This window comes from Hydra vulgaris, chromosome 03 (assembly GCF_038396675.1).
Source record: "Hydra vulgaris chromosome 03, alternate assembly HydraT2T_AEP".
NCBI lineage: Eukaryota > Metazoa > Cnidaria > Hydrozoa > Anthoathecata > Hydridae > Hydra > Hydra vulgaris.
In genome coordinates this window covers 34,050,998-34,123,086 of record NC_088922.1, presented here as the reverse complement: position 1 = coordinate 34,123,086, position 72,089 = coordinate 34,050,998, and the positions used below count along the sequence as shown (strand labels likewise).

The 72,089-nt window shown below is 28.0% G+C and overlaps 4 protein-coding genes across 4 annotated transcripts in view; all 4 read right to left on the bottom strand.

Moving 5' to 3' along the window:
* The window catches only part of LOC136078637 (uncharacterized), a 2,592-nt gene extending 1,730 nt beyond the window's left edge, over positions 1-862 (bottom strand). The window contains exons 1-2 of the mRNA XM_065794420.1: positions 320-862; positions 1-95 (exon numbers count right to left, since the gene is read on the bottom strand). The exon at positions 1-95 is cut by the window's left edge and continues 1,730 nt beyond it. Of these exons, the coding sequence (XP_065650492.1) occupies positions 1-95; positions 320-621 (397 nt within the window). The 5' untranslated portion in view covers positions 622-862. The remainder of the gene's footprint in view (positions 96-319) is intronic.
* A 15,321-nt stretch (positions 863-16,183) lies between these two features.
* Positions 16,184-43,454, bottom strand: LOC101238741 (proteasomal ATPase-associated factor 1). The gene is made up of 14 exons (XM_065792992.1): positions 43,319-43,454; positions 43,032-43,072; positions 41,516-41,613; positions 34,134-34,223; positions 30,693-30,788; positions 30,389-30,539; positions 27,163-27,207; positions 26,720-26,857; positions 26,540-26,631; positions 26,351-26,466; positions 26,187-26,272; positions 25,357-25,805; positions 20,664-20,878; positions 16,184-16,582 (listed from the first exon to the last, which is right to left on the bottom strand). The coding sequence occupies exons 1-12, from the start codon at positions 43,372-43,374 to the stop codon at positions 25,639-25,641; spliced, it is 1,176 nt and encodes a 391-aa protein (XP_065649064.1). The 5' UTR covers positions 43,375-43,454; the 3' UTR covers positions 16,184-16,582; positions 20,664-20,878; positions 25,357-25,638.
* A 671-nt stretch (positions 43,455-44,125) lies between these two features.
* On the bottom strand, positions 44,126-61,382 carry LOC105844376 (proteasome assembly chaperone 1). The gene is made up of 5 exons (XM_065792991.1): positions 61,202-61,382; positions 60,797-61,016; positions 52,598-52,784; positions 44,356-44,492; positions 44,126-44,273 (listed from the first exon to the last, which is right to left on the bottom strand). The coding sequence occupies exons 1-5, from the start codon at positions 61,330-61,332 to the stop codon at positions 44,196-44,198; spliced, it is 753 nt and encodes a 250-aa protein (XP_065649063.1). The 5' UTR covers positions 61,333-61,382; the 3' UTR covers positions 44,126-44,195.
* Positions 61,383-62,013: 631 nt separating this feature from the next.
* On the bottom strand, positions 62,014-71,125 carry LOC100209549 (uncharacterized). The gene is made up of 9 exons (XM_065792990.1): positions 70,989-71,125; positions 70,808-70,903; positions 67,948-68,069; positions 67,727-67,790; positions 66,987-67,049; positions 66,754-66,910; positions 66,625-66,681; positions 65,910-66,045; positions 62,014-62,313 (listed from the first exon to the last, which is right to left on the bottom strand). Exons 1-9 carry the CDS (start codon positions 71,067-71,069, stop codon positions 62,193-62,195), a joined length of 897 nt encoding a protein of 298 aa, XP_065649062.1. The 5' UTR covers positions 71,070-71,125; the 3' UTR covers positions 62,014-62,192.
* Between the last annotated feature and the right edge of the window lie 964 nt (positions 71,126-72,089).

Sequence of the window (72,089 nt, the reverse complement as noted above, 5' to 3'; positions counted from 1 at the left end):
TGAATTCTTCCCTAGATTTCTCTGCTGCTTTAGAGTCTTTATTCTTACTTTTCTTTAATGTCTCCCAACTATCGATTAAACGAGTAATATTATTCCTGAAAAAATTAAGATAATACATTAAATAAAATAGAAATATTAACTTTAAGATGCACCTTATATTTTGCATTATTAAGCTATAATCCACACGTAATAACAACTAAAAAAATTAGTTGCAGTGGTACTACAAAAAAACCATAATCATCTACTAGCTTATTAAGTTCGAATGATTATACAAATTTATAATAACTATTTTATTATAAATTGAAATTATAAAACTTACCTTATAGATTTATCCGTTAATAATCCATCTTTATAACCTCCGTCTAACCATGGTTTTTTTACTGCAAAAAGAATACAGTTGTCAGGGCAATTGACAAGTCCGGAGCACTTTGCGAATTTATCGGGCCCATCAGTACAACCAATAAACCTTTTGGATGGAGTTAACTTGTTACTAGATCTTTTAAACTGAAAGTTAAGAATTAATTCTTTATTTGTTGCAAAAGTTATCTGAGTTAAGTTTTCTATCAGGCTTTCTTCTTCAAATAAATAAGCTCTAGCTTTTAGTCTCGTAATTTTAGCCATTTTGAATATTATTTAAAAAAATATTAAAGCACTTATTATTAGTAACGCAAATTTAGTTTAAATACTTTGTCTTCGCATTGGAAAGTAGTTGTTAAATTTTAAATTATTATTTAAGTACCTTGGTATATACATTTTCTAAAAGTATTTTCCGATCAAATTTCCGGATTTTCAATTTATTGCTCTCTAATGTTTATTAAGTAGGGGCCATTAAGGTTAGTGTCCGGGGCATGTTACTCCATGGATCCAATTATAATTTTTTTTAGACTTCATTTAACACTAACAAAAAACTATTCAAATTATAGTTTTTTCCGTGTTTGGAAACAGTTTATTAGGGTATAAAAAAAGTTTTTTATACGCCACCGAGTAATAAAATAGGTTTTTGTGAAAGAAAATTTGGATTTTTCACCAATTTCAAAATATTATGTAGACTAATTTCTTTATTTTTTCGACATGCTCTTTTTATGTGATAAACATTCAATCCAACATATAACATTTAAAAAAAAAAAGATAAATTTAGATAAATTTTAAGGTCCCCGCCAGGCGTTTAAAACACCCGACAATTTTGGCCCAAAATCGAACTGGCGAGGACCCTAAAAATTAAATTTTTTTAATTTTTTTTTGCTCAAACTTATTTTTATACAATTAGTCAATTTATAAATCGATTCGCAAGTTCGATTTCAAAAATTGATAAAATATGAAACACCCTAATATATATTAATATATATATATATATATATATATATGTATATATATATATATATATATATATATATATATATATATATATATATATATATATATATATATATAGGGTTGAGAGGAGCATATTGGGACAGTGGAGAATAACGGGACAGTTATGCATGAAGCCTTTTATCTCAACTAAAAATAATTTTTTTTCAAAATTTTTTTTCAATAAAACATTTTAAATAATTGTGCTTCATTGTTGTAAAAAAATTTAATTTATAATTTAGTTTTTAAAAATATCTGGAATTGCACTTATTGAAAAGTATTTATTTCAGTAAAATGACTTTTGCCGGGCATACCAGGACAACAAGTTTTTTTTATAATTGACTATACTACAAATTTATGATGCTGATTTACAGTTTGATGAGGTTGTTTTTAATCTAAAATATTATTTTCCTTATTTAGAAAAGCAAAATTAGAAATAAATTCAAAGAAATTGTTATTTTTATAACTTAACTTCGATTATTATTAGTGTTAAATGTGAAAGATCAATTATACCAAATGGGATGAAATGCAATTAGAATTAGAAAAACTGCTGATACATATGACATATCTAAATTTGGTCTACATTGGCGTATTGCTAATAAGTCAGCTTATCAAAAATGTCAAATAGTTTCAGGATTTTTGTGTGGTTTATGTAATCCATAATTCTTTTTGTTTAAGTTTAGTATAAATTTAGTAGTAGTTACCAATTTAATAACACACATCATTTTTGCACTACATAATTTTTAGAATAATTTCTTAAGTTTGTTTTTTCAGCGTATTTCATAAAAAAATACAAAAAGTCTTTTTATTTTATTGTTATTTTGATTTATGAGCGTATATATATATATATATATATATATATATATATATATATATATATATATATATATATATATATCATATATATATATATATATATACATATATATATATATATATATATATATATATATATATATATATATCATATATATATATATATATATATATATATATATATATATACATATATATATATATATATATATATATATATATATATATATATATATATATATATATATATATATATATATATATATATATATATATATATATATATATATATATATATATATATATATATATATGAGACTTAAAATTAAAACATGTTTAATTATTTGTTTTATTGTCTCTTACAGCAATTTTTATAAATGTTCTGATTCATAAACTTTACAAATTTTCTAATAACTAGTGCTTCCTCTTTTTGCATCAATAGCGCATCAGTGTTATCAGGTGTACACAGGTTATCAGGTGTTCACAGGTTATCAGGTGTTCATAGGTTATCAGGTGTTCACAGGTTATCAGGTGTTCACAGGTTATCATGTGTTCACAGGTTATCATGTGTTCACAGGTTATCAGGTGTTCACAGGTCACTTTTGCTACTACTTGTGTCCAGACTTAAAGTTTTAATATTTTCATTGAATCAAGAGATGAAGGTTGCTTCTGTGTATAATCATAACTCTTAAAAAAAATTCCACTGGTTCTCAATTGGGTAATAGACCAGCGAGCTGCCGGCTCAATCGAGACCTGTATTCTGTTGCTTCAGAACCACTCATTGCAAACCTTGGCAGTATGACACAATGTCCCATCTTGCATTAAGATTGCGCAACCGTGAATAAACATAAAAGTTATTAGTTTATTCTTTAACAAGTTTATTTATCCATTCCCATTCATACGCTGCACATTGGACCATAGGTGACCAAAATTCTTCAAAATCAACTTATAAATTTAGGTTTTTCTTTATATATACATAATCTAGAGACCTCCAGCATTCCGAAACTGATATGATTTTTTCCCTGCCTTAATTTTTAAGCTCAGTTTATCAATTTATATTAAAATATATTAAAACAAGAAAAAAAAATATGAAAATTTATTTTTTAACTATTAATAAGAGTTAAAATACAGCTAAAATGTAAATGTGCATATTTAGTAGTATGTTCACGTGTGTATATATATGTATATATACATATATATATATATATATATATATATATATATATATATATATATATATATATATACACATATATATGTATATATATACATTTATATATATATATATTTATATATATATATATATATATATACATATATATATATATATATATATATATATATATATATATATATATATATATATATATATATATATATATATATATATATATATATACATATATATGTATATATATACATATATATGTATATATATACATTTATATATATATATATTTATATATATATATATATATATATATATATATATATATATATATATATATATATATATATATATATATATATATATATATATATATATGTATATATATATATATATATTAGTAGAAAATCACTTAACAAAAATTTTTTTGTTAAGTGATTTTCTACTAATATATAATTGCTCTGTTCTTTTAAGAACATTGAGCACTCTATTGTGTAGAATACTTTTTAAAAATGTTTAAATATATATATATATATATATTTGTATATATATATATGTATATATATATATATATATATATATATATATATATATATATATATATATATATATATATATATATATATATATATATATATATATATATATATATATATATATATACGTACACACACATATGTTATAATATAATAATTTATATGTATGCGTTTTGTGTTTGAGAGTGACTGAATCTATTAGTATAGGTATAGCTTGATATTATTTTTAGGTATAGCGTGATATTATTTTTAGCACTTCCTTAAACAACTACTTCTATGCTCTTATTGTTATTTACAATAATCTATCAATACAATGATTTTCGATTCATATATAATGTTTTTCTTTGTATTTACTTATTCGTTACATTCTTTTATTTCATATTTATCATATGCTGGATTTATGCTTTCGCATAAATCCAGCATATGATAAATCTGAAATAAAAAAATGTAACAAATAGAAGAACAAAGTATTTTCTAATTGTGTTTCTTATTCACATGGTTTTACAAGCAAGTTTTTCTGCAAGCAAATTTGAGCTGAAAACTTTTTCTTAGCCTTTAAGGAGAATTGATGTTGTTCTTTGTTTAATTTAATTTGTTTAAATAAAGTTGTTTTAATAAATAAATGTTTGTTTGTTCTTGGTTTTTTACTTATTTGTTTTCAGACTCTAGCTAAGCAACTTTTGTTTTATTTTTTAGTACAATTGGAAAGAGCAAAAAGCTATTTTATTGTGCATTGGAAAGAACTGAAGTGTTTTTTAGTCACTTCACAAAGTATAACTGGTACTAATTTGCGTTAGTTTACTATTTTAAATTTATTTTATATTGGATATATTTTATATTAGATATATATTTTTATGTATTTAACATGGAAAACTGACTGTAAACACTTACTTAAATAATTTTGTGCATTGTAGTCTAGACTCTTTGTTAAATTAAAAACAATTGATGTTAATAAATTTTGTTTAATATTTTTGATAAACGACTTATGTATACAAACATAAAAAGATATGGATATCAATAAATCTTAAGTTTAATTATAGTCTTTGATTAGAAAAGATTACAATTTGTAAGATTCTTTTACATTCAGTTGTAACAATAGTAATATTACTGGTAATATGTTTAAGGATAATAGTGAAATTGAAGTGGATAATATTAGGCTCAAAGAAGTTATTACTGTAAATGCTAATAGGCAACTTGAAAATACTTGTTGTCAAGTGAACAAGATGAAATTAATCGTTGTTGAAATGTAAGAAATGCTGCTCAGCTAGCAGAAAACTTACTAGCCAGAATTCAGTGTCAAGCAGTTTTAATGTCTGTTAATTTGACTTTACTTTAGACAATTTAGAACAAATTTAGAATCTTTGGATGGAATAATTTACCGGAATCGGTAGTGGAGTCTACATCAGTCAAAGATTTTAACCCAGACTTAAGCTGATTTACTTGGAGATATTGAACAAGAAAAACAGGATGCAGCTAAATTATTAGACAACTTTTGTGTTGGCTGTGATAGATATTGCCTGGCGCTCTCAACAGCATTTCAATTATTATCATTATTATTATTACATCAATTTACATCAATATATTTCATTATATTTACAATATATAGGTTCTATCTCTATTTTTTAATGTTGAAAAAAATATATGTTTTTTTATGTTATTTATGTTTTATAATTAATCTAACATTATTAATTCCATAATTTTTAAAATTGCTTGACCACAAATTAACTGTTAATTCCAACTTTTTTAAATAAGATTGAAATTGACAATCAAAAAACAAAAACTAACAATTTTTGAAGTTATATAAATAATAATAAAAAGATTAATATATTAAAATTATATAGTTTTGCACACAAAAATAATATTATAATTAGAAACAGAAAATTAAATTTTTTTACTGTGAAAAGTGGGAGATAAAACCTTATTAATCTCAACTACCGATAAGCTATTTTGTCTTATACCAATTTATATTACTTAATAAATAATAAATAATGTGTATTCTAAGCAATATATTTAACAAATTTAATACTTTGATCTTTTAAATTAACAAATTTAACAAATTTTGACTTTGCACAGTGGGACGAAATCCCGATTTCGTGGCCAAAAGTCAAATTTTTGAGTTTTATATTTTCGTCTTTTTACGTTCAGATCTTGTTTACAGATAGTCCTAGAACAAAATTCCGAACAGGGCAGGTATATACCTGCTCTAGGGTGGCCTGGGCGTCAGTTGACATTTAGCCTCCGTTCGGTACGCACTAAACAAATGGACACGTCGAAAAATTCTTGCCTGTTTTAAAGTGCTGTTAAATTGGAGAAACTATTTCAATTGGAATTCGGCAATATGGAATCACTTTCTGGAGGCATTTAGAATATATGGTTATGCACTGTTATTGCTGATTTCAATTTTTTTCATATTTAAATCGCGCGACAAGTAAACGTAAAAAATTGTAAATTTTTTATCTGAAATCGATTTTCTAATGTCGTTTTAAAAATTAAACCACGGTTATCCACCTTCTTTTGACAAGGAACTGATCGTGTATAGTGTTAAATATAACATATTAAAAACTGGCTGCCATTGAGTGCCATTTTAATAATGAGACTAGTTTTTATGGAGGAATGCGTGGTGCGACATTAAACTATGTTAATAGATTAATGTCGCACCACGCATTAATGGTCATGGAAATTAGTGAATTAACATTATTTAATAGCACTAATTACATTTTAATGCAATAATTTTTTATTTTAAATATATGCTTTAAAAGTTACTTCTCATTCCGTTTTATGATAATCTCAAAGTTTTATAAAATAGTCCTCAAAGAACTTTCAGCAGTTATTACTGTATTTTTTTTACAGAGTCTTCCAAATCTTCAAATATGGAATTTTCAAGAAAAGATATATTCTTTATGGTGAAAGACAGTTTAAAAAATGAATATAAATTCATCATTGATGTTTTGACAGATGCAATTTTCAAAAAATTGGAGCATGTGATACAAGTAGGCGAGGATGAAATGTCATCCTATCACGGTTATTTTCAAATTTTCGATCGAGATGGAGAGCAGCAAGAAGATGGGAAGATTTTTTTCTGAAAAAAAAGAAGAGTGGTTGAAGGACACCGTACAATTTTCAAAATTATCCAATACTGAATGCACAACACCTGAGAAGATTGTGAAGAGTGATAATAAAAAAGGAACATATGGGTGACCTTCGCAATCCTTTGCTTCATCTAGTGAAAGATCAAAGAGGCGAAAGACTCAAGAAGTACGTTCTACTTTTTCTACAGAAGAATTGACATATGCTGCTCAAATGAGTTTAAGGACTTCTGGTCAAGTATATGCTGCTCAAGTTGTTAAAGATGTCACATTAACAACCTCAACAAGAGCCTCAAAATATATATCCGCTGTTAGTTCACAAAATGAAGTACCTTTAACCCCAGATGAAGCACTTTATTTAATGATCGAGAAAGGAGAATCAAAGCACTCTTATCAACTATCAAGAAATGTAGCTAGAGCACATAAATGCAAACTATACCCATCATACCCTGAAGTAGAAAAAGCAAAAAAACGTTGTTATCCATCAGTTGTGTACACAGCTGTTAGTGAGTCGTGCGCACAAATTGAACTACAGGCTTTACTTGATCACACTACATCTAGAATTATAAAACTTCAGGCTGATTTAGAGTATCAATGACTACTCTAAATCCGGAAATTCTGCAAAAATTAGTACTTTACTGTAAATGGGGATGTGATGGAAGCAGCGGTCAAAGTGTTTATAAACTTACTGAGACTGGAAAATCTGATGAAAGCATTTTTTATACTTCTCTTGTACCTTTACAATTAATACACAACAACCACGAGACGGGTGAAGCAACTATTGTGTGGAAAAATCCTAGACCATCATCTCTGCAATTTTGCAGACCAATATGATTGCAGTTTGTACATGAAGATGTACCGTCAACATTGAAAGAAGTTACCGACATTGAACTGCAGATTGAGGGTCTTGCACCATATGCTAATGAACAAAATGGAAAATCCATTTCAGTAACTTATTTTATGTCATTTACGATGATAGACGGTAAAGTCTGTAATACAGTAACTGGTACCACTTCTACACAACGCTGCCTCCTGTGCAAAGCTTCCTCTAAAGAATTTAATGACATCAACAACATTATAAAAATGGACATTAAAACAGATAATTTAAGATTTAGCATATCTATATTGCATGCATAGATTCGTTTTTTCGAGTGCTGTTTGCATCTGTCGTAAAAGCTAACAACTGAAAAGTGGCAAGCTCGTCGAGAGGAAAATAAAAAGAATGTGAAAATACGTAAGGAAGAAATACAGACTCAATTTAGGATAAAACTGGGGCTTATCGTTGATCGACCAAAGCCAGGATATGGAAGCTCTAACGATGGAAATACAGCGCCCTGCTTTTTTCAAAACGCTGCTATATCTGCTGAAATAACAGGAGTCGATGAAAAATTAATTCACCGATTTCATGTTATTTTGCAGGTAATTTCGAGCGGGTTTGATATAGATGATGAAAAATTCAAAGACTATTGTGTAAATACCGCCCATTTATTTGTTGCTTTTTATCCGTGGTATTACATGCCTACATCTGTACATAAACTGCTGATCCATGGAGCAGAAATTGTAAAGTATGCCTTTTACCAATTGGACAACTTTCTGAGGATACCCAAGAGTTACGCAATAAGGACATTAAAAACTTCAGATTACATCATTCAAGAAAATGCTCAAGAGAATCGAATATGAGAGACATTTTTAATAGGCTCTTATTAACATCAGATCCATTTCTCTCGAGCATCAGGAAATTGCCCCAGAGACCGTTAAAATTCTACATCAAAAAGCCATACAGTTGTTAAAACAACCTGAAGTCACCAGGCAAGAGACAAGGAACGATTTCGATTTCGATACAAGTGGTTCAACATCAGATTCCGCATCGAATGATTCGAACATTGATGAATATGACATACGTGATTTTTGTTACTACGATTAAAGAAACAATTTCTTTACATATATGTGAGTTAATCTTTTACCAATTTAAAAAAAAAAAAAAAATTAAAATTACAAATTTCTGTTTTTTTATTAATAGTATAAATTTGAAAATAATTTTGCAATGTTTTTGCTCTAATTTAACTCCTGAATCATTAGCAATGACCTTGAAAACCAAACTACATGAGATTTCATATTTTCAACGTATGAACAGTTTTGGCTGCCATATTGGAGCCACCATTTTGAATTTTTTGAATCTGACCTCAGATTCCTTATCAGCGACCTCGAAAACCCTTATGTCGGTAATTTGGAAATTTTGGCCACAAAATCAGGATTTCGTCTCACTGTGCGACGGTCGCGTTTAAACTGGCCGTTGATTACATCTAAAATTTCTTTTTCTGTTAATTCTTTAGCCGCATGGTCGCTGCAAAACTTCGTAAGTTAATTATAATAATTAAGTTGTTTGTTTTAACATTTAATTTAATAACAGAATTAAGTAGTTTTTTTTAACAATAAGTTTAATATAAGAATTCAGATTAAGATTAGGATTAGGGCATAATCAATTTATTTTTATTTTAAGAGATTTCTTTTTAATACTTTACCGAATGCATTTATTTTTAATACTAACCCTAACGCATTAAAAAATTTAGATCAAGACATGTGTTTAATTTGGTTAAATAATGGTTCTTATCATAAATAAACATTATAAAATAAGTTTAATAATAAACTTTGTAAACATATTATTGAATGAGATATTAACAAAAGCATTTGTTGTTTTGCCGTTATACTTACAAGCCTTCCCTTCCCAATTTTTTTAAACATTCAGATGCAATATTCCTATTTTATAATGTTTTTTTATAATGTAATGTATTTTTTAGAATAAATAATAATTAAATATTTATTTTAATTTATATTTAGATAAACTTAATCGACACTGACAGACACAAAGGTCCACGCCATTTTAAAAGTGGTGCTGCAATAAGGAAAGCATCAAAGGATCGTTCTGAACGAGAGGCTCGAGAATTGAACAAAACACCTCGAATTACTAAATTCTTAATTGGTCAATCAGCTACAGAAAATGAGACACCAGCTTCATCATGCAGTATGTCTATTGCTCACAAAAATCCCGAGAACAGCCAGAATGTTGAGAAAACAGATATTGCTTTAGAGCCTGAAGAATTGCCTGAATGTCAAGGCAGTCAAATGAATATACAAGCTGATGGCATCAGCAGGTGGCCAGAAAAAATCACAGCAGAATTCATCAATTACTGGGCTGGCAGAGGCCCTATTGATCTCTACCACAGTATTGTCAAGTCTTTGAATGATAAACTAGCAATCCAGAAAGCTGCAAACAGCGTCAGTCGGAAATGTACACCAACAATGTTTCAGCGATCGAATAGCAATGGAGAAGTTGTAAAACGTTCTTGGCTTTGCTTTTCTCCGGCAAGCGGTCGAGTTTACTGTTTTTTCTGTAAGTTAATGGGTACTGTGAGATCCCAAATTACACACTATGGTTTCTGTGTTGGAAACATGCTACGGATTGACTCAGTTCACATGAACAATCCAAAGATCATATTAAAGCTGTTTGGAAAACAGCAAGTCGTGCTAAAAAAGCTGGACGTATAGACTCTGAACTTGCTCATGAAATGAATCGACACGAACATTATTGGCGTAGTCTGCTTAAACGACTAATCATGATCAATATGAGTTGATCAATATGACCTGATGAAAATCATAATGATCAACTAACTCTAATAATTTTTCTTGTCTAATCTTTGCTATGTTAGGAAAGATATAGAAAAGAATGGATTATAGTTTTTAAAAAGGTGGCTGTATGACATCTTGCCCTTCCCCCCTCACATGGAGCGCTGCATATCAATTATACTAAATCAAAATTAGAACCTTAATGATCTTTTTTGAAACATTTATGTTGTTTGTTAAAACTGCATAGTTTTATAGCTAACAATTCTTTTTTTTAGTAGGTGTTCATTCATTTATGTTTCATTCATTCATTTATGTTTCTTGATTGGATTTATCTATTTTCTATAAAACTTCATTCTTTTCGTAACCCACTTCATACCATTTCACTTTTTTTTATTAAATAACAGTTTCAAAACGACCTCGATCTATTCAAGAACCACTTTCTAGCATATTACGTTATCAGATTGGGAAAAAATAATCACCCAAGCTTAAAAAGCTAATCGAAAAAATAAACATTGATCTTGTCATTTTATCTATATCAATAGAGAAAGTCAAGGATCAAGATAGGGCTTATCTATTATGCAAAAGTCAAATTCAAGAAAATTCGTTTCCAAGTTGGACTGCTTTCAATATTGGTCAAAACAAAGCTGCCTCTCATGTCTCGTACATTGGATATTTACCAGTTGTTGATGCTCCTGTTACTGATATTGCAACGATATACACAATATTACGTAGAGGTGTTGATATTATAAACAAACTAAATTTGAAGTATGGAGTAATTGTCTGTGATGAGGCTGTGTATTCAAAAATTCAAATGGTTCGGTGGAAGGAACCTGAGCTTTCGAATAGATTTGTAGTAAGACTTGGCGAATTTCATACTATAATGTCATTTATGACTGCTATTGTTAAAAGATTTGATGAATTCGGTTTTAAGGTATTTAATTAGTTTTAAACATAAGGATGAAAATTTTAGAAGACAGCTATTTTTATTTAGAGATAAAAAATATTTTGACAAATTTTGATTTTTTGTGTTAAAGTTTTTGATAAAATCATAAACTTTAATTTTTTTTAAATATTTGCAAGCTATCATTTATTGGTTTATTAAAACTGTAAACTTTGGGCATTAATATATCAGTCTCAATTTAAGGATATTTTCATTGAATCTGGTCTAGTGGCAGAGGGAGCAATTAAAGGTATTCTCACAGGTAAACACTATTACAGAAGCATAATGGTGCATAAAATCATGTTTGAGGCTTTAAGTCGCCTTAGATTTGAATCATTCTTGAACTTCTTGGATGTTGACAACCGACGTGAAGTAGAAGATTTCTGCTTGTTATTAATGGAATTACATGGAATTTCTGAATTCCAATGGTATATTGAACGTGGTTTGTTTGTTGAAATTAGAGTAATTATTATTGATATTCCCGCCTCAGTTGGTATTCCCGCCTCAGATTGTATTCCCGCCTCAGTTGGTATTCCCGCCTCAGATTGTATTCCCGCCTCAGTTGGTATCATAAAATCAAGTCGAAGCATATAAATATACTCGAAGATAAATGTATCGATAAGTTATCAGTGGATATTCCTAAAAACAACGCATTAATTTTGGACGGTATGGCTGTATTGCAAATATTTAAACCTATACCCAAAAATTTTGAGAAACTCAGTTGACTGATATTCACTATGGTAATGAATTTTGGCATAAGTCAAATAGAGTTGACTTTGTTACGGACAGGTATCGAAATATTAGTATCAAACACGCCGAGTGACAAAGACGAGCTGAATCTGGTGTCCAGAATGTTACTATATTTGGGCCTGATCAAAAAGTACCGAAACAATGGAAGAAGTTTATGAGTGTTGACAGCAATAAAGAGGAACTGCTTAAGTTTCTTTTGGAAGAATGGAAAGATTATGCAATAAATGAAATAGAGATATTTATTACACATGGTGATAGCACATACTGCTTCAGAAATTCGATTTGTACGGAATTGTCCGAACTTCGTAGCGACCAAGAAGAAGCTGATACTCGGTTTTTGTTACATTGTAATCACGCTTCGTTTTCATATGCTCATGTTATACTTGCAAGCCCCAATACAGATGTGTTCGTAAGTGCATTTTACTATAGTTCGTAAGTGCATTTTACCATGTCTGCAACTCTTCATTTTAAAACAGGATGTGGAAACAAACAACGTATCCTTAATGTAAATAAAATCGCAAAAGAGATTGGTTACGATTGGTGTTATGCAATGATTGGGTTCCATTCCTTTACAGGTAAATTCAAATTAAATTTCATAAGTGAAATCATTATCTTTCTTGCAAAGAATTTATTTCATGCACTATTTTGCTACTTTATCAAAAATAATGTATTAAATTGTGCTGTTTATCTAAACTAATTTTGTATCTGAAAACGTAAATGTTTGAAGTGTTTCTACTTATTACTTAGGTTGTGATGCAGTGTGTGCTTTTCAAGGAAAAGGTAAATTATCTGCCCTAAAGACGGCAGGAACGAAAAAAGAATATTGTACAGCATTCCGAGGTATCGGAATGTCACTAGATGTATCAGATGACGTTGTTAATGGCATACACAAAATTTGTTTGTCACCTTTATGGTGCAAGCAAAGAAGATGTGGTCAATAAAGCACAATATTACTTGTTCAAAATGGGCAAATCTACAGAAGAAATGCTCCTCCAAATTATGATTCGCTTTTTTTACATATTAAACGTAATAATTATGATGCTTACATCCAAAAAAATGCATTGAAAGGTATATTAAATGTTCCTTCGCCCGATGGCTATGGTTGGTCTTTAAATGGAGACCAGGTAAACTTGGTTTGGACAACAATTCCACCTGCACCCGATGCACTTCTTGAATTTGTTCACTGCTCTTGTGGTTGCGTCACAAATCGATGTTCTTGTAAACAAAACGGAATCACATGCACTGATCTATGCGCATGCGGTGAAGCGTGAGAAAACACCTCGTTTGACGAAAGACTATGATGATGATGATGATATGGTGATGATGATGATGATGATGATGATGATGATGATGATGATGATGATGATGATGATATGGTAATGATGATGATGATGATGATGATGATGATGATGATGATGATGATGATGATGATGATGATGATGATGATGATGATGATGATGATGATGATGATGATGATGATGATGATGATGATGATGATGATGATGATGATGATGATGATGATGATGATGATGATGATGATGATGATGAAATAGAGTCAGAAAGCGATCTTGATGAATAAAAAAATAGTTGACATTTCTAGTATTTTTTCTTTTTTTAAACTTTAGGTGCTCTACTTTTTGTTACACAATATATGAGTACGAGGTAGTTCAATTGCATCGACGAAAACAAAACTTATTATTGTGAGACATGGCCGGCGAGAATAGATATCAAGTAAATGGGGTGGGGAGCCGTAAGTCTAAAAAGGTTACTATTCCAAATTTGCAAGCTGATCCGACAAAAAAGTTTAAACTTGCAAACTAAATGAGCTAAAAGGTCCACATTTGCCAACTGAATGAACAAAAATTTATTAGTTGTTACCCCTTCCCCCCCCTCCCCCAACCACAACTAACGTCGGGTCTATCCTTGAGAACAATGCATTTTAAGGTCAATGTTATTAGAAAAAATGTATTCAGTGTTTAATTTACTACAAGTAAAATATCACTTTCACAAAATTTGACCATAATTTTTTTTTCCATTGCCCTTTTGGGGTAAAAGACCCAAGCCCTAATTTCTCAAAAACTGCAGGGCAAAAATGGGGCAAGTTCCTGTTTTACGTATCTTGGTACCATGCTCTAACAATATCGAAACAAAAAACTTAGTTATTACAAGTGTCCAACGAAAACTCATTTTTAGTCACATTTTTGCTATATGGCCACCGGCCTAGAATAAACTTATGAAAATGTTACAATTGGGTGATTGCTTCTCAAACAATTTGCTTTTTAGACATTACTTTATTAGAAAACTTTTTAAACTATTACTATTTTTAATTTGTTTTAAATGAGTTCTTGAAAATATTAAATTCAACTGAATAAATTTATAAAATAAAATTTATTTTTTATAAATTTAAATTTTATAAATTTATATAATAATTTTAGAAAATTTAAATTTTATAAATTTTCTATCAGTTAGGGGAGACCGGGGTTATTTGGCTCGGTTTTTTCTCTATGAGCTTAGTACATTTATTTAAAGATAATAAAGTGTAGTCTTAAAGAGTATGGATTAGGGTTTCTTATAAAATTTGCATTCATTTACAAAAAAAAATTCTTATGGCCTTTCCGGACCCTCAAAAAAAAAAAATTTACACTAACTTACCCCACCACGGGGTAAGTTGGCGCAAACTATAAAAATGATTATTAATGCACTATTAAGTGCAAAATTGATAGAAATTTTTTTTAAATTAATTTTTGCAACAATTTTTTCCCAAAATTTAATATTGCTTTTAGCTGGTACCAAATATTAGTCCGTTATAAAAGCCAAACAGTAGCCCACCTTTTATCTGTGGAAAAAAAAACTAAAAAAAATTTTTTTTTAATTTTTTGTAAGAATAAATATTTTCAATATTGTTAAAAATTAAAAAAAAAATAATAATTTTATAAAAATAAATATTTTTTTCAATAGTAAATGCTATGAGCCAACTTACCCCGTGAAAAATTTGTCAACTAACCCCGAAAGCTTTTTTTTTAATAAACAGTCTATAGATCCTGAAAAACGGCAGCTTTGAAAAAAAAGTCTGACTGGATATAGTAAACCAAATGTAACTGGAACCTTCACAATAGTTTTTTTTTCATACAACTAAATATTTTCTTTGTAAAGTAAAAAGGAAGCGATGTTCTAAAAGTTACGTTTTTGTCCAAAAAACGCATAAATCTCAGTATCTCCCATGCGCGTGCGCAAATCCTGACAATACTACAGTGAATGATGAAATGGTCAGTAAGGAAGTTTCTGAGTAATTTTTGTCACTTTCTGGTGAAAGGCTCTAAAGATAAACGCAGTTCGTCAACTTTCCCCTGCGGCCAACTAGCCCCGGTCTCCCCTGCGACTTTTTTGGCGCTTGTCACAATTACGTCTGAAACAACGCAATAAAAAAATTTAAAAAAATCAGGTTTAGTGTAATGAAGATCACGATTAGGATCAGATTACCAAGTTTATAATTGTAAAATATACAAACTTAGTAAATGTTAAATTTTTATTTATTAACACATTTTATATATTTTTTGTTTATAAAGATTTTGATCTGTTAAGTATTGTCTTATAAAATTGTTTGCATTATTTTTTCAAAAAATTAATGTAAATATGATAAAATCATTAAACTCATTTTCAAGTTTCAAGCAACAAAACACATTTTGGAATCCTGCGTAATAACTCCGAAAAATTTATTCAAAAAAATTTTACATATAATTTTGAGTCAGTGTGGTTTTAAGGTGTGTGAGGGAGGGGAGGATGGGGAAGAGAGGGTTTGACATCCCTCCCCAAAAGAAGGCGACTTTCAACTTATAGAAGGAAGGAAATAAACTCAAAGCTTTACGCATACCATGCGAGCGCTCTGCATATTAGGATTAATAGATAAGAGCAGTTTGTAAATAATAAATCTTTCTGACTTGCCACTTAATTGCGTCACATTGAGGTTGTATACATTTTATATACTCTAAAAAATACATTGTTTTAAACAAGTTCAATTAAATTTAAAAGAAAAAAAATTAATTTTGCCATACAAAAAATAAAGCCGCAATCAATAATTATATAAAAAAATATTTAAAAGTAGAAATAAGGTCAAAAGGTAAGAACCACACTGCCGGCTACCTTCAGCAAACACTATCGATGGCTTTGGTGTCGGAATATTTATTTGGGATATATTGTCTTTTTCTTTTTGTGATGTTATGATACCTTTAGATTTCGAGTTGTGATATTGAGATACTTTTGGTGATAACGTCGGTATGATTTCGTTACATAAACTTTTGTCGCAACATGTCCTCTAAATATCCATAATTTTTAAAATTTATAGGCCTGTTAAATAACATTAATTAAATAAAATTTAAGAAACTTTTTTAGTATATCATGGTTTCTACGGATGAATTTTTTTAAAGAGGTTTACAATTATATAAACTGATTTTTGAAGGATCAAAATGATACAATTATAATTATTATACAAAAAAATTTAAATTAATGATTTAAAATCAAGTTAAAACATCTGTTTATAGAATATAAACTTATCCTTATAAAATTCATTTTTAATATATTACAATATTTCAAGGGGTTATATATACCCTCGTTATTCAATTAAAATAAAAAAATTAAAACATTTTTTACTTTTTTTTACTTTCTTTTTCCAGACAAATTAAACCATAAACACCATATAAAATCAGAGGCGGGTTTAATCCGTCAAGTAAATTAACCCCGTCAATATGTCCTCAAGTAACCCCGTCAAGTGCTGCAAGTGACGTGTTAAAAAAATTATATATAAATTATGGTATTACGACGTCTAATACCCGCTTAATACAAATTGGCCATCTTTATATTTTTGTCATATTTTGTTAGAAAATGCAATTAGGAAAAAGTTTACAGTAAAAACTATGCTTTCCAGAGGTTGCAAGAATGGTTTTATAAAAATTGCTAATGTAAACTATACTTTGCAGGATATGAGAAAATTGTTTTATAAAACTTTCTTGTGTAAATTATACTTTGCAGGATATGAGAAAATTGGATAAGGTAATTGGTTTACGCTATTAGAAGTAGCAATCTGATTCGTTTAAAAATTAAACTTTTTTTAAAAAATTGTAGTGTAGTCATAGTTTGCAGCACTTGCAAACTACGACTACACTACGACTACACAAAGTATTTCCGTTGTTTTGCCTGAGAGGATTTTTAAATTTTAGTGTAAGCATGGCCTATAACTTAGTTGAAGATGTTCTAAAAAGTTTAAAAACCGTCGATCTTATTATTATTACTTTTTCTTTTTTATACTCGATAAGAGCTGGATACAGTAAAGTTAAGTTAAGAGTTTTATTTACAATCGTTTAAATAACAGATCCTTCTTCCACTCCTCGAGTTGTTGTTATTGTATTATTTATTTGTTTTTTTTTGTTTTGTTTTTTTATATTATTATTTTTTTGTAATTTTTTATTTTGTATTTCTCTCTCAGTTTGCTCAACTGTTATTCAATATCTTATGGCCAATTACAACAAATTGTTTCTTGGCGATTTTAATACGAGAGTGGATTTCTTTATGAGTTTCCCCCTCGGTACGATCTTCAAATAGGTCGTAAAATGCTGGAGAACAATCTCTAGTTATAATAGAACGAACAAGTTCAGCTACATGCTTTTCTCTTTTATCTTTTAGAGAGTCCAGTTTTAATTTGGTAAGAAGAGGGCATGAATGGGCATCTCGATTTGCTCCGCAAATAACTCGTGAGCAATTTTTTGAGCTATTTCTAGTTTCTTTAACTATGATGGTGATGCAGATACAAGAATTGCACTAGAATACTCAAGCTAAGATCTTACTAATGATATATAAGCCAATCTCAGAAGGTCCCTAGTTAGGTAACGACTAGCTCTCGAAAGAACTCCCAAGATACCATGACATTTTTTTAAATATTTTTTATATGAGGACCAAAATTTAGATGCCAGTCAAGGGTTATTCCTAACAGTTTAACTGTTTTGACTAGATTAATTATACAACCGTCTACTACCACCTGTAAATTATCCGGCAGTTTTTTCCTAGGGTTCTTAAATATTAAACCGTCTTTGACGAATTTATTGTGAGGCCATAAGACGTACAGAAGTCTTTGGTTTTTAGTGCTTACGAGTCCACATCTTCCTCAGAGAGGGGAATATCGTCAGCAAACTGAGTTGTATGAGAATTAGAGCAAGTTGGAAGATCTCTAATGTAAACATTAAAAAGTTTGGGACTAAGCCTTATCAATTTAAATATGCCTTATGAAACTTTATTGGATAAATTTATTAATAAAAATAACAAAATAGTTACTAATGAAGATATTTTAAAGACGTTTTGTTGATGGCTATTTATTGTGCCACTATTTCTTCTTATTGTGAAAATAAGAAGAAATATATGTGCAGAAGTTTGTATTGCACTGAGGTAAGTCACTTTTACTTTTTTTTCAATAATAATTATCTTATTATAATTTAATACAATAAGTTAATCTGTATTGTTTGATATTGATTGTATCTCCATTAAACCCCATGTTAAGCATGGGGTATAATGGAGCCCGTTCTGTCTCTGGGTATATAAATGGTCTTTCTGTTCAGGTTCTAATTATAAATTTATAGGCTCTGTATACACACTGTCATAGCCATCAACTGAACTAATCGTTTGTGAATAGTGTAATGCCCAATTAGCCTCAGAGGTTTTTGATAAGTGAATATAATATATATTCACAAACTTTCATAAAAAAAAAATTAAAGGATGTTTGCAAAACTAAATGGATTGAGCGTAAAGATGGTTTAAACATTTTTCTTGAACATTATTTATTTTCCATGCTTTATGTATCATGGCTTCCCCTGAGAGTATCACGGCTTCCCCTAGGAGTCAAACCCTGAAATTCTATTAATACTTTTCAATTTATCTTTCCTTTTTTTATCTTTTCATTTTTTTTTCCATCAGAAATGATATAAAAGTTTTAAAAATAGATGCTACAAAGCATCATGTTTGCTTTCAAATAAAACTGACATTTTAGTTTTGAAACCAAGAACCTGTTCTGTTCAAAAAAATTGTTCTAATGTTCCATGACAGTCTGTTTCACAATACTTCATAAGAGCTGTTACCTAATAGATCATGTATCTACATTTATATCGACAAGATTTAAACCAGAAACTGTAGCTACATATAAATGGTTAGCAATTATTCCATTTATTATGATTTCTTTTCTTAAAAGCCAATTGTGTTGGAGGCAGCAGTTTAAGATGATTTCCGCGAGGCAGCAGTTTAAGATGATTTCATTACGTTGAATCGTGAACTAGTTCTTTAAGAAAAATATTGGGAAAGATTCTCTGGGACTAATTCTGACGTATATCCTTAACTGTTAAATCTATATCATTCCCTGGATTTGAAAGTATTAAGATAGATTTAAGGATACTAGGGACACTTCCTGTTACTTTATGTCAGTGTGAATGTCAGAAGATTGACTTAACGGTTTGGCATTAATTGTATTGTCTATCATGAAATTGTTCCATGTATTGATAATGTTATTAACGAATTTTCTATAAAAAATTAACGACTTGATTTCAATTATTAGTGTTTATGGTGCTTATTCTAACACACACCAAATACTTTATATTAAGAAATTCTTGTTCCTTATCACCGCTCTTCATATAATAGCTAACAAATAGGCATGGAAACCCGTGGACAGGCCAAGACATTGGTGGTGTCCTTAACAGGACAGGTTATATGTAACCCCATACTTTTGTTTGGGATTAGCTATATGATTAGTAGTCATAGTTAAGGCAAATACTGACATTCTCTTTCTGACATTGATAATCTCACACGGCGTAACAACAATCTGACATGGCGTAAGGCGCTTTTTTTTGACGGGGTAAATTAAAAACCTGCGTCCGCCCCTGATAAAATGTCAAGTTTTTGCACAAGTTTGCAATTTACTGCGTGTCTAAAAGTATCGTGTATAAAGTTCTAAAATAGCAAAGGGGAGTCACCAGCGTAAGCAATTGCTTTTTTTTATTGTAGCTCATGTTTAGGTTTTGACTCAGAGGCGATTATAGGAACAAAGTGAGGAGGGCGAGCCTACAAAAAGTACCGACTGCTTTCTAAAATCCCCCCAAAAAATAGCCCACAAAACTAAAAATCACTTAACTCAAATGATTCAAATACCCGACAAGTCGACTATAATCCTCAAAAAATTGACAATAAGTTGTTATCTTAGGGGAGGGGGAGAGGGGCATGACATCCCCTTTCCACGTAGAATCCTCCCTGATTTGACTATATACTTCATTTAAAAAATAAATTGAAATACATGTATATATACTTTATTTAAAAATCATCACGTAACTATTTAAACTAACTACAAATAAGTAAAAAAAACTTACATTGCAATTTTCAAATCTTTCCATTAAGCACAGAACTTCACAAGAGATGTCTGAGCAATCGTATATTTTCTTTCTTATCGTTTGACCGTTTTCTTCAATAACATACGATGCCATCATGCAACGTGTTTGTTCGGATTTACATTTTTTAATGGTTATATTGAATAGACATTCTTTTTGACTGTTTGAAGAACACGAATAACACTCCAAGTTGCTGACTAAATATAAAAAAACTTTTAATAATTGAATTTATCACAATAACTTTTATACGCAACTGTCTAAAAACATTAGAAATACTTAATACATTTTTTCTCTCTTTTAAGTATCACGTCATTATAAAAGTGTAAAATACTTAGTATTTTCTATTTAACTCTCGCCATGTTGTTAGTGGGTGTATATAGGGAAGGAGTGGTAGCGGGGTTAGTTGTCTTTTATAACGGGGTAACAGTTAAATTTAAGCCCTACATCTTTATGCTTAACTTATACTGTTTAAATATATATATATATATATATATATATATATATATATATATATATATATATATATATATATATATATATGTACACATATATATATATATGTACACATATATATATATATATGTACACATATATATATATATGTACACATATATATATATATATATATGTACACATATATATATATATGTACACATATATATATATATATGTACACATATATATATATGTGTGTGTGTGTGTGTTTCGTTTTGAACAAAATACTTGTTATATGTTATCATAAAATAAAAAAATAATAAAAAAAGATACATAAACCAAACAATCCTATGTCAAATAGGTAAAAGAAAAAATAAAAACTGTTTTGTTTTCAATTTTTAAGCAAAAAATTTTGTTGAACTTGTTTTCTACAAAAGTGCTTTTAGCATTTACTAGAAACTTTGTAAAACTTTGTAGAAAACAGTAGAAAACAGTTTTTTAGTAGAAAACAAGCACATACTGCTGTTTCGATATATGTTACTGTTTAGATACATTAATTACTCAACTACTTCAAAAACGTATTTAATGTGGTTTTTTTTAAAACCACATTAAATACGTCTTTATTAAACGTATTTAATAAAGTCTTTATCCAATAAAACTTTTTTTTAACTAAAACTGCTTATCTAATGCATTTTTTTCTCCTCCTGTTGTAATATCTACCAGAGCCTAAAATCGGCAAGTTGAGAAACAAATTGCCGTTGTAAAATCAAATTTGATAAATAAAATTGATTAAAAAAATTTAAAATCCCAGCCAAAATTAAATTTGGTGGGGTTTAGCAACGAACGTTCTTTACAAACAGAGGTTTTCAAATTTACGATTTGCTTTGCAAACTAAATAAAGAAAAACTTTAAACCATTGTGTAGTTTTTTAATTTTGTATTTTCTTTTTAAGTTAGTATTTCTCTCGTATTTATTACTACAAACTGATAGAATTGTGTTTTCGCGTGTGCTCACCTCTTCAATATGTATTCAAAGAATTACAAATACAATTAGCAAACACCAACAACATCTTCTAAAAGTTAGGGTTGTTTCTTTAATGGGCAAAGTTGTGTTTTCTAACCATTACATCGACTTTAAACAAATATTTAATAAGATTGTCACTAATTTTTACCAGGTCTTACATATGAGGCGCCTCACAGGAAAAGGTACCAAGTCTTAGTTTCTAGTTACAGAGATATTTGACATAGTTAGTCAGGTCAAAAAATTCAAAAACGAGATTATTGTTTTTTTTTATAGTTTTATCATATTACATTACATATAAGGTATTTTTATGAGAAAAAATTTTTTTGGTAGTTGCAAAAAAGGATTTTTTTTAAATGTGGAAAAGATACCAACTCTTCGTCAGAACTGTTTTGATAATGTTCTCTCCTCTAGAAGTAAAGAACTCCTTGTTAATTATATTTTTATGCTGTATTATTAACGTTTTAGCGTGCCAGTATATAATACTTTTTATTTTTGATCAATAATCGTTAAAAATCCTAAGAATCGTTGAAATTATAACTTATATGTATGTTATTTATTACCCCTTTAAACCGAGCATGGTGACCAAATATTTTATTAAATTTTTTGTTATGATTTAATCGTAGTACAACAATTATTGATTGATAATATAATTATTAGATTAAATAAAGAAATAATTTTAAATACGCTTTTCTCTGTTGAATTCCTCTTAACAGGTGCTACTTTAGAAACAAATTGATTTCAAATGCTGACGTAATTAGCCCGCTTAATTTATAAATTTAACTATGTATTGCGGTTTTTTTGTATTTAAATAGAAGTGCATGACAGTGATATTCATACACACCAAACTAATTATAACAAATAAACAACTATTCGTTGCGAAATTTCTGCTAGTATTTCAAACCAACGATAAGAGCCGACTCACGTTAGGTGTAGAAAAAAGTTCAGATAAAATTAAACTTTAAGTTTAATTTTAATGACTTGTTAATATTGATGGTTTTTAGCTATTATGAATCGTGAATCCAGTACTTCTAAAACAGCTGATATAGCAAAGCTTTTGAATAGTTGTGGAACTTATAGTTTAGATCCATCAGAAGGCAACGATGCCCTGCACGATTTCTTTGAATATAGAGATCGTAAAAATGATTTCGATGAGGATTTTTTAATGTCTTATTCACCTGATAACCAAGCATCAAGCGACGATGACCTTGACTTTGCTCGATGAACCGATGAGTGAGAATGCACTTTTTGCTTCAACTTCACAGGATGAACTGACGATCCAAAATGACACTGTTGTTCTTGATAACACCATTGAGACAATAGTTCCTCTCCGTTCACTTTACTCACAGTTATTTGAAAATGAAGATGAGGAAAAAATACAAAAATTTATAAAATCTGGTTGTGGATGTAATCAAGGAGTAAAAAATAAATACTGTATGGCGCGCTTCTCACATTCAGAAATACGCGAATACAGACTATAATGTTTTGAGATTGATAGGATGCTTAAACGTGAAAACAAACTGAATGACAATATTGTTGCCCAGTTAAGTGCTCTTCTTCACACGAGTGAAAGACTAATGTGTTGTAATCGTTATGAAGATCAAAATGAACTTCAATCAAAAACACTGATGGATTATCGGTTTCACGGATACAGATATGTTTGAAAACATTCCTGTTTTTGAATGGGATTGGTCGTAAACGTCTTCGTCTACTACGCAGGCGAGTCATTAAGTTTTAAACTGCTCCTCGTAAACATGGCAATACTGGAAGACAACCCAAAAATACTTGAACAAAAGTAGATGCCACAGCAGTTGTTCAATTTATAATAAATTATGCTGAAAATAATGCACTAGTTCTACCCGGAAAAACTCGAGGAATAAGAGATAATCGGATGATGCTTCTTGCGTCATGGGAGACAAAGAAAAGCATACATAAAAAATATAAATGAAGTGGCTTCGGTCAAAGAGTTTGCTGAATGCATAGAAGCTAGTACTCCAATTTCAAAATTGAAAAAATCAGTCATCGTCGGTAACGAGAATGGTAAGAGCAGCAAATATTTGTCAAACAGTTCAAGAAACGGTTGGCAATCTAGATTTTTCGATGGGTTTGCCTGCGGTTAAAAGAAAGCCGTCCACATGTTCTTACTGCAAACAAGTTGGACATATAAATAAAATGTTAAAAACAGTTCCAGTTTGCCCCAAACGAAAGCAGATACACAATTTTGTATTTTATTAAGAGTTGGTACCTTTTTGATATTTCAGTTATGTTTCCGTTTTTTTATTTTTAAAGAGTTACTGAAATTTATTTGATGTGAAAATTTGTACCCGTAATCTAAACTGTATTATGCATTTAAAAACAGAAAATACCCACTAACTTCTTCATTAAACTGAATTTATAACATTTTTAAATTATGCGAACTTTCAACTTTAATTTTCTCAAAAACGCTATTCCGGTCGTTGTCCCGCACAAACAGCTACAACTTGGTTAAAAATAAAAATATTAAATTTTTTTTCTTTTTGATCATTTTTCTTTCTATTATACAGTAGAGCTAATAACTCCATTTCTAAGACTTGGTCCCTTATCCTGTGAGGTGCCTCATATACTATCATTATAATATATTAACATGAGGTTTAAATTTCTTTGTTAGGTAAAGGTATTGATAAAAAGTTAAGGTGTAGATAAAAAGTTAGGATTTTGATAAAAGCTTGGTTATTTATAAACTAAAAAAACGTTATAACGAAAAATACATTAATTCAACAAATGCAATAGGTTTATCATTAGCAAAATCAGATAAAAAAAAAATTAGTTTAAAATAATCAGGTCTTATCGAAAGAAGCTATCTTATAGAGCTACCTTCCACCATTGATGATGAGTTAAATCAATATATTATTTTCTTAAATAGACGCTGGTGATTAAAATTCAACTTTAATAAAGATAAATCTAATCTCAACCATTTTTTAATCTTATAAAGAAGATCAACATAAATTTATAAAAACAATTAAAAAAAAAAAATCGCAATATTCAAGTTTATTTGTAACGTAGTTATCACGATTTTCATTAACCACTAAAATATTTTAAGAACTAAACGGAGAAAGTTGTTAAAAAAAAATTTTTTAATTATAATAATAATAGAATAAAATAAAGAAAATTATAAAATTAAAAAAACATCTTAAAATAGTTTACCTATATATATTCAAACAATAAAAAGATTAAACGTTACCTAATGGTAAAGTAAATAACAGAGTACACCAAAAAAAATTCATCTTTGAAGATAAGAAAAAATAATATTTCAAATATAGATAATATTAAAAATTAAAATAAGTAGACAAATGATTTCATAAAAAAGCTCTTAGTATATTATTCTCAATTAAAATCATTTGCTGAAAAAAAAAAAGATAAATAATTCATCACAGGATTTTTATGCAAAACAAAAACAAAATGTTTTGCGTAATTTTAACGAAGTGCGCAATCCATTTTAAAAGCTATATATACTATGTACACGCTATGTTTTAATATCCATTTTATATTTACGTATTACTTTATCTCGACAAGCAGTGTACACAAACGGACTATTTGAGCTAACATTATAAATAGAGTCACAATTGGGGCCAGACATTTCTATGGTAACACTAACGTCGTTTATTTGTATACAACTGCAGGAACCGTCTTCTAAAAAAAAAAAATTACCAAACATAATCTATAAATAATTCTTACAGCACAAAAACAAAAACACAATAATAATAAGATTAGTTGCTTAAGGAGTATGTGTTGCATGGTATTTTCACACAACGACCTAAAGCTTTTTTTAAAACGGCTATTACTATTTTAGCCAAAAATTTCATCTCAAAAATTTACAAAATATATTTTTTGAAAATTTAGTTTTATAATGCATTTTTTTATTTATTTTTGTATTAAATACTTTGTTTTTATTTTCGTGAATTTGTTTATTAAACGGACAACGGATGTGACAGCCTTTTATAAAATTTATTTAGTTTTAAGTTATAAATTTATTAGGCAAAGAAAATTTTAAAAATTAAGAATAATTTAAACCTCTTCCAATAAGAATGCTATCATCAGATAATCTTTCCAAACACTTCACACTCGATTTACCACATTTATAATCATATAGCGGAGAACTTAATTAAAAAACATAACAAAAAAGTCTTGATAACACAAAATAAATAAAAGAAAAAAAAATTAGAATAAACGCCTACGTTGTATTTCTAATATCAAATATATTGATTCTTCCATCTTGATGTCCAGTTATAAGCTTGCTCTCGCTTGCGAAACAACAATCGTTTACAGGGGAGTCACAATTAAGGCTGTAAACCTTAATAGAAAATATAATAGATTAACCGCAATTCGCAACCAAAAAGAAATTTAACAGTTAAAATAAAAACTACATTAGTTTTCGAAGAAACATCTACAGCTTGTACATAACCACTTTCTTGACCAACAACAAGCAATTTTCCATCGGTACCATGTTCAAACTGATCTAAAAGCAAAACACTTTAAAAAATGGTTTTACGGTTTATCAATGTTTACAAACCATATAAACTGAATAACAACAAATAATCTTTTACTTTTTCCATTATTTTGAAAACTGCTTCCATAAGAAATAAGTGAACAGCAATTAAGAACAGTTTCACTTTCTAAAAGAGTTGCGATGCATTTTGCACTGCCGCAATCCCACAGAAAAGCTCGACCGTCTCGGCTGCAAGCTTTAAATAAATATCACACTATTAATTGCTGTACTGAAATATTAAACAAAAACTTATATTCAACATTTTTAAACGTTTCCAGGAAATTTTTATGCAACAGCGTAAATGTTTTCAGGAAATATTTATACATGTTTCCAGGAAACATTTATGCAACAACATAAATGTTTCCACCAAACTTTTATGCAACAACATAAATGTTTCCACCAAACTTTTATGCAACAACATAAATGTTTCCAGCAAACTTTTATGCAACAACATAAATGTTTCGAGGACAAAAATAGTCTTACAAAAATATTAATAGTTACATATAAAATTTCTTCCTCTTTCGACAATTGCAGTGTCAGTAATGGCTGCAAAAAAAAAAAAAAAAAAAATTAATTCTATTCAAAAAAATAAAAGATAAATAATTCTGTATTTTATAACTTTATTGTTGACAATTAATATTTTTGCCTAGGCATTTTCCATTAAATGGGCACGGAACAAATTATCGACAACTACATGATTGAGTCTTATGATTACAAATTTTAGAAAAATAAAAATTTTTATTGAGAGAATAATTGTTATAGATTGGTTTAAGAAAATGTTATAGATTAGTTTAAAAAATATTTCATTCTCTTGAATAAAAATGTCTAATAACTTGGAATGATTGGAATAAGCAACAAATCGGATAACAATATAACAATATATAACAATATAACAACAGCAAATAACACAATGTAACAAAAAGGTTTTTTTCATTTCTGACTAGTAATAAATATTTTTATACTGCTTAGTTCTCGTATATACAAAATTGCTACATATACAAGGTGCGGGAAAAGTTCCTGTATAAAAGTATAATTTAAAAAAATTATCTGTATGGTATTTCTTTCAATATATAGTGTGTTTTTAGTATTCTTTTGTATTCCTTCATATTCTTTTAGTATTTTTTAGTATTATTTTGTTTTAAATTAAAGTGTAATTTGTTTCTCGTCTTGTACAGGAACTATGTATATATATATATATATATATATATATATATATATATATATATATATATATATATATATATATATATATATATATATATATATATATATATATATATATATATATATATATATATATATATACATATATATAATTTTTAAAAAAAAATTTTGATGCCTTTATAATGCCAGTTTTTTGTTTTTTTTACAAAAACAAGTTTTAACTATACAAAATTAACTAATTCAATAAACTTGCTAGAATTGTAATAGTCTAAATATTACACAATGACTCAGTAATTAACACTTTAAAAAATATATATATCAATGTCTTCAGTTTTTTTGACAAAAAATACTGTTTTATCTATCAACTATTATATATATTGAGTTTCTATGAAACATAAACAGCAGGTTCTGACTTTTATTTAAATAACTTATTCTACTGCAGCTAGGGAGCTAGTTTCGTTTAGAAAAATGAAATGTCTTTTAAGGGTTTTGTATAAAGAATAGGGCTGCCAATTTGAACTTTTTAAAAAAAGTTTGAACTCAAACACTTTCAAACTATTTAGGAAAAAAGTTCAAACTTTTTCGAACTTTTTTAAATAGTTTTTATTTATTTAAAATTGAAAACAAAAGGGTTCAAGTTAAGTACAAAACTTTTAATTTATTTTTAAAAACTTTTTATTTGCTTTTAAAAAGTAAATGCAAAGTATCCTCCTGCAACTAATTACTTTTTGTATGTGAAAACAATCCAAGACTAGAGAGCCCTTTCACGAAATCATACCTAATTTTACCCTAGTTAATTACATTTGAAAATCATGTTATAATAAAACATTTTCGGTTCTTTAGCTAGAGCCAATTCTTTGTTATGATTTCTAGTTACCATAGTTACCATTTTTGGTTTTTTCATTAACATCGAGTCTACCTCTCTAAGCTGGAGTAATCTTTGAATAAGATTAATTTGCAAAATTATCTATATTATTTCTTTTTATTTTGTTCTCAAACTGATTACCTTGATTTAAAACAACTGGGTTTAACAAATATATAACTTTTATGTACTAAATTATTATTTTATTAATTTAATTTTTATTGATGCTATTACATTTGAGTATGTATATTTGTAATAGTGCGTGTTGAGACACATTTTGCTTGTTGCAGCTTTTGGGAACAACTGTAAACTCTCCTAAACTTCAGATCTTCTAGATGTGCTAATGCTGAGTAGCCATTTTTTGTTTGAATTTTAAACCCTTTATAACTTTAATTTCAAACGTAAATAAACAGTGGTCAAATGGTGAAAAAGTCACAGTTTAACTACTTTTTCAATAGGAAAAAACTGATTCTACCTTAAATGTGATGTCGCTACGGGTGACAAAAAAAAGCAAAAAAATTCAAATTTATAATTTTTACTTATATTTCAGCTGTTTTTACAAAAATTATTGTAAAGACATATCATTTTTTTAAATTTAAAAGTTTGAACTATTAGGAGAAAAAAGTTCGAACTTGAACAATTTTTGCATAAAGTTTGAATGTTCAAACTTGAACATGTTCAAACTAGCCCTAATAAAGAACAATAAAGTACACAATTTTTTTACAAGAAATGCAAATAATTATCGCTAAAAAAACTAGAACAAGAAAAGCGGACAAAAGTCTATCTTTTACAATGGGATAAAATTGTACAACAAATTGCCAAATGAATTTAAATCACTTGACAGGAGGAGATTCAGGAATCAAGTTTATAAAAAAGAAATGAAATGTTATGTACTATATTTTACACTGATTTTAAATAGCAGTAAACAGGCTAATAATAATAACAATAATAATAATAATAGTAATAACAATAATAGTAATAATAATAACAACAATATAAATAATAATAAATAATGATAGTAATAATAAAAATATACTCTAAATTGTTATGATGCTTTTCAATCAGTGTTATAATAATGCAAGAAAAACATGACCTAAAGTATCTAATAATACTCCCAATTTTAGAAACCAATTATAATATTAAATACATTTAATACATTGTTGTGGCCACAGCAATGGCCACAACAATGGCTGCAACTATGGCCACAGCAGTAATTGTATTCAAAATGAAACTGTATTTACAACTTTATCAATTTATTATTTATCATGTCACTTCCAGCACTGAAGTGATATCAATAACTATACCATCAGCTACATGTCTAGTTTGTCAGCTACTGATTTAACTATTTAAATAAATATATTCATTTAAATATTTTATTTCAATAACTTTTATTTAAATAAATAGCAATACATATACATATTTGTTGCAATATATGCTCAACAGCAATATATGCTCAACAGCAATATATGCTCAACAGCAATATATGCTCAACAGAAAAAAACTGGACAAACAATAACAAAAAGAGCTTGCAATTAAAGTTTAAAACAAAAATTATTGCAGCTTTAATGTTGGATCAATTTAGACCAACCTCTGATGAAGAACCAATACCAAACTTAGACCAACCTTTGATGAATAGTACTTTAATCTATTTTTATTTTTATTTTTGCTATTAAATTCAATATTATTATAATTTATTATAACCTCCTTTATGCTTAACTAAAGTGACGGGACAAGATCCATCTTCTGTTGACCAGATCTTCAAAAGCATATCATCTCCTCCTGATAACACAACAACTCCAGATGGAAAGAACCGACAATGTGAAGGGTCCCCATAATGTCCATCCAATGTACGCTATATTTGAGTAATATTGCTACATTAAAATTAATTAAAACTTTATAACAAGTAATATAAAAAACTCCAATTTATATTTAATTCTTGCAATTTAACTTCAAATTTAACTTTATAAGACAAACAATAACTTATATAATGAAAATAAAAAATAACTCGTGTAAGTCCATCATCTGTTTGCCATACACACAAAGCACCATAACTACAAGAAACAGCAAGACTGCCACTAGGTGATAAATCCATACAATGTACCTATGAGATTTAGCATAAAAATTTCATTATTAAATCTAAATAAGTTTGCTGCAATAAACTTTACTGATAAACACAGACATCAAGTTCTCTAAACATAATAGGGTAAGTTGGTATTAACTATTGCATATTGCATAATGTTGTAGTAGTAATAGACAGTTGAAATAAAATTAGCCTAGGATCTGACAGGTTTTTGGTAAAGAATTGCTTGCAGATTGTTAAAAATTTTTGGGATTAAAAAATTGCTTATTAAAGTGCTATAATTGAAAACAATATTTTAAAATGATATTTGAATCACTGAATGATTTAAATTTATCAAAACCTTTTACATTTTGAATATTTAAACTAAATTTCTAATAAATTGTCACTGTTTGAAGATTTCAACAGTAAAATTTTCATATTTAAATTAGAAAAATCATAAATACATTTACATAAAATAGTTATAAATACATAAAACATAAAAACTATAAATACATAAAACATTTATACTAAGGATAGATTTAGTTATAAATACATAAAACATTTTAACTAAGGATAGATTTATAAGAAAAACATTTTTCACTTGATTAAAAAATATCATCATAAGAATGTGTTTTTAAAGTATATCTTTACACATCTTTCTGCTAAGCAACATGGTTAAAATACAACTGTGTCTAATCTCAAACCCCAAAAATTTAGGCAAGTGCTCTAGAAATCTCTGGTTTGACTTTATTATGTGTGTTGGGTTTCTTTAATTGAAAAATGTTGATTTGTAGGCGGCTACATAACTTCTGCAATAATTAGATTAATCAATGGATGAGTTGGATGATCAATGGGGCAATAAATGGATCAGCTCGATACTTTAAGAATTGATTTTTAATATTTGAGATGTTGTGTAATTCAGACTTTGATGAATAAATTTTTATGAATGTATGCAGTGAATACAATTTATTCAAATTATTAAATGTTATTATGTTTTATATATATATGTATATATATATATAAATACAGTATTGGACAAAACATTTGCAACCAACATCGAACAATGCTAAAAAGTGTTCCTAATTTTACATGTCTTAAAAACGAAACAAACTATACTACCACAGCAAACAGTTCAGGAGTCTGGAGTCATAGCATGCCATGAAATGAGCAATCAGCTGACAGGTGACAGTACACAGGCAGAATTTCGTTGACAAGTGCCATTTTGCAGCGGACAAAACAAGTGCAACTTTTTTGGTTTGTTTCATTTTCTTAAGTCTGGTTCGTGTCAATGTCACGGAAGTTTTTTAATAATTAAAGGAAGTATCCAGAAGTTTCCAGAAGCATGCAGAAGCTTCCAGAAGTTTCCAGAAGAAGCATCTGGAAGCATCCAGTAGCATCCAGAAATATCCTGAAACATTCAGAAGCATCCAGACGCTTCCAGAAGCTTCCAGAAGCATCGAAAAAAAGAATCTAGAATCTTCCAGAACAGGTTCACACAGGTTCATTTTACTATATAAGAGACATGTAAATCGACATGTAATTCAGTCAGTATATGGAAGTCAATCAGTCAGTATTATCAAGGCAGTTTATCGAAGTGAGTTTTATCAAAGTGTTTTATCGAAGAACATCAATACAAGAAGTGAAATACAACAAGTGTTTTATTACATCAATACAGTCCACATCCAACCAAGAAGTTGTGTTCCACAGAGCATTATTGTATCATCACAAGGTAAATGTAACACAGTAAACCTTGAGAAGCGTGATTATTTATTTATATTATTTTTATGACTTCAAGTGCAAAAATGGCTCCCGACAGTCTTGGATTGGAACTAAGAAAGAAAATTATTGGCGATTACGTAAGTGGAATGTCACAAAAAAGTATTTGTGATAAATATCGCGTGAAAAAATGGACCGTATCAAGACTATGTTCCAAATATCGTTCTACGGGGAAGTTGGCAGCAGATAACAAAGGTGGAAGACCGCATTCCACCATTTCTAGAGAGGATTCTATGATCGTCAGATCAGTCAAGAAAGATCCCTGGATATCATCAGTCGAGATACAAAAGCAATTAGAGCTGCCTGTATCGGACCGAACAATCAGACGACGTGCTGTTGATGCCGGATTGTTTTCTCGACGCACTGCAAAGAAACCGCTGATTTACTAAAAAACCAGAAGAAAAGACTCCTGTTTGCTTCATCTCATATTGACTGGAATGTGCAGAAATGGCAAACTGTCCTGTACAGTGATGAATTGAAGTTCAACATCATTGGGAGCGATAACATTTGCTGATAACATACTGCCATAAGACCGTGAAGCATGGTGGAGGCAATGTAATGGTCTGGGGGTGTTTTTCTGCTAACGGTCTAGGTCCAATACATCGAAATGATGGAATAATGGATCGTTTCATGTATAAAAATATCCTGAAAAATGTTATGTTACCTCATGCTGAATGGAATATGCCAATAAAATGGGTTTTTCAGCAAGACAACGATCCGAAACACACTGCAAAAGTAGTCAAGCAGTGGTTTCAAGACAACCACCTATCAGTGATGGATTGGCCGCCTCAATATCCGGATCTCAACCCTATAGAGAACCTGTGGGAGATCGTCAACCGCAGAATTAATCGTGAAGGTGTTCGTAATAAGGATCAACTGTTTGAACAAATCCAAAAGGCCTGGGCAGCAATTCCACAAAGTTTCATTGATCACCTGATCGAATCTATGCCTCGAAGATGCAAGGCTGTGATCGACAACAAAGGATTTGCCACGAAATATTGATAGCGAAATACAGCTTGGTCAACATTTTGTCAAGTTGCACTTGTTTTGTCCAGAAGGAAATCAACTTTTTTTAATACTTTTGATTAATTTATTAATTTTCGTGTAAAAATAATGAACTTTGTGATGAATAAAATTTGATGAACTTTGTCTCTAAACAGTTACATAGTTATTTCTCTAAATTAGAAAAATGCAGCACTTTTATATAAAGAAACTAAATTAGCATTATTTGGTTGCACTCGTTTTGTCTGATACTGTATATATATATATATATATATATATATATATATATATATATATATATATATATATATATATATATATATATATATATATATATTTATATAAACAATAACTTTATAATTTAAAAAAAAAGTTTATTAATGAGATATAATAGCATGTTAAATAAACTGCCATCTCTTTCAAATTAAAATCAAATTGCTTTTTTCCTAAAATAATTTTTCAAATAAAATTTTTTTGTTATGATATAATTATTCATTACTCTTCCAAGATTAAAAACTGCATTTTAGAAACTTAAGTGAGTAGAATATATAAAAAAGAAAATTTAACAAAAAAACTTACATAACTTCTAACAAGACAAAAAAAACTTACATAACTTTTATGAATATTGTTAAACTCTTTTATTGGTGAAAAGAAATATGTTGTTATATTAAAGTCTAAACATTTAACCATCAGCACACCCTAAAAATATAGTTATTACTAGTACACTAAGTAAAAATTTTATCATAAATACATCTTATATATAAATTATCCTTAAACCACATAAAAAACAGTATTATCAAAGTCAAACTTAAAAAAAAAAAATTCTAAAATGAATACAGCATAGAAAAACACTACCAATGATATAACTGTTTTTTTAAAGTTTATTTTTTTTATTGTTATTTTAATTCACTCCAAACAAAGCTGCAAGCAACCACTATTAAGTTAGGAGTCACTAGAAAAAAAGAATATCACTTAAGAGCAAAGAAACGGTTGACAGAAGACTTGAAAAGTTAAAGGTTGTATAAGTCATGAAAACATGAAGATGAGAATTCCAAAGAGTTAAAGTGCGAGGAAAAAAACTAGACAAATAAAAGTTTTTAGAGCATGCAGGGATAGATATAGTAAATGAATGAGACTTTGCTGAATGACGAGTCAAACAAGAATGTGTTTTAGTTGATGGAACTAGAGATGATAGTTCCTTTAAACAGCAACCAGGATAGTATTTGTAAAAAAAAAGAAAAAGATACAACTTTACAATAATGGGAAAGAGGCTCAAGCTTAGCAGATAGAGAGGGTCCAACTACGTTTACATTGTGTTTTTTGACCTTGTTTAGAAAAGAAAGAGCATCATTGGAAGAACCAGCCCAAATATGACAACAGTATTCCATACAGGGGCAAATAAGAGATTTGACGAGGTAGAGAATGGAATCAGGAGTAAGAAAATGGCAAGCACGATAAAGAGAAAAAACTTTAGCAGATGCTAATTTTGTAATGGATTTGATATGTGGTTTTAACTTAGTAATCGATTGTATATATCGTTTCCATGAAAGGTCAGTAGTAAACAATAATCCAAGAAGAAGTAAAGAAGAGGACTCAGTGAGAGGGTTTCCATTCATTAATATAGGAATTTTGACAGTATTATGATAGTTGTTTGTAGTAAATATCTGAGTTATGCTGGAGTTAAAATTTACAAGCCACTGCAAGCCCCAATCTGCTACAGAAGTGAGATCAGATTCAAGATTGGCTGCCTGTTTTAAGCAATCAAAAAAAAAAAGACTTTTTGTTAATCCAGTGAGAAAATATATATAGTTAAGACAATATACACTTGTTAAGGAATATAAAGTTAAGTCATCAAAAAAAAGAGCTACTTTAGATAAGGTTGTCAGGAAGATCATTTATATTGTTATTAATTATTAGTATTAATAATAAAATGATGATCAATCAGTATAATTTCTTCATTTTGCTTCAATCATTCCATAGTCATATTTTTTACTAGTGTTTATATATATATATATATATATATATATATATATATATATATATATATATATATATATATATATATATATATATATATATATATATATATATATTTAAACAACTTTAAAAGGTAGATTTTTCTGATGAGTCTTTATTGATGAAACACAGTGTTAAATGAGAAAAATATTTGTTAAGTGATTTTCTACTAATTTATATATATATATATATATATATATATATATATATATATATATATATATATATATATGCATATATATATATATATATACATATATATATATATTAAGACAATATACACTTGTTAAGGAATATCATTCTCAACATTAAAACAACATTATTTTAATCTCTTACCAAAAATATTTCAAATGAAATTAATTCTGATGAAAAAATATTGTTAGCAAAAAAAACTTTGAGCATACTGTCATTGATGCAAACTGATATATCAACAACATTAATAAATTTATTTAACTGTCCAAATATGTTGATATTAACACAATGTTATCACATCGTTCAAATGTTTTTGCAATTGGTACTGGTTACGAATTTTATTATGTAGAAGAAAAAATCTTAAATCCCAATGTATTAAATTCAAAACGATCAAAACCAAATTGAACACTATGACCACAATAATCAACATGATAAAAGGTTGCTTAAAAATACATAAACTAACAACTTTCCTGAATTGCTTCATTACTGGGCCAACAACCAATGCTTGCTAAACTAAGATAAATGTAATAAACTTGTTGCCAGGCAAAAGATAGCAATGTAACTGAGGAGAAATATTGCCCAGCTTAACTTTTCTGAAATTGAACAAATATGGCATGTGATCAAAGTTGTAAAGGATTCTCTTCTTATCAGATGTTTTTATTGTCCTCATGACTTAACAATTACTATTTTGTCTGTGATTTAGCCACTATATCAGCAGCAAAAACTGTGTTATTAAAACTAGGCTGCTCATCAATGCTTCTTTATAGATACTTTACCTTTAAAACACATCTTACCAATTCATTGAAGAAGGTAGTATTGTTGCAATTAATACCCGCACAGTTAAACTCAAAGAATGTCTTGATGAATGTCTTCTTATCCAGCTTGTTTTCCTAGATATTATTTCATATATATATAAAATTACTTTTACTTAGTCACTTTTAAGGATAATTCTTTTAACTTTACATAATAATCTCAGACAAAGCAGACGGCTCAATAAAAACCACTAAAGTAGATCATCTACAAGACACACCTGTACAAGCTCATTGATCATTACATAGACTCTTTGCTTGACAAAGGACAATACAAAAACTATTCTAACAAAAAATAATTTATTAGGAGCAAAGCCGATTACAATACCTCATCAATCTGTATATTATCTGTCATTGGACAACAACTTTCTTCTAAACTTTTTAAGTTAAAGAATTGAGAGAGGGTTGCAACCACAATAAAGTAGTCTCCTCAGCTGTAATGGCCCTCTTGGCTTTAGGGAAAACATTAAAAAAAAAAACTTTTAATGGAGGTTCTTTGTATGAAAATAACCAGCTTCTAGTTAAAAGATACAAAACAGTTGTTAAACACCATCAACTTTGCCATTTTAAAAAAGACAACCATTATGGGTTATGACAGAAGTAAAGCTAAAAAAAAAATTCAGGGTGAACATTTTGCAGCTGTTCACTCAACACATTAGGCACTTCGAGCTAAACATAGGTTTGCTTGCAAAGTATTTAAGGAGATTATAAATAAAGCGGTAAACAAACATGAAGAAAAGCTTGTCAAAGATTCAAACACACAAATACTCTATGGAAACCATCGACAGTATTTTATCATACACTTGTAACTACAACTATTGATCTTGGCGTTTCTGTCTCAAATGACCTGAAAATCAGAGCATAAGTTAAAAAAACAGCGTGCACTACCAATTGCATGTTAGGAAAGCAAAAAAATGCTTTTTGCTGCAGGACTTTATGTAAACTTAACTTTATGTCTGACCACATCTTTTGCCAGTCACATCTTGAATTTGCCATTTAGATTTAATCATTAAATGCTTACATCATTAAATGGACATAATGTTATCAATGATGTTTCAGACCACATCAACAAAACAACATTATCTAAACCATATGGAGAAAAAAAACCTGCAGACACTTGGACTGCAGATGTTTTTGGACAAAAGAACGCCGCCAATAAGGAGACAATCCAGAAGTTCAAAATACTCAACAACATCAACGAAATAAATTTTTTAGTCCAACAGCATCAACTCATTAGGTGCAACATATAAAATTTGTGCAGCCACAACAAGCAGCTCGAATGTCAGTTTGTAAAAGAATGCAAGCAGAGATCTAACTATTTATAACTAAGACAATAAAGACAGGAATGTAATTATAAAAAAGCTATAGAAAAATTCTAATAACTGGTTTAACAATAATTGGTTCCACAACTTATGTTTTCAGTTTAATGCCATTTAAAGTCAAAAGTGCAGTTTAGATAATGAAAACTTGTTCTTCTTAAAATATATAAATTTATAGAAAAAAAAATTTCTCTTATATGTAATATTTGTGCCGGAAAAAAATTTTTGTTTTTTTAAGGTAATCATGTGAAAAGTGAAGTATTTTATTAAAGTTTTATAAATTAGTTTTATTACATAAAATAAAACTTTTGTAAATTTTCTCAACTTTTTTCTTAACTTAACTTTTCTCAAAAATTAAATCACTTCAAGAAATACAATTGTTAACAATTCATATTAACACATTCATGCTTCAGAGTCAAATCAAACTTGTTACTATAGTTACTATAGATAGAACTTTTATATTATTATTTTATAGCTAAAAGTTAATCTAAAGAATAAAAAATGTGAAGATCATAGCAGTATGAGCACATAACTTTGTAAATTGATGTAGAGTAAACAAATATCTATAATAATAATAACAACCTTAAAACATTTTTTAAAGTTTAAAACATATATCTTTAATAATAATAACAACCTTAAAACATTTTTTAAAGATTAAAACAGTTTATTTAAAACAATAATAATTTCTGTAAAGCTGAAAAGTTTAAAAGATGAAGATGAAACTTTAAAAGTTCATTGTAGATGCAAACTAAAGAAGATACTTTATAATTTATATTTTATTATATTATATATACATACATACATATATATATATATATAAAATATATATATATAAATATATATATATATATATATATATATATATATATATATATATATATATATATATATATATATATATATATTATACAGGGTTAGTCAAAAGTTTTGTCTCCCCTTAGTGGCACTTTTTTTGAAGTACATTTTATCTCTTGTCAGCGTTGTAATTTATAGATAATTATTTTCAGTATCTAACCTTGACCTTAATACTGTTGTTTACTGATGTTATTTAAAAAAATACGTTTTTGACATAAAAACTATTTGATTTAATATACGAAGATTTTATTATAAAGCAGGAAGGTAAGAATATTTAATAAGGTGCTGTTATTAAATAAACGTAGTTATTTTATAATGAGCATGATTAATAGATAGTATTTTGTCTATATTATTATAAAATGAAAACACGGATTGTTAGGGTTTAGTTTAGTGTTCAAAATTTTAAAGGTGAAATTTTCATCATGCATGTCAAAAGTTTTGTCTCCCCCCACCCTAAAATTAAATTTCAATTACAAGCGAAGTATTCTGGAAAACTTATGTTTTGTATTATTATTTTAGATGGGAAAAATAGCTGGTGTCACAAATACAGCTCCTGCTTTAAGAAAAAGAATGGCGGAACTGCAGAAGGCTTTGTCACCAGCGTCAAAAAAAATCATCACCGAAACTATAAAAAATAAGTGGGGTTCATCTCCAGGTGCTTGCGCAAGAAAGCTGAACATGTCGCATCGATATCGGGGAAAAAATAAAATCGTATCAGAATCAACTGTACGAAGATTCGTTCGCGAACAACCGTGGGGTAAAATTGCTTATAAACAGCCAATAAAACCCCTGCTAACTGCAAAAAATAAAGACGATCGCTTAAAGCTGTGCCAGTGGTTAGACGAAAACGGGTATCTGGACGATAACCATTTGGGGCGTATCAAGAGGAGTCACATTCTCTGGACGGATGAGTCGCCCATCGAACTTTTCCCGACTCCGAACCGACAAAATGTCCGCATTCGCACTGACGACAAAACTAAAATTATCCCGGCGCAGAAGCCAAAAAATGGACTTAAAATTATGGTTGCCGGTGGAATGTCAGGGTATGGTTTGACAAAATTAATAATTGTCCCAGAAAAAGTTACGATCAATGCTGATTATTACATAAATAATATTCTTCCAGTTTATAAAGAAGCTTGTGTAGGAAAACAAGCCGGTAATGATGCTGACTGTCGCCAACTTGTGTTTAGCCCTCAACATGTGTTATTTCAGCAAGATGGTGCTCCAGCACATTCTGCAAAGAAGACCCAGGAATTTTGTCGTAAAAATTTTGCCGCCTTTATCCCAAAAGGTCGGTGGCCAGGTAACAGCCCTGACATGACCTGTATCGAACACTTGTGGGCAAAACTTCAAGACAGTGTGCTACTTGAACCACGGCCAAAAAATAGGGAAGAACTGGTACGCCGTGTTCAAAAAACTTGGAAATCGATGGATGGTGATTATCTGAAGGCTCTGGCGGAATCTCTGCCGAGTCGTGTTGCGGCTGTTCGAGCTGCAAATGGAGGACATACTAAGTACTAAGCATGAATTATATTTTTATTTTATTGGTTTATGTATTGTTGTGTTTAATAAATATGTATTTCTTGCAAATCATTACTTGTTTTTGTATTAAAGTTGAAATTGTTAGACCAGTGGGGGAGACAAAACTTTTGACTAACCCTGTATATATAAATATATATATATATATTATATATATATTTATATTATATATATATTTATTTTATATATATATATATATATTTACATTATATATATAGTATATATATATTATAATTTATTGAACTTTAAATGATATATACAAAAAAAGAAAACATATTTTGTTAAATTTATCTCAAAAATTATTTATCTAAACATCAGTATATAAATATGACAGAGATGTCAAAAAATTGCAAAACTCAAAAGATAGTTGTAGTGACAATTGTTCATAAATTCAATTGTCTCAAAGATCTGAGAATCAAGGCAAAACAAGTGTATATTGCAAAACATATGTAATGTGTATGCTTTTTATTGAAAAAATTTATGTTTAATCTGCAATTATTTATGTGAAACCATTTTCTCTTTTGAAATTCCTACTTTGATCTTCTATTTTCATATATTAGATAAGTGGATTATTTTTCAATTATATTATACAATGAATACAATATACTTTATCACTCATTTGTGCTGTTTAAGTATTAAATATAAGAAAAACATTTATGAGACCTGAAAGGAGCTATGAAGAAAAATGGGAACCTCATTTGGAACTCATATATTCATATGGAAATATGAATATATGAGTTCCCTTTGAAAAAATCCTGCTCAGAGTTGGATCTATATGGTGCTAAGCCTATATAGGTCATGATGTGACCCATATGCTCTGGTAGAGTGGGTAGGGCAATAACTTGAAAAAATTTTAAACATCATAAAACTTTAAAATATTTTTCATAAAATATTTTTTTGTTAAAAATTTTCTTCACTAAATATTTAAAAATTTAGAAAACAAGCAAAAAGATGGGAAGGAAAGGGGGAGAATGCACTAAAATATTTGACATCTCCTTTTCAAAATTTCTATAGCTACCTTCTCACATACCACACTTTTATAATTCAAAATTATTAAAAAAAAAATTTTGCAATTATTTTAATTAACATTCTTTAATATCTAATTAAAAATAGCTTCTTTTCGTGCCTTTTTCTAGTCTTTATTTCTATAATTAAAAAAAAATGCTACAATAAATTCCACAAAGTATTTGTATAAAAACTTGTATAATAATAAATCTTTTAATAAAAAACAATAAATTCTTCTAATACAAAATGTTCGCACCTTCCTGACTAAATGTACTTCAAAACCATTAGATGCTATTAATTCAACAGCGCCATCTTTTATCCATGAGTTTATCATGCCATACATACTTGGTGCACCTGTAATAAAAGCTTCATACTTTCTAATATGTGAACTTTTTGAAGGTATTTAATTTTTCATGTTTTCAACATATTATTTCATGGAAACATGATGTAATCATAAAATGTTATTGATGTCATGTTACCATGGTAAATAGACAAATGTAAATTTCAAAAATTTATGTTATTTAGTTAAAATATGTGTTTGGTTATTTTTATTATTTTTCTCAGAGCTATGCCTATGAAAATAATGGTTGCATGTTTTAAGTAAGAAAGTAAGATTATTTATAAATTATTGCTTTTAAGTTTATTAAATAATTTTATTTAGCAAGATCTTTTTTTTTATTTTTAATATACTTAAGATATTTTAAATATTAAAAAAAAAAAAACTTGATAACAAACTGGTGCAACTAAATTTAAGCTTCAATTCAACAATTAGAAATAATTAAAAAATAGATGCACATATTTTTTATTTTTTTACAAGTGCACATTTAGCTACAAACAAACATTAATAGCTCCAGCTTTAGCTACAAACAAACATTAATAGCTCCAGCTTTAGCTACAAACAAACATTAATAGCTCCAGCTTTAGCTACAAACAAACATTAATAGCTCCAGCTTTAGCTACAAACAAACATTAATAGCTCCAGCTTTAGCTACAAACAAACATTAATAGCTCCAGCTTTAGCTACAAACAAACATTAATAGCTCCAGCTTTAGCTACAAACAAACATTAATAGCTCCAGCTTTAGCTACAAACAAACATTAATAGCTCCAGCTTTAGCTACAAACAAATATAAATAGCTCCAGTTTTAGCTACAGATAAATATTAATAGCTCAGCTTTAGCTACAGATAAATATTAATAGCTCAGCTTTAGCTACAGATAAATATGGCTACTGTCTCTAACTAAATACCCTAACCAAAAATGCTTTTTAATACCTTAAATCTTGCATTTTCCATTTATGCAATTTAACTTGCCTTTTAGCAAATAAAAGATTATTAATTAAAAAGAGGAAGAAATCATTAAAAATAAAAAATTATTTATTAAATTTGACTATGGAGAGACTTTGTGGTAATTAAAAACGTTCATGTATGAATCAACACAGCTTTGTTAATAAATAAATAAAAACAAAATAATGTGCAATACATTATTTATATTGTATATAATGTACAATACTTTATATACTACATATTACATATGTTCTGATTATCTGTATATTAGAAACATGCCAATATTTTTTTGACTAGGTTTACATACTTAAAAGGTAGCTAAAGAGGTCAACCTTTGCAGCTATAGTTTGGAAAAAAATAAAAAATCTTACAACATGCACAACTGAAAAAAATTAAATAAAAAAGATAATATATATATATATGAAAAATCAAAATAGCTCTGACAAAAAATACAATAAGAAAACTTTAAAAGAAAGTTTGTCACGCACCTTCTATTAAACAGGACACCCAAAAACTAGAACTTGATTCACTAGGATACAAGATGAAAATAATTCTTACTTATTTTAATTAGTGCAACAAAATAAGTTCTAGAATAAATCCTGGTTAACTTAAATTGATCATATAGCCAAAAAATTAATATATAGCAAATAAATTTAACATATAGCTAAAAATAATTAATTTATAAACAAAAAATTGATATATAATTGATATATATCTTAAGACATAAGAAAATAAAAACATTGAAACACTGATAGAAAATAAAAGCATTGATTACTTGATTACTAAATACCAATCATTTTGAACAAATAATTGAGGCAACTCTATCTTCATTATTATCCTATAATAAAAAGTTAAAATTCATCACTAAAAGCAAAATAATATTTTTTACACACAAAAACATTTTCATAAAAAAAAGCTTCATACAAAATATATTCCTTAGTTTAAAATGTATTGTTTTATAAAAAACATATTTTTTCATAAAAAACTGCTTCATATAAATTATATCATTTTACGCTAAATATATTTTTTCAATCCAAAATATATATTTTGTATAAATATATTGATTAATTAAAAGAAGTACCAAAGTGTTTTTTTTCCTAAAATACTTTATCAATAAAAAACTCAGAACATTTGATGAACAATACAAGTGCACTATTTTATAGAAAACAATTTTATGATTTGATTAAAACCTTTTGAGATTGGTGAAAAGTTAACATGTCATAGTAAAAAAAAATTTTGATAATAAAAAAAAACCAGGCATAGTAAAACTTTTTTTTTTTTTTAAATCCACTCAAAGCAAAGTTAGTTGCACATTAAAAATTAAAAAAAAACTTCTCATATTTATGTAAAGATTTAAAGGAAAATAAATGCATTAAAAAAATATGCACAATAAAAGGAAATATATTAACATATTGTTGTATAATGTAACTGCATTGTTGATTATTTACACATAAAATGAAAGCCATTCACCACTGATTAAAACTTATTTAATTCATTCACCGTACAACCAAATTTATTTACCATTTCATGAAATTTATTAAGAAAAATAAAAAAAATTTACTAACAGTAGCATACAAAGTAGTAATCAAAAAATAATCTATAAATATTCTTTTTAATGTTAAAATAAATCTAATGAACTCCATGAGCAACATTTAAATATATAAATTCTTATCGGCAACACCGATTCCATCAAACAATTTAAACTTCTTTGTCATTTCAAAAGTTGTAAACTGAAAAAAAAATGAAATGAATTCAAAAGACCAAGTGATAATACCATGTAAAAAGATTGAAAACAACAAAAATAGACATTACCCTTGGTAAAGATTTCATTCCATTATCCTGCAGAACAGGTTCAAAAGCTTTTAAAGAAAATACGTCCACAAAATGCGATTCTCCATATGTTACATACATAAGAGCATCGATGCAATGAAATTCGCAATAAGATAATACTTAAAAAGAAGGTAATAATACATTTTTTTAAATAAATCTTTTTTATTTGCATTATTAATAAAATATTAAACTTATGTTGGTTTATTTTCTAATATATCTAATTTGTAGAAATATATAAAGCATATATATGTTGTATTATATTTACGTATACATATATATGTAAAAAAAAAAAAGTTAATATGAAGCATATTTTTAATTACTATATTCCCCTTCCCATAACCAATATAACTACAACATAACGTTTTGTTCTTTAGAAATAGCTTAGCAGTTGTAAAGCAAAATTTAATTTCTCATTCTTAGATTTTGTTTTTGTTCACACTTTTTAATAAATATAAAAAAAAAAAATTAAATAACTTTTTACTATTTTTTGAACTAATGAATTTTTTTAAATTAAACTAAAGTTATAAAATTTATAAAAAAATTAATTCTTGGTTTATTTAAAATCCTAATTAAAAATCTCCAAAAAAATGTTTCAGGAGTTCTTCAATAAAAACACTCCTCCACATTGTTCAAGTACAAATTTTTTATTAGTTATAAGAGGAGAAAAATCATTTAAAGATATAATCATGTCAATTATTTAAAAAGTTATATAGAACTTTTTAAATAATTGACATGATTATATCTTTGAGTATTAAAATAACAACTTTTATTTGAAAATTTATGTGTAAATTTTCATTTGATAGACAAAAACAGTTTTGGATCCAAAATAAAATTTACTTAGTATGTAGAGATGTGCTGGAACTAGTTTATACAGAGTCCTGATTCCAGGTACCCAACAGAAAATACCGGGTCTGAGTCCAGGTACCCAGTAAAGGGTCCATATTAAAAGTTGAAATATAGAAAAATTATATAGAAGGGTTTTGAATAAAACTAAAAGAATTGTGAAAAGATAGTGAGCAAAAAGTTAAAATATTTTTAAAAGAAAAACTCAGAATAAAAAATGACATTCAAATAGAGAGGGCACACAGAACAGGAAGACATGGACAATGAATGGACAGAATGAAACATCTGTCCAACATGGACAGAAGAAAAGAAGAACAATAGTAGTCTTAAAATTTAAAGACAGTTTTTTAGACAAATATAAAACAGTTTTTTAGACAAATATAAAAGACTCAAGTTGTGGAACGAAAGTAAATGAAGATTTTAGTGAACAAACATCTGAAAAAGTAAACTCCTTTTTTCTCAAGCAAAAGAACTTAGAGCTGCCGGTAAGTATGCTAAAGTAATATATAACAAACTTATAACTTATTATTATTTATCAAATTCAAAAAATAAAAAAATGGATGACTACAACTCCCATATTTTGAATTTTCACAACAAATACTTAAATTCAGATCTAAGCTCCAGATGTTAACTTTTTTAATCATGTGAACACATGTTGTTCTTATCAATATCCCAATCACATTCTTATTAATATCCCAATCACATTCTTATCAATATCCCAATCACATTCTTAACAATATCCCAATTAGTTAAAAAAATTTCTTATTAAAAATGACATTGGTAATGAAAAAATCCTCCATAATAATATTAGAAGTTTAAATGAGAAAAAATTTGAGATTTTTAAGATGAAACAGAAAACATTTTTAAACTTATTTAATGGAAACTTTCTTTGAATGAGTGTAGAATAATTCTATTTTCCATCTTCCAGGTTTTAAAACAATTTTGTTAGAGAGGTAAACCAATAAAGGTGTAGGAGTTCTAATTTTTGTTAAGGAAAATATTATACATAACATTAGGAATGATTTGTGTATTTCTGATGGTGATAAAGAAATCATAAAAATTGAAATTCTAAACAACAAAAGTGATAAATTAAAAAGCAAAAATATTTTATTAATTTATTGTTATAGACCACTTGATGGTGCCTTTGAAAATTTAAGCTTTTACTTAAAGTACTAAATTTTTCATAAAACTAATAAAGAAAAGAAAATAAGTTTTGTAGTTGAGGATTTAAATATGGATTTTTTAAGATATAGTAAAAACACATAATTAAAAATTTTTATGATGAAATTTTTATATCAGGAGCAATACTGCTGATTAATCGCCCTACTCAATTAACAGAAAACGCAACCATCCTAATTGATAATATTTAACAACAGATATATAAAACACTGACATGCAAACAAGCTTTATAAAATCAGATATATCAGATCATTTCCCCATTTTCCTAACAATTAACTCAACTTCATCACCTAATATAAATAAAAGCTATATGATTAGAAAATATTTTTTTAACATATATAGCTTAGAAATGTTTAAGCATCAATTATTATTATTATTATTGTTATTATTGTTATTATTGTTATTATTGTTATTATTGTTATTATTGTTATTATTGTTATTATTGTTATTATTGTTATTATTGTTATTATTATTATTATTATTATTATTATTATTATTATTATTATTATTATTATTATTATTATTATTATTATTATTAAATTGGAAACATATAAACTTCAATGATGATATAAATGTAATCTATAATGAGTTCTTTAATACATTTTACTCAGTGTACAATGCAAACTTATCATTCTCTGAAAAAAAAACCCAAAAACCTTAAATAGCCCTTGAATTACAAAAGAACAAAGAAATCTTCACAAACTAAGCAAAAATTATATATAAAATACTCAAAAACAAAATCCAATTCAAATCTACAAATCTACAAAAGCTAAAAACTTTTATTTGAAAAAATTCCTAAAAATTTAAAAAAATATTATTACTCTAATCTAATTACTAAATATAAAAATGACTCAAAACATTTACGGAAAATATTCAAAGAAATAACAGAAAAGCAAAAAACCTGCTCGAATATCCTACCAAAAATGATTAAAATAATCAACATATGTATATGTGAACCAAGTGAAATAGTAAATGAATTTAATAAATATTTTGCTGGTATTAGAAGTAAACTTGTTAATAGGATGAGATTTCCTTTCATCATTTTTTAAAATCTACCAATAATTCACCTTTTCACCATAATTTATTGCTAGATTTATCAATTAAAGAATTTGAAAGAGCCTACAAATCTCTAAAAAGAAACAAAGCAATCGACATAGGCAGAATAAACAGAAACTAATTATAGATTGCTATGAAAACTTGAAAGATATTCTTTTTAAAGTCTTCAAAACATCTATACAAGTAGGGGTTTTTCCTGACCAACTAAAAATCATCAAAATTATCATAATTCACAAAGACAGTTAAAAATCATGTTAATAATTATTGCTTTATTTCTGTCCTCTCCATGTTTTCAAAAATTTTAGAAAAAATTATATACAAAAAGACATACAACTTCCTGATTACGAATAATTTTTTATATAAAAACCAATTTGACTTTATAAATTAAAGTTCAACTGAACAATGGCAGTTTACACGTGAAGTCAATGAATAGTTCAACTGAATAATGGCAGTTAACATGTGAAGTCTCAAAGTCTTTTGATAAATCACAATATACACTGGTGTTTTTATCGATTTATCAAAAGCTTTTGACACAGTCAATCATAATATTTTACTTAAAAAACTTGAATTCTAAGGAATAAGTGGTAAGTTGATAAAATGGTACAAAAGTTGTCAAATAGGAAGCAGGATGAACTACTTTTTGTTAGTCTCAAAAAAAAACATTAGTTGATATAAAATGTGGTGTTCCACAGGGTTATATTCTTGGTCCTCTCCTTTTCTTAGTATATATTAATGATTTAAATAAAGCTTCTGAGCTTATGAGCATCATGTTTGCTGACAATACCAATCTATTTTTATCAGACAAAGACAGAAACAAACTTTTTTTAAATATGAATAAGGAATTTATACAAATTTCTACTTGCTGCGACGAACCCAGACCTGCTTTAGTGCTGCTTGAGCATTATGGGCGTCCAAAAAAAAGCAGCCAAAGATTATTTTATCTTTTAATTTTTCTTTAGCTCTTTTATTAAAAATAGAAAAAAAAATTTCGGTTTAAACTGAAATTTTAAACTCAAAATTATTTATATACTACTGCATTTTAAAAATGTATATAAAGTATATAAATAATTTTCAGTTAATTTTAGCTACTTCATTTTTTCTTCCGAAGAATAAAATAAATTAAAAACCAATCGCTTTTTTCACGTAATTATGTGAAGTAACTGTCCTTTGGTTACTAACTGAATGTTTTAAAAAAATGAATTACGAAACTTAATTTTAAAAATTTGTTACGAAATTTTAAAGAATGGAATGTATAAAAAGTTTGCTTTTTCAAACGATTTTAAATTATCCAAATTTCAGTCTATCATGCAAACTAGCAAATTTAATTTTTGAACAAATGAACTTTTGATCTTAAGTTAAGAGTACACTTCTTCAGAAAGTTTTCTTCTCCATATTCTTTTTGACTAACAATAAGAAAAACGATTACAATAGCTTAATAAAAGTTTTATTAAGATCAAGTTATTTTTAAACTTCAATGCTTTTAATGTTTAAAAAAATCCATAGTAAATGTAACTTATTTATTAAACATAATTTTTTTAAATTAATGAATAAAAAAGATGAATATATTTTTAAAAAAATAAAATGTCTTTTAATCAAAAAACTATATCATTTTAATAAATTACGTTTACCATAATTATCTCTTTTTTAATTACCTTTAATTTAAAAGGTGCCTTAAAATCACTTTAAAAATTATTAACCTTTAGTAAAAGTTAAATGAACAGATTTGCTAATACTTAAATCAAAATTTTAAAATTAAAATAATAGTAAATAGGTTTATTAAATGTTTATGTTATTTATTTGAATAGTTATTTGAATAAAAGACTTAAAACTATTTTGTTAATTTTACAAATATTACGCGATTTAATAAATGTAAATGTATTATGTAATGTAAATATTGATTAAAAATTGTTTAAAGTATTTTAATATTTAATTTCTAAGTATTTAAAACATGAATAACTACTAGTATTAAATTTACTAAATTATAGTTAATAAATGTTAAAATACTTTAAACAATTTTCAATAATTATTTACAAATAGTGTGGTTCTTAAGTATTCTTAATTCTAAAGTAAAATAGTTTTCTTATCGTAACTAAAGTAACATGGTTATGTCTAACGGTAAATTCATGTATTTAAAGCAATGCCTTTAAATCAATTCCTTATCTTTGGATATAACTAAAGAAGATAAACACAAATGATTAAAATGATGATTGAAAAAATTATAATTAAAAATCATTGTCACGACACTGGTGTTAACTAGGGGAGTAGGGAGGTGGCAATCTTAAGAACACCCCCCTTCCCCTCCCCTCTCCCTCCCCTCTCCCCCCCCCCCCCCACAATGTTGCCGGAAAAAAAGCGGTATCCCCAAATAAATTCTGGGTTTATCACTGAATTGGTGCAATAAATTGACCTTAAACATTGACAAAACAAAATGGATTCTTTTTAGTTCCTCAACAAAAAAATGTCTTTGGCCGAAATATTTGACTAAACTTTTTATCAATAGAGTAGAAATTAAAGAAGTTCCTTATCTTGATGAAAATCGGTCATGGAAAACTCATGTTGATTATATATCAACAAAAGTTGTAAAAAATATTGGAATCCTATATAAAGCTAGAAATTACTTAAATAAAAATAATTTAAAACAACTATACTACTCATTTATTCATAGCTATAAAAACTATGTGAATGTTGCCTGGGAAAGTGCATATAAAAGTAAGTTACAACATCTTTATTAGCATCAGAAACGTGCGTAATATACTTTTCAAATCATTTTTCAATTTATGAACTTAACATTTATAATACCTTATGTTTTACATTTTGTTGTATGAATAACCCATTATTAAATGTTTTTAAAGATATATGTACCCTTAAAGCAAAGAATAAATATAGTTTGCAAAATAATAGCTTTTTTAATAAACCTTTTTGTCAAACAAAGTGTAAGCAATTTTTTTATAACTTATCGAGTATCTTATCTTTGGAATAAAGTTGTTGAATCCAATTTTGATATGTCAATCTCATTTCCAGTTTTTAAAAATAAATTAAAGAACTTTTTTTTTCAATAGATAGTATATTAAAATATTTTTGAGAATTAATTTATTATTAACCATTTATTATTTCAACTATTTTAGATAGCTATTTTGATTTTAACTACTTGCATTATATTATATTTCAATTTTTATATGGTTCTGGCGACAAGATCAGTATGATCTTGTTCCAGATGCCAACTTGATATTATATGACATATAATAAATGTAAGTTGAAAAATTAAAAAAAAAAAGTTTATTGAATGATATTTAAACTAAAAGCAATTCTGTTTACAATATTTCAACACAATTTAAAGTAAAATCATTAAAGAAATATTAAAACTTTATCTTTGCCTCATAAAATATCAAAGTTAATTTTTGTGTTAATTAAGAAAACATCTAAATATCTTACAACTGTCAATAATAAAAAGTTATTTTGGACTGGGTGGGGATATAAAGTCACAAGAAGTTAATTAACAGAAAATTGAATAAACAAAAGTGCTTAATGCTTATTCCCTATAATAGTTTTATAAACAATACACATTGCAAATAAAAGTTACTTAAAGTTTCAAGTAATTATATTTTAAAATACAATTAATCAAATAGTATTATTGCAATGACAAAACAAACTATAAATAATAAAATAACTTCAAAATTAAAGGAGAACAACTTTGTAGTCAATAATGAAAGAATTTTCAATATTAACTATCATAATTTTTTTAAATAACTCTTAAAAATGTTTTTTAAATAAATCCATAAACTTTTGCGTATTATCAAAGTTATTTTTATAAATATTTTAAATACCCTTTGTTGTATCCAATTTGCACACTCATTTTAATTAAGAGTTTTATGCTTATAAAAGTTATCAGAAAAAAAATTAACCCTATTTAGTGCTGAACTATCAGCGCAAGAGATTTCACAAGGCTTTAAAAGACTTTGCAAAATAGATTTAATTTCAGGTTACTCACAAGAATTCTAGGTGCCTGGCTAAGAATTCTAGGTGTCCACACCTAGAATTCTTAGCCAGGCATTAACTAGTTAAAGAACATTTGATTATTTTGACTGTTGAGTGTCTTGCAAGATTTATGAAAAAGAGCAAAAAAGTGATCATAAAAAAGTCCGACAAAGTTTATTAGAACATGATTAATTAAATAAAAGTAGAAGAAATACAGTAAACATTGATAGTGATAATGATAAGATATTAATAGTAATGACCATGTTTTAACTGACGATTATTAAATTACAAGTGATAGTTTCTGCTGAACTTAAATTCAAAAAAATATTTTTGACAAATAACTATGAATATTCCTGAATTTTATTCATAAATAAAAACTTTTCTTTTCTTTTTAAAAACATTTAATTTTAAAATCCATCATTTGCTCTAGTATAGAATACTGTTCAATACCCTTTCTTTTTTAGACAATGTATTTCAAATGTAGTTAGGCCTGTTCTAGTAGCCTAACTTGAAACGTTATTCTATTTTTAAATACAGCTTTGTTCGCTGCAAGGTAGGAGAAACAAGAGACAAAAGCTTTGTTAGGAGAAACAAGTTTTTGCCTATTGTTCCTCCTAATAAAACTCCTATACAACATTTTGTCACACTCCACAACAATTAAACATGCTCAACAAACTTTTATTCTTTCTGTTAACCACTAACTGTTAAGTACAAGTCTTCTGTTAACTTTTATTCAGCTTTCTGTTAACCACTAACTGTTAAGTACAAGTCTTCTGTTAACTTTTATTCAGCTTTCTGTTAACCACTAACTGTTAAGTACAAGTCTTCTGTTAACTTTTATTGAGCTTTCTGTTAACCATTAACTGTTAAGTACAAGTCTTCTGTTAAGCATCTTTGTACTCTTTAACTGTCCTCTTCATTTTTTAAGTAACTCTTTCCAATTAGTGGCTAACTGCAGCATTTTTAAAAACTTGCATAAAATAACAACGCTGAGTTACCTTTAGAATGAAATGATTGTATCAGGAATTTAAAAAAAAATCAAAATCTGAGATGGAATGACCTGAGATTATTTTCTCTTTTTTAAAAGGATGTAAAAAAATCTCCTCATTGTAATAAATTAACTAAACTAATATAAAAAATAGCATCTGTAAAAACATCAAAACTATCTTACTGGCAGCTGGTAGGCCATGAATAAGATTGTCTTTTTCTAACATTTGAACATTAGTAGCAAACTTGCTATAGGACGTTTTTAAATATCTTAAGACATCTTCAGATGTATTCTTGAAATTGCTTTTAAGTGAATATTTTGGATATGATGTCAAAATAATTGCTTGATCAAATAACACACAAGCCATAACCTATAATAATAAATATATAATCTATAGTAATAATAAATAATAATAATAATAAATATATAATCCATAGTAATAATAAATCATAATAATAAACATAATATTTTCATATCATATTAAAATTACATACTGTTTTATTAGAATTATTATACTGTTTAAAAAAGATCATTACTATTTGTAATGACCTTTTCTACCAACTTATTGTAATTCCTATTGTAACAAAATATTTGCACAGCCTTTTGTAATAAATTTTTTTAATATCAACATTTATACCAAAAGTCAAAGATAGTTCATAGGATTATGGGATATATAAGATTACGTTGAATCATACTTATACTGACACACTTATCATACTGTGTGTCAGTATAAGTATGATTTATTGTCCATGTTTTAAAAAAAGTAGACCCTTAACTTTTTTCACTGCTTCTCAAACTCATGTAAAATATAACTCCAAGAGAATTCATTTCTTCCTTTACTTTTTTTTTTTTTTTACATATTCGCTTCCAACAAGGCTGCAAGCAACCACTATTAGAGTTGGAAGTTACTGGAAGAAAAAAGATGAGGATTGTAGAGCAAGATAAGGATTGACAGACAACTTAAAAGATAGCAAATTATATAAATCAGGAAAGCAAGATGAAGGAAGCGAATTCCAAAGAACTGATTTTCGAGGAAAAAAACAAGAGGAATAAGAGTTTTTAGAGTACTTAGGAACAGTCACAAAAAATTAGAATTATTAAAATAGAATTTTTATTATTTTCAAAAACTGAAAAAAAACTGTGTATTTAGAAAAATTGTATCAAGCGTTGATGACAATAAAACCAACATCAACAAATTCCAAATGAACATTTTCTATAGCATTCAACTTCTGTACAAGAATTCGTTCTAGATTATCGGACAATTCATTATGTACATTAGTTTTTTTAAAGTTTTATTTTTTAAGTAAAAATAATTGCTCTGTTTTGTATTAAACACTTGCAAGTATTTTAATTAAATTGAGTTTATTTTTGCTAGTATATTTACATGCATTTTATAAAATGCGATATTTTTAAAAGGGTAATGTCAAGTTTATTTGGTAGTTTTAGATTATAATAAAAGTAAAAAATAATATATTTACATTACACGTTGAACTGGCTAAAAGTTGTTTTATTTACCTTAACGTATACTAAATCCATTTTTAAAAATCAGCGTGAGAACAAATAATCCTTTAATGCTATTGTTAAAATTGCAAATTAAAAGACGTATTGGACCCGGACCTGAACCCGGACCCAATAAATATTCTCATACTCGACTCAAACTCATGGGGTCTAAAAATGCCAGGTTTTCCCAAACCCTACTTTTAACTGGTAACATGTAACCCAGTACAATCTGCTTCATGTCCTGCTGCCTTGTAGGATACGCCTTTTTAGGCAAAGGCTAGGAGATGCCAACTCCGATATAAAACACCCCCTGCCTTGGGGCTCTTGGTTGAGTAAAGGCTAGAGATGGTGTCTCGATAAAAATACTCATCTTGGGCAGATGTTAAATGCACCCAGCTACTGTCTTGTAGAAGGCCTCCTAGGCAAAGACTTAAGGGGTAAACAGATTCTATCTGTTGACCAGCCTTGCACCCCTTCTTCATCTATTAGGCTGGCGCAGATGTATTTTTAATACATTGTTTCCAGTTTAGGATGTTGAATGCTGGATCTTCTTGACTCAATGCATGGGTTTGCTTGTGTCACTGTTTTTACGACTAGGCAACTCATTCTATTATCTCCTTATGAGGGTACAGCTCTAAAACTCAGTTTTATGGTTCTGAGGCCGGCTGGTAGTCAGGTTTCCCGAACTCTGTGGTAGCTCTCAGAGAGGCTGATTCCATCAACAGCTGAAAAATATCAAAGTATTAACAGTGCCATGTTGCGCATGGATGGTGTCCCTGTTTGTACTTTTGGTGTGCATTGCGGAGGCCACATTTGGAGCCCTTTGTTACGGCTTAGGGTTTATTAGTAGTAATGAGGCAATTGCTTGGGCTATTAAACGGTGTTCTGAGTACTATCTATGCTTTGAGTCAAGTTCTTCAAACTAATTTAAAAATGAATAAAGTACCAAAAACTATAAAACACAAAAAACCATCATCATCACCAAGTTCTCTAAACCTATCATTCACTAATATTCGTGGTCTTCGAAGTAACTTTTCTTCTGTTGAGTCTTATCTCTTGCAAAGTTCACCAGACCTACTTGCTCTTTGTGAGACTAATTTGAGTTCAGCTGTCTCATCTTGTGATCTTAGTGTTGATGGTTATCTTCCTCTGATTCGTAAAGACTCCAATAGTCACATGCTTGGCCTGGGCATTTACATTCGTAAGAATTCACCTGTTTGTCGTGAAACTAGGTTTGAATCCACAGACTATTCTTTCATGTGCTTTCGTTTAGCACCACTTCACTCTATTGCCTTTCTCTTTGTTCTATATCGCTCTCCTTCATCTCAAGACTGCACTCTTTTTGATGTTATTTCTGATCATATTGACCAAGCCCTCTCTCTTTATCCATCAGCTAATATAGTTGTTGTCGGTGACTTTAATGCTCACCACTCTGAATGGCTTGGCTCTAGTGTCAGTGACTCTGCAGGCATTAAAGCCCACAACTTTTGCCTTTCTCAATCCCTAACTCAAATAGTCAACTTTCCAACTCGCTTTCCTGACAACCCTAATCATTTACCTTCTCTACTTGACTTATGTCTTGTTTCTGATCCTAGTCAGTGCTCAGTTTCTCCACATTCACCCTTAGGTGCTTCTGATCACAGTTTGATCTCTTTAAAACTAATATCTCATTCTTCTTCATCACCTGAATCCCCCTATTATCGAACCTCTTACAACTACAGTAAAGCTGACTGGGATTCTTTCCGTGATTTTCTTCGTGATGGCCCTTGGGTAGAAATCTTTCAACTTCCTGTCGACAAATGTGCTACTTACATAACTTCATGGATTCAGGCTGGCATGGAATCTTTTATTCCCTCTCGACGATTCCAGGTCAAGCCTCACTCTCCTCCATGGTTTTCCTCACACTGTGCTGCTGCGATTGCCAATCGAAACCGTTACTTCCATATTTATCAGCAAAACAATTCTCCAGAAAACAGACGTCTGTTTATTACTGCTAGAAACAACTGTAAAAAGGTTTTGTCTAACACCAAAACCCGCTATTCTCAGGTCATGAAATCTCGTATCTCATCTCAAAAATTAGGCTCTCGTGACTTCTGGAGAATCTTTAATAATATCAATAATAAGGGCAAATCTATAATTCCACCTCTCTTGTATGGTTCAGACTTTGTCACCTCACCTAAAGACAAAGCTGAATTGTTTGCTAAAAACTTTTCATCAATATCATCTCTTGACTCCACTAATTGCGTATTACCTGATATTGCCAACAAACAGGTTGATCCATTGCTTGACATTCATATCACTCCAGCATCTGTATCTAAAGTGATCTCCTGCCTAGACTCTTCTACAGCTTGTGGCCCAGACAACATACCTGTTATTGTCTTGCAGAAGTGTTCTCCGGAGCTGTCGTCTATACTCTCAAAACTATTCAACAAGTGCTTATCAGAGTCTTGTTTTCCAGCCTGCTGGAAAGCCGCATCTATTATCCCTATCTTCAAAAATTCTGGGGAGCGATCTGATTCGTCTAACTACCGTCCCATAAGTCTTCTTCCTATCATAAGCAAGGTTTTTGAATCTTTAATTAACAAACACTTAATTTCTCATCTTGAATCTAATAACTTACTTTCTGACTATCAATATGGATTTCGATCTTCTCGTTCTACAGCTGATTTGCTAACAGTAATAACTGACAGGTTTTATCGTGCATTCGATGAAGGTGGAGAGGTTAAGGCCATCGCTGTTGACATTTCAAAAGCGTTTGATAAAGTTTGGCATGCTGGTCTTCTCCATAAGCTTTCTTCTTATGGTGTATCCGGCAACATCTTTAAGATCATTGAATCCTTCCTTTCCAATCGTAGCATAAAAGTTGTCCTCGATGGACAACACTCTTCTTCTTATTCTGTAACTTCAGGGGTTCCTCAAGGTTCTATCCTTGGCCCTATACTCTTTTTAATTTACATTAACGATCTTCCAGATATTCTCACATCTAAGGTGGCATTGTTTGCTGATGATACTACCATTTATTCTTGTCGTGATAAGAAACCAACACCCTCTGATTGCCTGGATGGGGCATTTGAGCTTGAAAAGGATCTCACTTCTGCTACAGCATGGGGCTCACAGTGGCTGGTGAACTTTAATTCAGATAAAACTCAATTTTTTTCAGCCAATCGTTATCGCAATAATTTAGATCTTCCTATATTTATGAACGGTGATGTACTCGATGAGTCACCTACTCTTCATCTTCTAGGATTAACTCTTACTTCCAATCTTTCTTGGAAACCATATATCAAATCAGTTGCAAAATTAGCATCTGCTAAGGTTGCATCTCTTTATCGAGCTCGCCACTTTCTTACTCTGGATTCTATTCTCTATCTCTATAAATCTCAAATCCGGCCTTGTATGGAATACTGTTGCCATATCTGGGGCGGATCTTCTAATGATGTCCTTTCTCTTTTAGACAAGGTGCAAAAACGCATTGTAAACATAGTTGGACCTGCTCTTGCAGCCAACCTCCAACCATTATCACATCATCGTAATGTTGCTTCTCTTTCTCTTTTCTACAAATACTATAATGGGCACTGCTCTAAAGAGCTAGCGTCTCTTGTGCCATCTACTAAAATTCATTCTCGTGTTACTCGTCATTCAATTAAGTGTCATCCTTTTTCTGTGACTGTTCCTAAGTGCTCCAAAAACGCTTATTCGTCTAGTTTTTTTCCTCGAACATCAGTTCTTTGGAATTCGCTTCCTTCATCTTGCTTTCCTGATTCATATAATTTGCAATCTTTTAAATCATCTGTCAATCGTTATCTTGCTCTACAACCTTCATCTTTTCTCTTACAGTAACTTCCAACTTTAATTAGTGGCTGCTTGCAGCCTTGTTGGAAGCGAAGATGTTTAAAAAAAAAAAAAAAACTGTTTAATTTCATTTAAATAAAGGAAAAACTTCATTAAAGTAAAAGTAATGACAAATCAGGACATAAGTGCATTTTTGTTGTAAAATTTTTAAATGTAAAAAGAACTCTTATTTACTAAAAACTGAAAAAATAATAGTTTGTAAAAGTTTATGATTTTTTACAATTAAAAAACTCAAAGCAATTGGTATTAAAAGCAACTTATATAAAAAACTAAAAATATAAAAGTTTTTGTCAAAATAGTTATTACTTTTTCATTTTAAAATGTTCCCAACATTTTAAAATTTAGTTACAACAAATAATAAAAAATGAATATACAATTGTATATGCTTTTATTTGATACAGATATAGTATCATTTTGAAGTTATATTAACAACACAATATTACAATCTTTTTTATTAGCATTTAAAGAATGGTAATATGAAAATAGAAATTCTGTACCTTCAACCTTTGGACCCTTTCCGATTTCCATAATGGCTGATTTTTGAATGCTAGTTAGAGCACTTTTTGACAGTTTGATGACTCAAAACAGTTTTTGTGAACAACATACTCTCAGTTTTTTTAAACTATTGAAATCAGAATCATGTACTCATACTAAAAAGCATAGCTAAGGGACACTTTTTACGTTCTGAGATCATTCTATTTAAAGTAGAGCCCTAAATTCGAAAGTTAGTGATTTTGACTTATGATATTTAGATAATGGCAGGATTGTCTTCCTGTTTTTTTTTTGTTTTTTTTTCTAACATGAAGAGAAACTTGCAGATTGCTTGTAAACTTAGTTTTAAAGTCATAAATCTCCAACAGTGACTTTCCAAAAATTAAAAAACCAAAAGTTTGACTGACCTTATCTCAGAAGCTAAAGATATTTAGAAAAAAAAATTTTACAGGCTTTTTTATTATTATTACCATCATTATACATAAAACTGAAGGATATCACTTTTTAGTATTGCCTGGTTTGCTCAAAAAAAGGCTCTCAATGTTCAAAAAATAACAATAACAACAATAAAACCCTGGTTTGCATCAAATTTGCTGACAACTAAATAAAATGTGATATTAACCATATATGTATATATAAAAATAATAAAATAATAATACATATATATATATATATATATATATATATATATATATATATATATATATATATATATATATATATATATATATATATATATATATATATATACAACCATCGGAGTTTGGAAAAATGAGGTTAGCAATAAATTGCCGACCTCAAACTGTTAGAGGTCGGCATCAGGTTGGCAAAAAAGTTTTGACACGAAAAGGTTACCATAAAATATAGAAACAAGGTCGGCAATTTTTTGTCAACCTCAAACACTTTTAGGTTGGTTGTTAGGTTGGTTGTTAGGTCGGCATTACCGAATACCAACCCTAATTCTGATGGCTGATATAATTATATATATACCTGCATGCATAATTATATATATATATATATATTATATATATAATTATATATATATATATATATATATATATATATATATATATATATATATATATATATATATATATATATATATATATATATATATATATATATATATATATATGTATATTTATAGGCAGGTTGGAAGTATAAACTGACACTTACTATCACGAGATACCTTTGAACTCTTGAAATGTTTACAAATTTGTAAAACAAATGATTGTAAAATCATTGTAAATGAAAGTAACCATATTTCTAAATGATTGATTCGTATTTGTTTACTCACTCTGCATAAAATATTTTTATTTGAAATAGTCATATTTGCCATCAAAATCTAGATAATGAATAGGTATTTAAAATCTGTTTAGTTTTTTTGAAATGAATGTATTCTTAATATCGTGTTAGATTATTGAAAATTAAATCAAGATGTCAGTCGAAAATTTGATTTTGAAAAAAATCATATGTAACAAAAGCAAATCAGAAAAACTGATTTGCTTTTGTTACATATGTGTCTCATTTACAACTCCGAAGCAAAGTTCAACAATCTTAGAGTTTACTAAAAAACCTATCATACTTAATTTGGATTAAATTAGGAGATCAAGATAAATATTGGGCTCCTCATTCAGTTTGTAGATCACGTGTTCAAAATCAGAGATTTTGAACACATGATCTACAAAATGAATCTGATCTGAAGGAGTAAGCCCAATATTTGGGCTTCCTCCTTCCATTCAGATCAGATTCCCATTCCTGATTGTTACTTTTTGGTTAACTAATAGTGAGCAAACTAATGTAATTTTCACATTCTCAAAATTTTCTGATAGTGATGATCCTGATTACATGATACGATGATCCTGAGTACATGAATATACAACTACAGGATTACAGTCACCACAGCTGTTATCTCAATGCATGCTCAATGACTTGAGATTTAGATCTCTCAAAGGAGGCAGTTTGAGATTATTACCACCAAGGACAATGGAACACTAATATGATAACTGAGAACTGCTGTCTTTTGAAGATAGATGTTCAGGTTATTAAACATGTTCAATAATCAAACAAATACTGCTTTTTTCCTGCTTGCATTTAATTTATTTTGTAAATTAAAACTTACTTATTTTTGTCTAACATATAGCTTTGTATAAAATTTGCTTTTTTATCTTTGTTTTTGATGTTGTAAAGGAGAGCGACAACTTTGCTGATGCCCCCCCCCCTTTTTTTTTTTAATTTATTGATTTACCCCTGAAATTTATAGTATAAACTAATTAAATATCATTTATCTTAAAAACTACTTTTTAAATGAAAAAAGTTTTGATATTTTTGACTTCAGCATTATTGAATTATATAAATAAAGTCTCAAATTGTAATCAGCATAAAAAAAATTTAATTTGCAGAGTAGAGCAATCATAAGAATAAAAATGATATTACTAACAACAATAATAATAATAATAATAATAATAATAATAATAATAATAATAATAATAATAATGAAAATCATATTTAACAACTGCTTTACAAATAAGAATATACTTCTTTTATCCAATCAAATGAGTCTTCTGGTGCAACTTTTACTTTGCATTGACATAAAACAGTGTTATCAATTTGGTATAAAAAGCATGTTTCTCTAGTTTTAACTGTTCCCCTAATTATCTGTACTTCAGCTGTTGACTTTTCAGGAAGATTTACATACATGTCTATGAATGTTGTGGCTGCAGTTCCAAATGATATTATAAACAGACTGCAAGACAACCTGGAAAAAAATTATGCTGGTGTTTAAATCTGCAAGAACAAGTACACAATAAAGTTCGAGAAGAAAAGCAACAAAGATCCCTAAATCTTTTTTTTTTTTTTTTTTAACTTTAGATTTATTAGTTAATTACCTAAGAAATATTTTATTATTGTTTTATTGTGTGATTTAAAGATTTATTTGTTTACCTGGTTTTAGGAGCAATAGTTATTTTAATTGTTTTAATCTCCTCCTCATATTGCTCATTTTCTTCTTCCTCTAAATCTACAGCCTCATTAAATGATTGTCCAACATCCCAAACACCAAAAGGAAGTGTCATTTTTACACTTATCTAACTTTATATTAACAAGATTTTTCATATATTAAAAAAAATTTTAAGAAAAATTTTAAGCTAGAAAACTCTTGTACAAAAGTAATAAAAAAATTAAATGTTTTTTCAGTTTTTATTATTTTTGTTACACTTTTTATATTACTCAACATCCATGTTAAACTACTGCTTCTAACTAAAATTAAGTATTAGAACTTTTTACTGATCCTCCCTACTAGTGTTTATTTTCTGATATTTAAATCTTCAAAAAAAAATTAAAACTTAAAAAGTAAAAAGTCAATGTAAAAAATAAAATTAAGTTTTTCTTATTTATTTTTATTTTACTATTCATTAAAAAATTTATTGAACTTGTTTTTATAACATAAAAGATCTTTTATTTAACTTTTTAAAAGTCTAACTTTATTTTAAAAATATTAAAGTAACAAAACTTCTTCTAGATTTTTTTTCATGAGGTTATGACGCGGGTGTATAAAAATTAGTTTGAAAATCTATATCATATTTATAAATAGTTTATATGCAGCTGTATAGTAATCAGTTTTATTGGGGCTAACATCTGTTACATTTGTTTAAGATTTTAGACAGTGCTGTGTAAAAGCAAATTAAGGTCAATACTAGTTAGCATGCATGAATGGTAAAATGTAATAAAAAAAATTGTTTTTTCTTTTTTTAAATATAATATAACATTTTATATATTAATATTTACAACCAATATCCATATTTTATCAAAATAATAAATTAACTTTATTATACAAAAAATATTATAAAACAATTTTTACATCAATAATAAATTTATTTAGATAACTGAATAAATCAAAAGAAACTGCTTCGACTTTATTTTATTAGAAAAGCAACTATAAAGATTGAAAATCATACAATCCACAATTCTCAATGATGCATTGTGGGATAGGGCGTTCGTTGTATGTTGGAATGTCTTCAATAACATTAAGTAAATCCAAACCTTCAATGACTTGTCTATAAAAATCGTGAAACATTTTAACAAAATAAACTAATTGCTAAAATAAATTAATAACTGCTAATTAAAAGTAATTTAGATTCTATGACAAAGTAGAATATGTTACCTAGGTAACATATAGTAACCTAACATTAAAAAAAAAAAACCTTTTAACATTTTTAGTTTACAAATTACTATTATTCTTTTATTTTAAAATCTTCTTGCAGTTTCAAAGCCTTAAAAAACTTTTAATGTCATTAATAAAACTTTAAGCATTATTTTTCTGTTAACCACTGCATAGATTCACCGTTGAACAGAATACAAAATAAATATAGAATATACTTTTTAAGTTTTTTTAAACAATATACAACTAAATAAAACATAATTTACAAACATTAAGTAGCTCAAATAAAGCTTACACGAAAAAGTAAATAAAATACACTTTACTATGTTACACATATTTATACACACAAAGAAATAAAAATAATAATCTCTACTCAGTGGTAAGATTAGAACTACCATCGTTTTTTAGTGCATGATGCATCCAAGTACTACAGATTTGCAATTGTATATATATGTATATAAACAAAAAAATAAATAAAAAAAAGATGACTCATATTTATTTTGAGTAATTCCAAATAGCAGCTTGATTTTAATTGCAGATTTTCAACTTTTTTTATTTTACACGACTGTCATCAGCAAAACGATTTTGTCTTAGCCATATTATACAGATGATTGGGGATCCAATACTTCTAGTGGTAGACCCAGCAAATCTACAGTCATTAAATTGTTCACATTTTCAACAAGTAACCTACTTCATTTATCTGAATAGATAATATTCATTTTTGAAAAGCCTCTTTCAGCTTCTGCTGAACTGACAGCTATGGTATTCACAATACTTTTGGCCTTTCTAATACTTAGTGGTATGGTGCAGTTTTCATCATTCTGTATTGCACTTTCAACTAAGCCTCTAAAATTATTAACATCAATTTTGTAAGAGAAAATTTCCTGAAACATGCAAAGTTTTTCTTCTGCCTCCATCCATGGTATAGTGACCTCTTCAATGTTCCATGATTCAGGTTCTACCAAGTTTATCTAGTTGCACTAGATGTGAACCTTTATCATTGTCTCTACTTGATAAATGGTTGGAAACTTCTTCTGCATGTTCTGGATTATAGAATCCAACAGCTTTTGGCAGATTGACAAATTTAGAATTGTCAGCACAACCTATGTTCTAGAAGTTTTCAGAGTCCAGTTTTACACCAACTTATTTTTCATGTTGTCCTCTATCTTTCTTGAGCATTCTAAATGCTTTTACTGCCCTCTTAAACAATTTCTCAGCCATTGCAGTGATACACTTCTGGCTTGCAATGCATTTGAAAGAAGAAAAATTTAATGAAGTATATCTAACGTGAGTACCAGGTCATTTAAGAAATACTTCTTAGACATCCGTGTTGTCATTCCTAAAAACTTTGCATTGCTGAAGAAAAATTCATGCAGAACAGGATAATTCCGCCACACTGCTTGTGTTGTTCTCAAACTACACGCAGCATATCTTGACCCTAAAACTCTGCCTATTTTCAGGATCTCCTGTCCCAGCTGCTGAGAAATACTGTACAGCTGTATTTAATTTTTGTTTGACTGGTGAAAGATTGAATATATCTTATCCATAAAGACTTTGAAGTGATTAACTTGTTTGATTTCTTTTATGGCATCATCCAAAACAGGTTGCAGCCGATGGTTTAAGCAATCCCAAAGTATAATGTTAGGAAAATATTTCTTCAGTACAACACCCACACCTGATGATCGTCCAAGCATCACACTGGCTCCATCTGAGCAAAATGCAATAAGATTTTTTTTCAAAAAACCCATACCAAAACCAACACTATTCAAAGTGTATGTTTACTCCTCCTTGTCTTTTAAGTTCCACAAGTCCCAGGAAAATTATTGGAGACAGCTCATTATCTTCCACTTTCACATAGATTATAAGAACAGGCTTACTTGATATTATAGAAGCTTCATCGACAATGATAATATTTTTACTGCAGTTTTGCAGGAATGAAGGAAGAAACCCATGTCAATTCCATTTTTAATTTGGAGTTCAATTTTGTCTTCCACGTCACTAAATGGCCTGCTCCTGTTTGCTAAGCTATACACTGTGTTGAAAACTTTGCATGCTGAACTGATGTACTTCTCATTAGCTTTATCAATGCTTTTGGTAATGGTATCATGCTTACAGGCATCAACTTGATTTACACAAATTGCATGAGCCTTGGATGTAAAATATTCATTCATTTTCTTTCTGAGGGAAGCTTGCTGAGTTGTTTTGCTCTTTCCTGATGCTAATACTTGACACTTTTTCCATTCTATTGAAATAAGTGCACCTTTCATATTCAGAGAATCAAATTTTCCACAATGCAAGCAACCAAGTTTTTTGTCTTGCATAATTAATCCATCATATTTTTGTTTAAATGAATCATACTGTTTCATACTCCAGCAGTCTGGAAGTTGTTATTCTTGCTGAAAAGTGTTGGGAGCTGAGGTGGTACTTATTTCTTTCTGCAGCATAGTATCTTGAGATGAATCAGCATTTTTCTCTTGTAGCACTGCATTAGGAATTAATATATTATCTGTTTCTTCTTTTACCATAGCATCATCCAGGGATGCAGTAACAGTAGCTGAAGACAAAGCAGTTTCATCCAGAGTATCTGCAGTTTTTCTTACTTTCTGTACAAAGTGGAACATGCTCTTCTATCTCTTAATTTTCAGGATTTATTCTAAGAAATAACCAAAAATACAACATGTACTAATTTAAGACTCTTTCACACTGTGGGGATCATAATGTCTATCGAACGCTATCTATTTTGTTAGTTTTATCTATCTACATTGTTAGTTTTGGATCTCATATCAATTTAAACTATTATTTATAGCATAGTAACTTACTTTATTATATAAGTTGTCTACAATATTTTGATGTAATGCGATGTAATATCCAATATTTGTAATTTTAAGAGATCATTTGTATTTTGTCTTTGTCAGGGAAGCCATTTTTGTTGTGTGACAACTCTGAGTAATTAAATATTGCAAGAGCGCTATAATTCGTTATATTTTCCAAGGATTTAGTAACCGGTTCGCAGCGTATGTTACTGTCCAGGAACTGGTTCTTGCAAACTGGTGCAAACCAGCTGAATCCCACCGCTGACTCTACTACACTACACTACTATATGTATACACACAAAGAGGTAAAAATAATACACTCTTCTATGGTACTTGAATCAATTATAAAAATACTTGATGAAACTGTGAAAATACAACATTACAACTAAAAAATTAGAAAAGAAATTAAAATAAACTTTATTTTTATTTTATGCTACTTAAGAAGTCAAATAATTTTTTTTTTAGAAAACAATTTAAAAAATTTTTTTTTATTTAATATAAACATTCCAGAGATAGGAGTAAAATAAAATATATAAAATTAATTACAAAATTTATAAAATTATTTGGTAAAGAAAATAATTTACAAAATTTATAAAATTATTCCGTAAATAAAATAATTTACAAATTTTATAAAATTATTCAGTAAATAATTTAATAAATTAAAATGAAAAAGATTCACCCAAATGCAACATATTGATAGTCCATCCACTTTGCAGGAGCCAAAGTAATGTAAAATTGTGAGGCATTAGTATGACGTCCTTTGTTAGCCATGCCTAAAATACCTCTTTTTGTATGTAGAACTGAATAGTTTTCATCTAAAAGATAAAGAATACAATTAACAAAAACAAAACAAAAATTCCTAATCATTTTATTATTTTTCTCTGATAACCAAATTTTATCTTACCAAATTGTTTCTTATTATATTTTTAAAAGATTTTAAAATTTCATTGTATAAATTATAACATAGTTTTTTTATTAGTCTGTAACAGATACGTTAGCTTTGGTAAAAAAACAACTGTTATGCTAATAAATAAAGAACTTTTAAAGTTCTAGCAGAAATCTATAAAAAAAAATAAAAGATGATGTATGGATATGAAGTTATCTGTTGAATAGGTATTGAATGGATAGACAATGAGAGACAACAATGAATGGGTATTGAATGGACAATGAGAGACAACAATAAGCTAAGTAAGTATAAGAAGTGGTCACTGAAATAGTCAAATAATGGAAATAGTCACTGAAATAGTCAAACTATGGAAATATTTCAAATTATTACGGTGGTAAAAAATAATTATCTTTATTTCTGAGATATTTAAGCAGCAATGGAGGAAGATAGAAGTGAATTATAAAGTAAATACCATTTCCTAAATTTGGTATTGAATAAACTTTCATACCTTCAAATAATTCACCATAAATTGACCATCCATTATTTCCTTTTCCTTCAATTATGTCTGAAATTTTTTTTTAACCATTAATAAAAATATATGCATTTATATAAATTAAAAATATTTAGAAATCTTTACCTCCTCCTTGTATCCAACCTTTTTTAACAACCCGATGAATTAAGCTTCCTTTATATGATAACTTTAATGGAGGATTATGTGTCTCCTTTTCTTCTAAAACACCAAAGCAAAGCTGTTTAAAATTTTGACATGTCTTTGGCAATAAGTCATTAAATAGCTAAAAAAAGACAATAAAAAATTAAAAAAAAACAACAATGCATCAAATTTTATTAAACTTTAACTCCAAAAATTACCTCAAAAGTAAGTCTTCCATACTTTTTTTCATCAATTTTAATGTCAAAATAAACAAAATCTCTCTAAAAATATTTTTAATAAAAAAAAAAGCAAAATATTTTGTCTTATTGCTTTTAATAATTTTTTATGATAAAAAATCATTAAAAATTATGAAAATTTAAGTTTTTAATTTTAACGTTTTATTTTAATAATTGTATGTAAACGATAAAAACTGCTAAATAAAAGTTTTCTGATGAATCTGATTGGATCCATAAAAAGATTGTCTTAATCATCTAATAAAATTAGTTGATTATTTATTTTGCAGTAAATGCTTGCATAAAAAATGTTATATGGCTTTATATACAGTAGGTATTTCTAAGCCTAGATAATTTTATTATAAAATCTTGGAGTTAAATAAACCTTATTAAAAAAATACTAATATACTTATTTCCTTAAAAATTATGGTGAAAAATAACATTATACCATTTAAAGAACGTTTCAAAACATTCTTTAAATGGTGTTCTTTAAATTTTGTATATGCTTTGTATATGTGTTGTCTTTCTTACAATTTAAAAAGATGTAGCAAAGAACTTTTGCAGGCATAAAATTTTTTTCAAGAATTACATTAAACTCATAGCCAAAACAGGTTTTGTTGATCTAAACCCACCTGATCTAAATGCATTAAAACTATATTAATAAATATAGAAAAAGTTTTCTTAATTCAAAGAAAAAGTTAAATTAAAAAAAAATATTTTTAAACCTTTTTATTTCTTAGCAGTAATTTATATTCTTCTTTAGCCACAGCACAATGCAAAGAAAGAGGGCTACACATAAATTATAACTGCACATAAAGTATAACTTCATATATAAATTATACACATAAATTTTGAATGCACATATAAATTATAACAACACATATAAATTATGATTCTTTACAATTTGATAATTGTAAGCATGACTAAAGTTTTACTTAAAAAATACCGGAAATCTAAAAAAGCATGTTCTTTGTAAGCCCACTCAACAAAACCTTCTGTGTTTCCAATAATCTCTTTGTCAACAAAAATTAGACAATTGCCAGGTGTAACCATTAGCTCAGCTTGATTCTATTCAGAAAGAAAAGAATATTATATGAAGTTTACTTTTACTACTATTTTACTTTTTTTTTTGCTATTTTTATATCGTTTAAATCATTTTGTTATACTAAATTTACAATACTTAATGTAATGAATAACAAATATTTAATATTGAAAGTTTAAAGAGAAAACTAAACTTAAAAAAAAAAAAAAATACTACATTCTTCATATTTCGATTTATATTATTTTATTTAAACTATACTTTATACTTTTTTAAAGAATTTGTTCATTATTTAGATAATGTATTTATCCTTTTTGCTAATCTTTGATTATCATCATTTATGAAAACTGAAAAAAGATCTAGAGAAAATGTACTGTGACATTTAAAATATTTTTTGGTGTTTGAGATTAACAGCATGTAAATGTACAGTGACGGATCCAGCATTTTTTAGTGTTTGTTAGTGCTAACTTCTAGACATAAAGCAAACTCTAAACATTTGTATGTTTATACTTATATCAAAAAATGATGCTTTGCAAAAAATTGCAATGATTGGAGGCTGGGAAAAAAAAAGCCCTAAATTTCATTCTCCAACCTCACCCTAAACGTGAGAGCAACAAGTTGATAAAATAACATCTTTGCTATTCTCAACTAAATTTATATTCAACACATAAACTTTAAGTTTCATAGTTTTATCACTTAGCGTTCAAAAATTACGACCATATAAAATTGAGGGGCTTTAAACTTTATATGTTCATAATTTTTGAATGAAAGAGATAATACTCTGAAAATCAAAATTTATCAATGAATGTAATTATTTTATCAACTCATTGAGGGGTAATGAGGGAAGGGAGTGGAATGAAATTTTAGAGCTTTTTTGTTCCCAGCCTTCAATCATCGCAATTTTTTGCAAAGCATCATTATTTGACATAAGTATAAACATATAATTGTTTGGAGTTTGCTCCGTTAGTGGAAGTTAGCTATCTCAAACACAAAAAAATGCTGGATCTGTCACTGAAAAATAGTCACACATTTTTCATGTGTTTGGAGAAGAATTTTTCCTCTATGTTATTTTTTATTATCTCGTTGGAATTTTGGCACAAATAAAAACTTTGTATTAATCTACTATTTCTTGTTATTCCGCTCCACCACAAATATTCAATTTATTCATACATTCCTGCTCCACTACAGCCATTCAACTCATTCATTCCTGCTCCATCACAGCTATTTTTAAAATATATTTTGTAGTTTAAAAATGTTGTTTATAAATGATAATTTGATTTAAACTGACAATAAAAAATAAATTTCAATAAACATATTTTGAAATTTACTGCTTCTCGCAATATAAAAACAATCATTTGAGTTGCATAAAATTAATGCAACATGTTAACAGGACTGTTAAGAAACCAAGTCCTGAAACAGAATACACCCTAACCAAGTTAGACTTTTTAAAGAATTAAGCTAAACCCATAACCAAAACAGGTCTTATTTAACTAAAATCTTTCTGATCCATTAACATTTGTCATACATTTTAAAACATGTTTAAAACATTTTTAACATGTCTTGTGCCTACTAGGTTTTTTAAATATGCTACTATTGCATTTTAATTTTATCATTTTTACTTTGTAGCTTCTAATGTTTATAACTTGATACCTGACTCCTAATAATAATAATAATTTATAAATAACAAGTTAAATAGAAGATTATAACTAATAACTAACTAGTTATTTATGGATTTTATTTATGCAGAGTAAAAATTAACATAATAATTTTATTTATTAACGTAATAATTTGAAGTGAATAAGTATATGAGTAAAAAACATAATAATCTTGTTAGTGTACTAAAGGATTTGACAATAGCAAACTGTTTTTAATACAAATAAGATTGTTAAAAAACCCCTATTATTATCAGACTTTTATAAAAAGCTGTTGACATATTTAAGCCAGTGCAAAAAAAGTGCAGTTTTCTATTAAACATTGTACAAAAAAAAAGGATAGCTTGTAACTTTCAAATTCTGGTATTAACTTTTGACTCAAATGATTAGAAATTATTGATTCATCTAACATGTTGCACTCTTGAAGTTCTACTTTAGTTCTAAAATAACTATTTCAAACTTCTGGAGTCTACTAAAGACAGTTAAAAACACCCCTAAAAAACTTATTTTTTTGTTTTTTTTATTAGCAAAAAAATTTCATAAAAAAACATTTATATTTATTTTGCAGTCAAATCCTTAACAGTTTAATTTAGTTAAGGCAGTTAATTTCTTATACTACTTTGACAATTTACTATATATTTCTATAAAATGCTATGAACTATGATATTTACATAAAGAGCTATAAGAGAACTTTCTTCATGCTTTTCATCAATAAAATCAAACCCCATATACAGAATATATGTTGCTATAATTTACAGAACATATAAAAGAATATATGTTGCTATAATTTACAAACTACATCAGAATCTTTAAAAATATTAAAATTCACACGTAAAAACATCAAAGATTTTAAGGCTTTTATGTCCAGTAACAAAGTATAATAGATCGAAGATTTGAATGAAATAAAAATGATTGAAAAGGTAATAGTTTTTTTAAAAAAATAGAAGACACAGGTTTTGAAGTGGAGGGGGCACAATCGCCAATTTTTGAAAAAAGTCCTCTATATTGAGAAATTTATTTTCTAAAAAAAATGCCAGTGTTATCATTGGCTCTTTTGGATACTAAATGAAGCAATTTATCTCAGTAACTTTAATTAACAACAAAAAAATAAAAACCTGCTTCAATTCTTGTATAAATTCTAACCATTCATTCTCCATCATTCCATGACAAAGCGGTTCAAAGAAAACCTCTTTATCTCTTAGAAACAATCCCTTATTTGAAATAAAAAAACAGTTAACTTTTTTTAATTTCTAATTAAAACCATATTGCAAAATCATAATCAAAATGTAAAACTACTTCAGCTAGGAATTTTGATTGGATATATTCAGCTTCTTTTAGGATCCCATACACTTTTATAGTTAGTTTGCTGGTTTCCATTTATAAACTGTAACAATAACAAAAGCTATATATATACATTAGGGCTGTTCATGTGAACACAGGAAAAAAAAAATTTTCTCGGATTTGAATGCATAGTTGTTTATTTTGTGCCATTTGACATAGTAATTGACTGTGGAAAAAATCTTTCCAATCAGATAATGTTTAGGGGGTGCTCAATGACCATAAAGTTTTACGAAAAACGTCAAAAACGTGTAAAAAGTTCCAAAGTTCCAAAAATTTCTAGAACCTGGTTAGTTAGATTTTTTCCACTGAAATATTGTCTGATTGCGTGCTATATAGATTAATTAAAGTGCAGCAGATTAACTCTCATCAGGGCACCAGACTAAAAAATGTCTGCTAGTGTTTAAAACAACTGTGTTTATATCATTTTGTTAAAATTTGTATTCATAATTTTAATACTATTATTTAACTCAATTTAGAATTTGTTCAAACAGAATAAAAAGGTTTACAAGTATAAATATTATTTTTATTTGGAATTTCAGTTTGACAACAAATGTATTAATATTTTGATAGTACCTAACCTTAGTAACCTATTACAGAAAACTAGCATGGTAGTCTGGTAGTGTATTGTTTGTTTTTAAGTGCAGATAATAATAATTTTTAATTTGAAAATATTTATTTAATTTCTTTAGTAATAATTATTATAATATATTGCTGCAGCTGCATAAACCAACAACTGAATGATAAGTTTGTATAATATGGTATTGAGTTTTGATTTTCTCATAATATTTCAGTTATCATTGAAATGGCAGCATCATCTCGTGTTGCTATCTCTACACAACTTCAAACCAAAATCTTTTTAATTGGACAACCAGAGCCAAATGTTCCAGATAAAGTTCTTCCCTTAACATCTGATGTTTTAAAAACATTTTTTTATCATCTTAATTCAACCAAAAAGTCAGTGCCTGAAAGTCTTAAAACAACTGTTGATGAACTGATTATTATTTGGAATAAAGCCCGTATTCCGACAGCATTTCATCCGAATGTAGTCTTAAAGTT

Excerpts from the sequence above, each read along its gene's own strand:
- LOC101238741 (XM_065792992.1), bottom strand. The coding sequence starts at position 43,374 with ATGAAGATAGAGTTGCCTCAATTATTTGTTCAAAATGATTGGTATTTA. Across the intron at positions 34,224-41,515 it reads AAGTACATTTAGTCAGGAAG|GGTGTGCTGATGGTTAAATG; the intron begins GTGCGAACATTT and ends CTATATTTTTAG. Across the intron at positions 25,806-26,186 it reads TAGCATTCTTATTGGAAGAG|AAGACGGTTCCTGCAGTTGT; the intron begins GTTTAAATTATT and ends TTTTTTTTTTAG.
- LOC105844376 (XM_065792991.1), bottom strand. The coding sequence starts at position 61,332 with ATGACACTTCCTTTTGGTGTTTGGGATGTTGGACAATCATTTAATGAG. Across the intron at positions 61,017-61,201 it reads ACTATTGCTCCTAAAACCAG|GTTGTCTTGCAGTCTGTTTA; the intron begins GTAAACAAATAA and ends ATTTTTTTCCAG. Across the intron at positions 44,274-44,355 it reads GAATGAAATCTTTACCAAGG|TTTACAACTTTTGAAATGAC; the intron begins GTAATGTCTATT and ends TTTTTTTTTCAG.
- LOC100209549 (XM_065792990.1), bottom strand. The coding sequence starts at position 71,069 with ATGGAAACCAGCAAACTAACTATAAAAGTGTATGGGATCCTAAAAGAA. Across the intron at positions 70,904-70,988 it reads AATCAAAATTCCTAGCTGAA|GGATTGTTTCTAAGAGATAA; the intron begins GTAGTTTTACAT and ends ATTTCAAATAAG. Across the intron at positions 66,046-66,624 it reads TTATGGTGAATTATTTGAAG|ATGAAAACTATTCAGTTCTA; the intron begins GTATGAAAGTTT and ends TTTATCTTTTAG.